Source organism: Mus caroli, chromosome 10, assembly GCF_900094665.2.
Source record: "Mus caroli chromosome 10, CAROLI_EIJ_v1.1, whole genome shotgun sequence".
Taxonomy (NCBI): Eukaryota; Metazoa; Chordata; class Mammalia; order Rodentia; family Muridae; genus Mus; species Mus caroli.
The window spans coordinates 15,916,129-15,982,070 of NC_034579.1; the positions used below are offsets into that span (position 1 = coordinate 15,916,129).

General features: G+C 41.1%; 1 protein-coding gene across 1 annotated transcript; it reads right to left on the minus strand.

Moving 5' to 3' along the window:
* Positions 1–2,298: 2,298 nt before the first annotated feature.
* Positions 2,299–52,836, minus strand: Pex7 (peroxisomal biogenesis factor 7). The gene is made up of 10 exons (XM_021174998.2): positions 52,609–52,836; positions 51,000–51,057; positions 49,541–49,691; positions 36,531–36,608; positions 36,058–36,166; positions 30,547–30,653; positions 29,157–29,270; positions 26,903–26,958; positions 11,551–11,650; positions 2,299–3,198 (listed from the first exon to the last, which is right to left on the minus strand). Exons 1-10 carry the CDS (start codon positions 52,721–52,723, stop codon positions 3,130–3,132), a joined length of 957 nt encoding a protein of 318 aa, XP_021030657.1. The 5' UTR covers positions 52,724–52,836; the 3' UTR covers positions 2,299–3,129.
* Between the last annotated feature and the right edge of the window lie 13,106 nt (positions 52,837–65,942).

Consider the following 65,942-nt stretch of genomic DNA (forward strand, 5'->3'; position numbering starts at 1 on the left):
AATGCTACACACTACCCTGATGGCAAGAAGGGTCACTGCCTCAGTCACACTGTCCTGTCCCAGCAGGTTGACAGGCAGCCTGGAAGGAAGATAAGATGGATGCTAACAGGTGGTCAGGAGATTTGTGCTGATGTCCCCCAGGAAGGACTTTTCATCTAGAAGCTACCAAGAGTTCAAAACACATGACCTGTTGCTTTTCGAGCAGTCTCCTTTTCAACTCCCAATAGTAGCTCCAAAGCCAACATCCCTTCATATCAGGAGGTCAGAGTCTAAACATTTCTCACATCCAGGAGCACAGGAGAAATGGACTAAAGGAGGTGGTAGGGACATTTTGCTGTTCTTGGGTTTTGATTGTTGAAACAGGCTCTCACTTTGTAGTCCAGTGTACCTCAGACTCACTGCAGTTCAGGCTGTGGCCCTCTTGCTGCAGCCTCTAAAGTGCTAAAATTATAGGCATGCACCACCACACTTGGCAAAAATCATTAAAAAAGCTTTTGATTTTGTTATAGGATAACTTCACGTAATATACATTCTGATTACACACTCCTCCAATTTTCCTCCCATCTTTTACCCTTCCTCCCTGCTACACCCCTTCCTACATTCACGCCTCGTTCTTGAGATTCACTGACTTTAACCAGTATTACCATGAATCTGGAACCATCCGCTGTAGCCTGTTGGGTCTTCAGTGAAAACACAACTAAAGACAATGACTGTTCCTCTCCCAGAATGTAACAGGAATCAGTAGTTCAGCCAAGAGAGGAAACTGGTAGTTTTGAATCCTGAGGTCTATTACTTTGTTACAATAATCTCTCATATTCAAAGAGGAAAAGAACTGCATTCATTGTAAATGTTAGTCTTTTACAGGCTCTGCTGATACAGAGCATCCACCATGGACCATTTTTTTATTGAGACACACTTTGTTGAGATGCTCTTAGTTCATGTGGAGGATAAGACAAGGAAAAGCTGAACGAAACTCCAGTCACAACTGTAAGGAAGAACTGAGTTTCCCTGTTCACCACTGCCCACTTGTTAAGCAATGTCCACTTCAAAAGGAGCTAGTGTTGCTGACCAGGATCCAAGAAAACAAGTGTTCCTCTCTGAATCATGCACATAACAAACATGCTTCATGTGTTCTACATGCCAGGCCTGGCGATGACAGTCTGAGTCCTCAGACCATGGACACTGAGCTGCATAGCTGACCATGTTTTCCATCTATGAATCTGCAAAGCTTAGAAGCAAACCTTTGGTCCAGTCAGCGGCAAGTTACAGAACTCTGTGATATGCATTCTGGCTCCTCTTGGTCTCAAACTCTGCTTCTAAACTTATGTAGTTTTGTTTTGTGTCTTCATCTGTCTTCATCTTGTGTTTTCTGGGATAAGACATAAACATGTAGGACATATGTACTTGAATTCATTTTTGTTCTGTTACAAGTATTTTTTTTTTCAAAAATTCTCAAAAGTTTGGCTATCCAGTCTTCCTGGCACCATTTGTTAAAGATGCTGTCTTTCCTCCAGTGTGTATTTTTGGAGTATCTGTTAAATACAGATGGCTGTGGTTATGTGTGTTCATGTTTGGGTCTAAGGATCTACATGTGGTTTTGCACCAGTTGGCTGTTTTCATTACTATGGCTCTGTGATATTACTTAGAACCTGGTATGGTAATCTCTTTAGGGCTGTTCTTTTTGCTTAGGACTACCTTGGATGGTCAGGGATCTTTTGTGCCCCACTATGAACTTTAGGATTTGTTTCTATTTCTGTAAAGAATGTCATGGGATGTTGAGTAGAACTGCATTCAGTCTGTAAACTGCATTTGGTAGGATGGTCATCTTGACAATATTAATTCTACCAATCCAGGAACATCGGATGTCTTTCCATCTTCTAACTTAAGGGCTTCTGAGCTGGCTCGGAGAGTAAAGGTGCTTGCCACCCAGCTGGAACTCTGGCTTCCATCAGTGAAAGGGCAAAGATTAAGAACCAACTCCTGAAAGCGGTCCTCTGACGACCACATTCGTGTGGTGCCCCCCTCCACACACACACATACATTCACACTAAAAATAAGTATTAACAAAATTAACATTCCCAAAAGCTTAAGAACTATAATTTCTGCCATTTACATAAAGCATATTTGACAAACAAGTGCTATACAAAATGTTTTGTTTTACTAATTTTTCAACTTTAACCTTTCCCAGTCAATATTTATAATGTTTCATTAAATATTTAAAAAGTATAATTTAAAGCCACCATAAAGGGCTATAACTAGAAGCCTTTGTAGGATCAAATGCTTTTGGCTCAATAGGCATTTTTTAAATTAATGAGTTTATTTATTCATTTACACTAGGAGATGGACAGGGTCTCATTTGGTAGCTCAGACTGACCCAAGACTTGCAATCCTCCTGCCTCTGCTTCCCAAAGCCTGGGATTATAGATATGTGAAACCATGCTTAGCTAACAGAGAGAAGTCCTGGGTCCAGTACCTAAGAAGATGTGGATATAAGGCATTCAAAACAAACTCAGCTCCCAGCACTGTCCAGCTAACAGCTCAGCAATCCTGAGAGAATGCCACTGAGTATATATGCAGGCAAATGTGGCACTCAATAGGTGCCTTCCAAGTAACTTACATCTGTGCTAGCGTTCATTTATGACCATCAGCTGCAGCTACATTAAATATAAAATTATGTCCATACAAACAGTACATTCTAAAAAGGCAACCTCATTGACATGCCATAAATGATATATGATCAAGAAATGTGGTTTATTTTGATTTTTATCAACAGGAGTGGTTATATTGTACATCCAAAATGACAAATTAATAATAAAATATATTACTGTCCATGTAATCTACTAACCTCCCATATTTTATGTCATTTTACAATATAGAGATAACATTTTAATAGACATTACAAGATATATTATAACAACAATTATTCTTTAGGATTCCAGAAAACATGGTTTATGTACCAGGACTACAATATGACACAATGTCTTTATCAGATGCCTCAAAATGTAAGTTTGAGAATTGTGAAATCTCAGTACATATAAAGGCCCAATTTTACCCTTTCAGTAGTTAGTGCTCTGATGCTAAGTAAGTAGTCCACCAGTCACTATCTGTTTCTGACTAGAGCAGCGTGTCTTAACCAGGAACCGCGAGACAAACAGGGTCATAGATCTTTATGGTTTCATCCCAGGAACAGTCTGCTACCTACAAAACACAAACAGAGTCAGAAAAACATGCAGAACACAAAATTCAAAGCTAGCAGCAGATGCAAGCTTTGATCACCTGGCATGTAAGTTGTCCACAAGCAAGCACAATTTTAAATACAATACACAGGGCTGTGTTTCTGATTGAAAGCTATTTTTTCTTTTTAGGATACATTCTGGGGACTGCTTCCACCTGACTGAAAGTGCCTGCACGTTTCCTCCCTCGCTGGAGAGGTACAAAGGCTCTTGCCTCCTGAGACAGTGCTGAAAAGCAGTGTGAGCCTGAGAAAGAGGCTACTTGCTCAACAGACAGCTTAACATGTTCCTGACAGTAAAGACATAGGGAGGGAACAAAGAAGAGCACGTGGCCATAATACTTGGAGAGATCTGGATACAGGCAGAAGGTATAAGCTGGGTGTCAGTGGATGCACAAGGTATAGCTCTTCAAACCACAAAATGGCTCACCTGAGGTCAGTCTGGAACACACCCTAGCATATCCCGTGGGCTAGCACCAAGACTTCACAGAGCTATAGCTTTTTTTTTTTTTTTTTTTTTTTTTAATCAAAACTAGGTAAATATAGCCATGGCATATCCATATCACCACAGATAGAGTGCTTGAGATCAATGACATTGGTGAATATTTTAGCACTCCTGTGTGCCAACTACTAGGCAACATTCTACACAGACCCAAAGATAGGAATGAAACAAACGTGTCCAATAGAGTTCAAAACTAAAACATCAGAGAACAGGGGCTGGAGCAACCACTTATCAGTTAGCAACACTGGCTACTCTTCTGGTGGACCCAGGCTCACTTCCCAGCACCTACAACAGTGCACCACCATCTGAAACTTAAGTAGTCAGACCTCCTCTTCTGACCTCTGTGGGGGACTTTTGGGATAGCATTGGAAATGTAAATGAGGAAAATACCTTACCAGGAGATAGTGAACAAGAAGTGGCAGGCCAATGAAACTAGACTGTTCAAAAGAGCAGGAACACCCAACATCATAGCACTCGTAACAGCACAGCTGAAGGGATACCAGCAAAAAGCAGGGCAGGACTCGGGCCCAGCTCCCTGGCTGGGGATGGGGACTAAGATTAGCTGGTGTATTGTCCTGCATTCTATGACTGTGATAAACCACTGACCAAAAGCAACTTCACGGAGCAAAGGGTGTATTTTAGCTTATAGTTTGTAGTCCAGCATGAAGGGAAGTCAGGGCAGGAACTAAAAGGCAGGAACCTGAGGGAAGGAACTGAAGCAGGGACCATAGAGAAATGCTGCTGACTGGCTGGCTCCCTGTGGCTTAGCTTTCTTATGCCACCCAGGACCACCTGAGAAGGGGTAACACTACCCACAGTGGGCTGAGCCCTGTCACATCTATCATTAATCAAAAAGATATCCTACAGACTAGCAACCAGGCAATCTGACTGAGGCACCCTCTTAACAGAGGTTCCTCCGAGGTAGCTCTATCTTGTGTTAAGCAGGATATTTAATCAAACTCTGGAGCCACCTATCCGCACAGTTTACCACGGAAGAGACAAGAGAACTTGCCAGCTCCCACTGACTACTTGGCATCCACAGCTCCTTAGCTCCAGCCAGGTGTTTAAGGTGACTGGGTTTTAAAGCAGGGAGACTGGTCCAAGAGGACAGATGTGTGCTATCTGCTTCCCACTCTCCCACCTCACTCAGGACACAGACACTGGTTAGAACGTAAGCTGCCTCAAGGTGTACAAAGTGGGGCGTTTACTGGAAGACAGTACAGCTGACCAGATCACAGACTGCAAAGCCTAGCGTGGCCAGCAGCAGATCCTGGTGGGCAAAGCAGGAAAGCTACTAAGTGACAACTTAAGGTGACATCTGGTCCTTGTCTAGTACATTCATATGAGAGACACGGGTCTCCAAGTTCAACGTGCAACCCTTTTGTAAAGAATCACTCCATCGTTTTCACAGGGTGAAGTATGGTTTTCATTCTTTGACTTTAAGACAGGGTCTCAGGATGTAATCCTGACTGGACTCATATGGGCAGCAAACCTCCTGCTTCTCTGCTCTGGCGTGCTGACATTACAGGTGTGTGTCACAAACACCTGGATGAGGTTTTTAACTCAGATGCTTGTTGGCTGAATTCTACATCTTATGCTTGTGAGGTAAATGTGCCATTTTTTAAATTAGAAAGCTTATACTCAAATTCAAAGTTTAAATCTTTTTCTAATGACTAATACTCCATTATTTATATAGTAGTGCTTTCTAGAGAGACCACGTATCTTTCGAATGTAACTACTGGAATTTCATCATGAGAAAACAGTTAATGTTTATTAGATATGTAGAGATGATAAACTGAAATGAAGTAATAATGCCCATGTTCCCAAAGAAAGAACTGTGGAGGCAATGTGTAGAGAAACATACACAGATCTGCACCTGGCTTACACTCTGGGAACTAAGAGTCAGTGAGCATGCAAAAGATCAGGACTAACGCTACAGAGAACAAGGAGTTCTAAAGATAAATTAATATATAAAGAGAATTCAGTTATATAAGCGGTCATATTACAGGCCAAGTACCACAGACCTCACAACAGAAAAGGGCTCTCCCATTTAGACATAATAAGGATAAAGGAAGAAAGAAAACGCAAGGACTGTATGAATCATGATCAGAGAGAAAAATATCAAAGAAAAAAATGTCTTAAGTGCAGGTCAGTAAGCTAGTTAACAAGGGAAGACGGAGAGTTCCTCTCAGCAATTATCCTTAAAGAGGGACTGCAGACATTTTATTTGTCAGGTTCTAAACCTTTAAAGAGATCTTAACACTGTCAAGAAGAAAGGTGGTGTAAGACCGCCTTTGGACCTATTTTCTCAGATCTTTAAGAATAGAGACATTAAGAAGAATGAAGATTATAAATACTCAATTCACAGATAACATCAGCAAGGTCCTGTTAAGATCACAAGGTTAAAAAAAAAAAAAAAAAGTATGACTTTTCGAGAAACCTGTTGTTTTCATGCTAATTGACCAAGTGCAATTGAGAAAATCTTGCCATGGTTGCTGTGAATTCAGGGCCAAACTAGTTCTATGCCTCGAATTAAAGAAACAAAAAAACATTAAAAAAAAAAAAAAAAAAGACGTTTTTGAGTGGGTATGAAAGATACTGCAAGAGAGAGGTATTTTCTAAGAGAATAAAATATGAACAAAGGGTAAAACTTCACTGGCTTGCAACCAGTGGCCACACGTCATAAGAAGGATAATTAAAGGACATCAAAACTAACTTTAGCCATCAAAGCCATCAATAATGGAGAGCATGGCAAACTTTACTTAACTACAAACTCTTTCCAGCTCCTTAAAGCTCAAGCCCCAGAACAGAGTGGTATGTGACTTCCGAGGTTAGTCCCATGATGCTTTGCATCTTTTGCACTTGCTCTCTTAGAAGCATACAATGGCTAGATGAAGCTGAGCTTCTCCAAAGGACTCATGGTCTAGATGGCAACCAGACAAATGTGAATAAGATCACGACAGACAGACAGGTCACCACGCTCTATTTAAGCTGCCAACTGTCAGGAACCATGTGAGGGCCCCAAGTGAGACAACACAAAGAAATGATAGGCTCAGGTTGCTGACTCACAACCCTATGAGCAGAGAGCAAACTGGTTGAGGCCACTAAACTGTGGAGTAGTTTAAGTACTAAAAGAGAACCCTTAAGAGGGGAAGAGGAGAGGGAGAGAGAGGGGGAGGGAGTGCTTGTTCAGTGTGGGAAAACTGATGGGGTAGCCTCTGGCCTCAGAGCAATAAGCGAGACTCCCTTCATCGGAAGGGCTTTTCCTTCCGACTTTGTCTGGAGAATCCTAAGCCCACCTATAGCCTCAATTAGATGACAGGATCAATTTCCCTTCTCCTGACAAAACCTGTTCAGCCAGTACCTGGGATTCCTGAAGTGCTTCCCCATGCTAATGAGGCATTCCAGGTACCCTAAGCCTCCCAGCCAATGACCTGTGCCCATCCTGGATGTTCCTACCCTTAGTCCCCCAAAACTTTATAAGCCTTGAATCACCCTGAGTAAAGCTGATCTGCCTCCTGAGAGTTTTTCACAGAACACACTCACAGGACTATAGAACCCAGAGCAGGGAGACCCACAGTTCCACATTTGTTAGGCCCTAGTTTGTTTTTTTGTTTGTTTGTTTGTTTTTGTTTTTGTTTTCTGAGACAGGGTTTTTCTGTATAGCCCTGGCTGTCCTGGAACTCACTTTGTAGACCAGGGTGGCCTCGAACTCAGAAATCCACCTGCCTCTGCCTCCCAAGTGCTGGGATTAAAGACGTGCGCCACCACCGCCCAGCTAGGCCCTAGTTTGAACCACAGCAGAACTTGGAGGAAGAAAACCAAATGTGTTCTAACTCTACTAAAGTTACATATGTGACGAAAGGATAAATATTGGTTGAGATCATCATCCTAGCTTGAAAGAAAAGAAAGGTTACTGTCTAAAACAAAATATAAATAAAATGGAAAGGAAAAAGCATAAATTTACAGTGAAGAGTATGGCAAGAACATGAAAGAAAAGACAGAATGTAAGTGGGTCTTAGGACTCAGTGTTGGAACATCTTTTCTTCAATAATAGTCTAATAGTTCAAAAGTCTTAATCAAAACCAACTCTCCAGCATTCACTTGCTTTTATGGGCCCTTAACTGGCATGGGCCATTTACAGCACAGTTGTTGATAGGATTGATTGGGCTTGCGGGTTTTTACATACAAGAGCAAATGATCTGGGAAGAGAGAGGATTTTCTTTTCCTTTTCAGTTTAGATACTGTACTTATTTTACATGTTTGAGTGTTCTGTCTGAGTGTATGCCGTGTGTCACATGTAGACTGGGTGTTTGAAGGTTAAAAGAGGATCGGTTCCCTGGAACTGGAGCTATGGGTGGCTCTGAGCCATCAGTGGGACCCACTGCAGAGCCTCTGCAAAGGCATCCCACACTCGTCATAACTGCTGAGCTGTCTTTCCATCCCCAGGGCTTTTCATTTCCCTTTCCTGATTAATTCCTCTGGCTAAGACTTCCAAAAATATTCTAAACAGAAACTGTAAGGGTGGGCATCCTCTGTCGTGTCTTTACTACAGAGGGGGTGCTTTCGTCTTATATTGGCTATTACAGTGAGATAACTATTTCATCCTCCCTTAAAATTTTTGGCCAACTACCCCTTTTTCTAAATGTCTTAAAGGTTTTATACATTTATATTTATTATCTGCTCTTGCATGTAAAAACCTGTAAGAGCAATCCTATCAACAACTGTGTAAATGGTCTAGCCCATTCCAGTTAAAGGCACATTAAAAGCAAGTAAATGCTGGAGAGTTGGTTTTGTTACAATTACCTTCAGATGATAACTTTAACTATAGTCAGAAGAATGATGTTTTTTACAATGGTGTCTATTTGCTTATAAACTATCCCCCATGAACAAGCCTTATCTGTCTACCAGATACCCCATTTAAATACCGAAAATGAGATGTCTCAAACAAACCTGTGTATATGTGTGCACATGAACATGGCATATGTGTGGATATACGATTGTAGGTACACACAGAGGTTGGAGGACAGTTTCGGGTATTAATCTTCCCCTTCTACTGTGGGTGAGCAGAGTCTCACTGTTGAGATACACACTGTTGCAGAGGCCAGGCTAGCTGTCCTGAGAGCTTCTGTAGACTCCACTGCCTCTGCCTCCCACCTTGCTGTCAGGGTGTTGGGATTACAGATACACACTACTACTTGGGGCTGCCCTTGGGGTCTAGGAATCTGAACTCAGGCCCTTATTCTTTGATGGAAAACGCTTGGTTCAGTGGGTCATCCCCCAGCCTCTGAAGCAAATGTCTTAACTGTTCTATTTCATACTGCCTGCTCTTCTCCAAGCTCCCAAGATCAGACCACTGTCCTCCTGCCCTCCAAGGGCCGGACACCTTGACCCTCTGCCCATTGTCATTAGTGACCACCATTGTTCTATCTTTAAAGGTTTAGGTAGAACCATAGGAAAGTCCCAGTGTGTAGAACACAGTTCAGTCTAGTACATTATCAGTCTTTCCATCTCAAGGATTCTAACTCACCAATATTCTTTTCCTCTAGGTAATTTCAAGAGATTACAAGCTGGCATCCTAGCTTTCACTTTACCTAGAGTCTATTAGCCTACAGCTACCAGAATTGTCTTTCAAAGACAAATCAAATTTTACCCATTTCTGTTCTTTTAACAAATCCAGTGTGGTCTGTATGCCCTCATACAATTCCCAACTCTTCTTGCGTCCCATCATTTTCCATCTTGTTCTCTAGGCTCCAGCCACAATGTCCTTCCCAAGGTGGCCATCAAGTCAGCAAGAGAGCCTTCACCAGAAACTGACCTTGATCCTTTAGCTAGGACTTCTGGTCTAGCAAAAATAAAGCTACCTAGCCTGTGGTATTTTGTTTTAACAATCTGAACACATATATAGGAAAAATATAAAATTCTTTAATTCTCTCACATTCAGCATTTTAAAAATATGGTAAGTAAGCCCCTACAAATTTTTAAATTCTAGCATTTAAAAACTAATACTGTAAGGCAGGAAGAGATGCATTTTTTTTATCTCTTGTGTTAGCTGCTCCCTGACAATGTTATCGTTGTCAGTTGACTCTTCATGTCCTCAATATCTGCTCACTCAGCAAGATCTGAGGTAAGCCTCAGTTCCTCTGCGTCTCTTAAGGCAAATATCCATCCTAATTATACCCCTCCCAGACGGATCACAGCCGCCCAGTGGTCTGACTTAACAGACTAACTTCTTTATAATGGCAGGAGGCATGTTTATTTGTAGTCCTCCTCAAATGTCTCCAATCAGTACCTCCACAAGGTTCTGCATATGAAAATGTATGTTGAAGGGACATATGAGAGGAAGTAATCCTATTGCTACGGTCTCCTGTCTGGCACATCTGAATTATGGATTACAAGGTAAAGATCCCTGCTTCTTCACTCCTAGATGCTCTCAACAACAACTACACTTCCTTAGTATAAATGAAATTTGGTTAACCAAATGTTATTGACACACATCAATTGCCAAGCTACAGACAAATAGATGCCTTGCAATAAAATCTCTAATTGTTTAAGGATGTATGTTCTAGTTGATTTATAAACCTCTGATTGGTCAGGTTTAATAACTCCGGACTGTAGGAGATCTAGGAAACAGTGGATATTTTTCAGGCTGGCATGAAGAACTACCAGAAGCAAGGACAGAGAGGAGCTACGGGTGTTATCACAGTTCTGGAAGGCATCTACAGAGAACAGGTAATAAAACTATGTATCAGTGGATTCTCAATGTACATTTGTGTCTGACCCTTTTGTACTGCCATGTCTCAATGGTATAATAGCAAGTAAATACAACAACCTTCTCTTCAACTATCAATAACCAATGTTTTTCAGAAAAGGAACTAGATTATTTAAGACACATTATATTTACACTAAAGACAATTCTCTTTCATTTTCTTTTTTAATAGGTTATTAAGCCAATTTAAAACAATTATTTTGCTGATAATGTGAATATTCAAAAGCTTATTGGAACTATTTTAAAAAGAACTGTGTTGTTAAGTATGTAAAGTAAAATAAGGCTGTGTGGTTGTGGATATAATAGTGAAAAATGGGATTTTTTTTCTTTTTAACCTCTAAAATTTAGCACAGAAGTGAAAGTCTTTAATCAGCCTAGAATGTCCACGTGTGGTCAAGCACCTTACCACTTAACATATGAGCTTGTGAGGCTATTTCTGACCTGACTTTACAACTTGTAGCACTAAAACAGCCTCTTAATGAACTCTAAAAAAATATCTCAAGTTCTCAAAAGGACAGAAGAAGAAATATTAGTTTACTGACTGAAAGAGAAATTTTCTCCTGCTTTGTTCTGTGTGAGGCCTCCCATTGGGCCGGGGTGTGGGGATGAGGAGACAGTACAGACAGAGACAGCCTGTCAGCTGTCGATGCCCTGTTCTGAGAGGAGGACTGCAGGGTCCGAGCTGCCAAGCTCCAGGGACAGAACATCCATCCCCCTTTCCTCTTCCCTTTCCCCCAGCCTCAGGGAGAAACCAAAGTCTCCAGCACTTTAGACAGGACATTTGGAGGAAAGGTTCCGTTTCCTGTTAGAGAACTCAAACCTTCCCTCCCTCCCCACATTTATTACCCAGATCATCAAGGACACACAGGATAGACCTTCTGAGGAAAGCTGAGACACTCTCTTCCTCCTCTGTTCCCTGCCCTCTCACACTCACTCACAGGCAGAGACGTCAGGTTTGCTGAGTGCACACCCTACGGGCCCCAGGGTCCATGTCAGAGCTGCTTATTAACTGTGCACGTAGAAAGTCCATGAAACTGCATCCATTACCTGAGTGGGGCTCTGGAGACTCAGGTCTAAGCCACAAGTAAACTCTGTGTGATGCTCCACTGTTTCCAGAAGCGGATCAGGCTTTGAAAAATTCCAGAATCTGTGACAATAAAGAGGGAGAGGGAGAAAAAGAAAATACAATTGCTAAAACCCTTCTATTAGCAAGTAGATATATGGCATAGAAAAGAGTTTATCACAGCAGGCACAACTAACTCATCAATGCCCGTCCCACCATTGATTTACATAAAACATCTATTAAGGAAAGTATATACCCCATTCTAATAGCTCAAAGAACAAAACAGAATTACTAATCTGCCAAGTTTTTTTTAAAAATTACTGTGTTCTCATTTTGATAGCTTATAAAATGGAAGTTTAGAACATTTTTGTTTAGAAAAAAAAAATGTTAAACTCTGAAGGTCATTTGGGATGAGAAACAGTGCTTCCCGTTCCTAGGTGTTTCTCAAAGCAATCATGTCTGGAAAACAAGAATATTGGATTAGATGAACTCTTAACATTTTGTGATTTTTAAACTCTATTTCATTTCTTAACAAGTAATATGAAAAGCACTTAGGTTTAATTTACATTTCAACAGCAATTCAAGTTCTTTAAAGTGAATCTGTTCTCTTGTGAATATCACTGTAAATGCTGAAACCTTCTTTTCAGGCCTAGCCTTTCTTAGAGATTCCCAATGAGCGTCATTTCCAGAGTCAAGCCACTATTTTATATTCTACTTCTCCTTTATAAACTGAGAATGACAATATTTACCATAATGCAGCTCTGATTTCTGTTGTTCAGAAAATTTTTCTCTATTTTCAATGTAGAAATTAGTACTTGAGCTTTCTAAAGCTTTGTCTGCTTAACATCTTTTTATTTATTCTAAACACACTATAAACCACACCAGCATCCTAGGCATCATCTCATAATTCAGCTTTTCTAACGATGCACAGTATGCAACATGCTGGAGGCTGGGCTGGGCTCTCTGAAAGAGAGCAAACATACAAAACCAACAGTCACGGTTTGTTTAACCTGGTGGTATTATTTCCCTAATAAACACAGTGCTGGCCTTATTAAGTTTTGAAAAGGACTGTTGCTATGGATAATCTCCTGTGTGGGTAGCAGAGAGATACTAAACAAATAGCTCATTTATCTGATTACTGAGAGCTACAGAATATTTAGGAAGAGGATTTTGCTTTTGAAAATGTGTCTTTTCAAGATAAATTGAGGGTACAAGCCACAGACCTCAGAAATGCTAATGTAGTTTTCTTGTTTTTGCATACTTGTTCCTAGACAGTGAATTGTACAAAGATCAAATTTTCTGAATCTTAATGATGTTTATATAAGCAAATATTATAAGTAAACTTGTAACTGTACAGTTTTGTTTCTAAAAACTAGTTATACACTAATTTGCATTTTTTGAGACAATAATCAGATGATTTTGCATATGTATTCAAAATGTTCCAACCATTCATAATGATTTTTAAAATATGCATTTAGTATGACAAAAATGAATTAAGGGAAAGTTAAAGGTAGGAGAGTAAGTTGGACCGGTCAATGAGATTAATAAATAGCAATACATTCCATGAAGTCGTTTGTATGTGCTTGACAGAAAGAAGCTTGAAGATGCTAAGCTTTCTAGCGGCCACCGGGAAAGAAACACGTCATCAGGCCCTGGGCTTGCATGTGTAAGCACACTGCTCACTCGGGAGGAAACTCTCGGTTTGAGAAATTATAGACTAGATTACCTTTATATAATGAAAATGTTATTGAGACCTCTTGAATACACAGAGATGTGCCACCAGCTGCCACTTGTCAGTCAATGGCATCCCCCAAAGGATCTTTAGTGGTCAGCTGTATAATCAGGGTACTCGGCTCTTTGATTTCACTGTGGAGTTAGGTTTATTTCAATAGTAGGTAAGCTAAGTCATCTTTATATAAAGGGTAAACTTCTTACAAGTCTTCAGAGAGAATAATGAGCTACAGGACCCAGGAATACAATTCTGTTATTGCTGTTGTGAGCCACTTAAGGTAATGCTGCCTGAGAACAAGAGTGGGCGTCGTATACTGCAAAGGCCTAAGACAGGGCTGCAAGCACGAGGAGGCTGAGAGACTTTAGGCGTCCGTCGGTCGGATGTGCTCAGTATGCAACCAAATGGGCCCTGCAGGCCTCGGAGCTCCAAACCCAGTCTGAGCCACCAAACTTCAGGAGTATCAATCAAGTATTTGCGTGAGTTTATTAAAAGAAAAAAAAAAAGACCTCAAACAAAATTCACATTAAAAGTTCCTATAATTTTAAAAACTAAAAGCCTCAAAGTAAAACGCCAAAACAACCTGTCATTACCAAAGTATCTCAGAAGCACACATGAGAAGCCCTGAGGTGAAAATGAAGAGAGGCTGTAATTCAGAACAGCAACAGGACAGTGGCCAACCGTGGCCAACCGTGGAGGGAGAGCTGTGATTCTCCTTTCTTCTCTCTGCCACGTTTTTGTTTCCCTTCAGTTTTTTGGGACAGTCTTATGTAGCCCAGGGTAGCCTTGAGTTAAATGTGCATCTAAGGCTGGTCTTTTTTTTTTTTTTTAATGAATTATTTATTTATTTTATGGATACGAGTACACTATAACTGTCTTCAGACACACCAGAAGAGAGCATCAGACCCCTTTATAGAAGGTTGTGAACCACCATTGGTTGCTGGGAATTGAAGTCAGTGCTCTTAACTGCTGAGCCATCTCTCCAGCCTAAGGCTGGTCTTAATCTCCTAAGTGCTGGGATGACAAGTATGCTATGCTACACCCTACCTCTGAAGCTTCAATTTTCTCAAGGAAAACAAGAGCCAAGAAAGTTAAAAAACATGCACACGCACACACACACACACATGCACATATGCATATATAGATATGTATGTATCTATGTATAGATACACACATATATATACATATATACATACATACACACACATACACTAATACTGCAATTTAAATTTATTTTTGGTACACTAAAATGTATTTTTAAAATATCATTAAATGTGGTATATCTAAAAAAAAAAAACAGACTAGGCAGTATGCCAGCAGACTATGATTATCTTCAAATTGTAAGTAGTTTTCATAAGAGAAAAATTACTTGTAATAGCAGCCATGGTGGGTGCTCCGGCATGTGCACTTCCAGAATGGATACACTCAACTCCAGTCAACCGACACGAGCTATGAGCGGCAGAGTGTGTTTCTCTAGGACTCCTTACTGAAGTGAGCAGCCTGCTCTTTCCTTGCAACCCTCTTCTGGACTCAGCACAGCAGAACAGGGGCTGTTCTCTTCTGGTAGGAGTCGCGCAGAGACACCATTAGCTGGGCAGATAAGGCACACTGTTTCCAGTGCAATGCTTGTTTTGGTGCAGCATATACAGTACTTGGAGCCTTTTTGTCTCTTGGCTGATAAAATCACCGACTATTTAAGCTCTCTGATGGGAAGTAAATACAGGACAAGACTCCAATGATTGCAATATGACAGAGCTGTGGAGCATTTTTCATTTAAATGGGAGATTATATTACAAGTTACTTTTTGCCTTCTGACTCCACTGTCCTTTAACAAAGCAAGTATAAAGCATTATTAAATAGAATATCAAAATGATCTTAAGAATTAAGCAGGAGCTAGTTTGTTTCACTGAGATGTAATCTGAAATATCTATAGTAACACTTGTGAAGTTTAGGCAAGAGGTGAATTTAGCACAACTTTTAAAGCACTCTTTTTCCCTTGACTCACTGCGGCCTATGGGCTGGCTATCAACTCTTTCTGACTCTGCTGCCACCGGAAAAGACAAGGGCCTGCTTTGGGTACTTTCTATGTGGTGCACGTGCATTAGGTATAGCTGTGTTTCACAGTTTTAAATACATGGCACCACCATAATCTACTCCACTTGTGCTGCTAACGGTCAAGTCTCTAGAATACAGAAAAAGAACAAATGTCACTTCATTCAGACTCAGGGGCAAGGAAGGTGCTGTATGAGAAGCCGCCGACAGTCGGACTATCTCTTGTAGCCTAGGTTGACAGTGCTCATTTGGAGAAAGCAGTGATCGAAGAAGCTATGGATTAGAGGTAGATTTAAGTAGAATAAGTGGGATGGTTAATGGAACAGAGAAATTCAGAATGAGCCATGTTTCTGGGTCTGTGGATTAATTTACAGACCTAGCATCCTCTCGTAGCCTCTGAGCTCCTTCAACTGAGGGACAAGGTCTTAGTCTTTGTACCTTTTGCATGTATAAAAGTGTCTGACACTATTTGGTGAGAGCACTAAACTGGCATGTGGGTTCAATCTCTAGCACTGAGAAACAGTGTCTGCTCCACAGTCCACCAAAGGATGCCAGGGGTGAATGAAAAGACAAATGAGCACACTGAGCACATACCAGATAACAGAAGCCAGCCGCACACAGACAGACCCAAATAACAGGCCATGGATGCATCCCCATCTGTGCCTGAAAATTCCAACTCAGTGCCTTCCCTGGAAAAGCTGACCTTAGGAAATGCTGGTGCCCAGTGAACTAAGTTTAGGAGCCGCCATGTAAACGCAGTGCTTCTTAAGTATACTTCAACAGACACAGAATTGGTAAATCTCCCCTTAGACCAAGAGCACTTTCAGGTAGAAAGAAAAAGCCAACAAAGTGATTCTTAACCCTGGCTACACTGAAATCAAGTGAGAAGAAATGTTAAAAAAAAAAAAAAATAGCCAGGTGGTGGTGGAGCACGCCTTTAATCCCAGCACTAGGGAGGCAGAGGCAGGGGCAGGCGGATTTCTGAGTTCGAGGCCAGCTTGGTCTACAGAGTGAGTTCCAGGACAGCCAGGGCTACACAGAGAAACCCTGTCTCGAAACAAACAAAATCAATGACTGAGTCCCCACTGTAGAGGGAGGCATGACCCAGCAACTGAATCACTGATTTTTAGTTTTCAAACTTAAACTCACATCAGAATCACCTGGAGGACTTAGTACAAACAAATTGAAAGGCTCTGGAATTGCCCAAGAAGTTTTGGAAGAAACAAGTCCCAAGTGCTGGTTAGGTGGCTGTCCCAGGACGGTACTGTGGGTATCACTGCCCCAAGACCGCTACAAATGAGAACTTATTCACACTCTTTTGACTCCAGCAAGACTCTGGGGAGGGACAAATATTTTAGAGACAAAGTCCCAGAGGTAAAGTAACTCGCTGTTATTTCATGTGAATTATCTTTGCCTACAAGGCTGTTTTCTTCTACGTTATTAATAGAAAGCAATGAAATACAATGTTAGCTCCTTCTTCCCAGTAATAAAAAAAATAAAGATGATCCAAGTCTGAGTCTCCACTTTATCTTCAGCAAGGTTACTCAGGTAGCACTGTGGATGGTGCTTTTGTGTTATTTATAAACATGCTTTTGAGGGTCTGGGGAGATAGCTAAATCAGTAATGTGTTTGCTGTACAAGCATGAGGACCTGAGTGCCACTCCCAGGACCCATGTAAATAGCCAGACATGATATGGTGGTGACAAAGTCAGGAGGCTCAATGGCAGCCAGTCTAACCTAATCCAGAGAACCAGGTTCCACTGAGACCCTGTCTCAAGACACACACACACACACACACACACACACACACACACACACACATCTGCTTTTATACATCTGTTTTTGATCATCACCCAAATTTCAAAGTACGTACAGATGTATACGTTCATTTCTCAGCTTAGGGACTAAGCTAGGGACAATCTCGCAGTCCTCGACACCTTACCTAATGAGCAGCGATTCCGAAAGCACATGGTCTAACCTAACACCATGCCCGCTACCTCTTTACTCAGTCAGGGGAGCTCAGGAGATCATGCAGAGGCACCATCTAGGATTCTCTGGGTAGCTTTGATGAGTACTCTGAAGCTTAACACAGGCCTGCACCAACTCAGTTCCCCCTACCTTCTCGAACATCGAAAATTCCATATGCTAAAGCCCATGCCAAAACTCCATTAGTCAAACAACTTGCATTTAAAACCAACACCCTAAGGAAATGATGAGCCAGCATAAATGTAAACTTCCATAACAGAGTTCACAAACTTCCTCCTTCGTTTAGTATCTTTGTAAGCACTCAGTTCATGCTCTCTCTCAGCCGCTGCACTGTCTCTTGCTAGCTGGCATGAACTCAAGTGCTCACCTCCTTCTGTCACCAAACACATCTTCTGCAATGACTTTCAAGAAACTAGACATGCTTGTGGTTACAAAAGAAGTCGATTGTTTAATGGCACATAAAATCCAACACTGAGACTCATGATGAAGTCATGGGCCCACTATTCTTTCCACTTTTAGGGGAGCTTAGAGATAAAAGTCATAGCCTAGGAAACAATTTTACAACGAGGTAAAATTCATCCATACTTATCAGCATCTAATGCTCGATGATTGGCACCAACGGAAAGCTATTTGGTTTTTCGTTTGGTTTTGATTCTGGAGCTAATAACTGTAACAAAAATTAAGTTTAAATAAATTAACGATTAATTTTGGAAAACTATTCAACAGTTTTCAAAGATGACTTTTAAACAGCCACAAATATCCAGAAGTAATACCATGCTTACAAATGTTTAAGGTGAAACATTATAAAAATTCTAGACTTTGCTTCTCTGTCAAAATGAATTAATTATAATATTTCAATTAAAACCTTAATCAGATCAATATTTTCAAGAGGCAAGCTCCCATTCATCACAGCAAGCATCAAGCCTAGAGTACATGATGAATTAAAGAAAGCCATTAGGCTGATGGGAGGCTGGCTCTGGGAGTGCTCATGGCTGCGGTCCACAGGCATGCAGGATGATGGATAAAGAATGCCACATCTCAACAGGAGGAGTAAAGAAAACGTTCCCATAAAGCTCATTGTGTATTAGCACAAAGAATCATGAGACCTCTTTCATGACTCTGTGCAACTCAATCTTAAATATTTTAGTAAAAAGAAATAAAATTGGAAAAATTTTATTTTTCAAGTGAATTTCAAGAAACTGGACATCCCTGTGGTAACAAAAGAAGTTGACTGCTTAATGGCCCATAAAGTCCAACACTAAGACTCAAGATGAAGTCATGGGCCCACTTATGAAATAGTATCAATATCAGTATCTTGATCAGTAATGTCATAAGAACAGCCTATGCACATTTGACTGTTAACTACCCTGGGAAAGTGGGACTCAGAGCTAGTGAGAGTTTTGCAGAACAACAGGCAGCAGATGATACTCTCTAGCAAGAGCATCACGTCTAAACAGTAAGAAACATTAGACTTACAGCCACTGCCCAGCTGGGCTGACTGTTCCTTAGCTACACCACATGAAATACTTAATGTTCCCACTGTGAAGCTGAACAGCTATGGATTCATCCACCAGGGCTGCACGGTTGTAGACTGACTGTATAGCTTATAGCCGCTCTCTTTTCTTACCTTAACTCCCTACTCAGCAGGCACTGGGCACAGAGATAGGGAGGAGCCAGGAGCCAGACAGGATAAGAGAGGAGACATGAGGAGCCAGACAGAGATGAAGAGAGAAACACAGAAAAAGCAGATCAACAATGCTGTTTCTTTTCTTGTGGCAGGACATGGAAGTATAAAGAAAAGAAAGGAAAGCCCCTCCCCCCAAGAGGGGCTGGAAGCCGCAGCAGCAGGTACACAGAGTGAAGGACCTCAGCTCCTCCCTCAGACCCGAGAAACACCTCCCCTTTCCACTACCTGCAAAGGGTTTCTGGTTTACACACACATGCACATGCAGGCGCACACAAGCCTAAATAACAGAAAGACAAGAATCTGCTGAATGTAAGGTAAATCATATGGTTTATACTCTATATAGTCCATTCCACTAAACTGAAGCCACACTCTAACTGGAGTTTCAGGACAGACCTCAAGCGTGAACTGTTTGCTGCTGGGCTTTGGGAGCATATTAAACTATGACTAGCTGACTCATAGAACCCAGTTGATCTAAGTAAACAGCCTCACTCTTGTGCAAACAGCGAGCAGGAGGAAAGACCAAGGCTTTCTGCTCAGCTACCTCCGTACTCTTGAAAAGTGCAATGCACAGATGCGGTCCCTGGCCCAGCGTCCAGGGCAGCTCTCCGAAGCCTGGTTCCCGGGCAGTCACCCTCAGGCCTTCTCACTGTTGCTTCTGACTATACCCCGCTGTCCTAGATATTAACTCAGAGTTTACTGAGCCTGGTCTCTTTTTCAGATGAGCTTTACTCTACTACAGAGCAAAGGCAAAGTGGCATAGCCTTAAGAAAACAGAAACCCACACAACAAAACTTATTTCATTGCCTTACTGAGACTATAGAACAGAACTCTTAAAACCGCCATGCAAATTATCTGTCAAAATCCGTAACGCCTGCCCTGGAACTAATGAGCACAATTCAAAGCAGCTTCACACTGCACTAAGCCAAGGCTCACCCCTGCCCCCTCTCCATCTAATCTTACGCTCGTTGTCAGGCTGCGGACTACACGTGCACTTGGGTTGATCCTTAAAGAAAACTGTTTCGCCGGGCGTGATGGCCCAAGCCTTTAATCCCAGCACTTGGGAGGCAGAGGCAGGTGGATTTCTGAGTTTGAGGCCAGCCTGGTCTACAGAGTGAGTTCCAGGACAGCCAAGGCTACACAGAGAAACCCTGTCTTGAAAAACCAACAAAAATAAAATTAAAAAAAAAAAAAAAGAAAACTGTTTCACTAAAGAATTCTGAAAATGTTCTGTATTCAAAAATCAGGGTATTTAAAATCAAAAGGTCTCACAAGTTCTTCTTTAACTAATGAATGTTCTCTCATTTTATAGGAAATTATTTTGATTTTTTTAACGTGGCATTTAACTTACAAAGTTATAGTTCACTTCATGAAAAGATCTCTCCAATACAGCAATAACTGATACAGGATTTACACATGTCATCTGGGAAATAATTAACAATTGATAGCATTTACATGTTATTTTGTAACTGTAGGACAAACTGAAAACACCTCCGTGTGAGCCACGTACTGATGGGGTCCCCAGTACAACTTCCCCAAGGCTTTCAGGCCACTCTACTCCCTACAAAACAGCAATTTCTCCTTAGAAACAGTTTCTCATTCAAACAGGATGCATTCAATTCAGTTCTGATAAGGCCTACTTCAAACATAACTAAAGTGAGATCATGTTTTTGAGCTTTTATCATTAGGATAACCAAAGTTGTCATAATTTGCTGTTTAATTTAAGTTTACTTACATTTGTAAACATTTATTTAGCAGATCCCACTAACTAGAGATAAACAATAAAAAATACAATTCTATCCTGAAATCAAACAATGTGCTCTGTTAACACAAAATGCATTTAAAACTAAGTATCCTTGAAAGAATTAAATAAACAAGGGAACAAATACCCTTTTTTTAAAAAAAGCCAAAGGCAACTACATTGAGATACCTTCCTAATATCAGAGATATCATCCAACTGCAGCAACATACAAAAATATGCTTGGCTGACAGAAATGTTTAATACATTTCAAAGATGTAGCATTTATATGCATCTTTGATCATTGTATTAATTCGGCTGCAGGCCTTGAGAAGGTTAACCATTAACATCATACCGCTAGGCACAGGAAGAAAGCTGTGGAGGAATTAGACACTATCTCACAGGCAGTGGTGAGATGCTACAGGGCTGCAGCTCAGCCCTGCTTCTTGTCTGTTTATCTCCCTGAGCTTTCTATGGGCAAGGGGCTAGGTACAGTGGGAATGAACGGCTGGAGAGACAAAGTACACAGCCAGCTATACTATCTGTTTACTTTGGCTGACCTTTTTTTTGTTTTTAGGGGAAGGGAAAAAAGAAGAAGAATCTGCCTGTGGAAATCTCTGCTAATAAGCACAGGGATCAAAAGCACATCAACCTCAGCAGAGCTGACACTAGACAGGCAGAGCCCACGGGGGAATGGGACAGTAATAAAGGTATTTCATTGGGAATCCATTTTGTCCAGATTCTAAGTTAGCAAAATCCAATTAAAAATCATCCTCCTACTTTGCAATAAAATAACTGATTCTTATCTTACTCCAAATTAAATATCAAGTCACACTATTAAAAGGCATTAGTAAGAAACAATTTTAGTATCATATTTAGCATGAGTAAATATTTTACTATTTCATGAAATTTTTTATTTTGAAATTATAAATCCATGCAAAAATTCAGACTGAAATAATTTAAATACCATCTTCTAGTTCACAACTATTAAATAGTTCACAACTATTAAAAATTTACAATATTTTCTTAGCTTCCTCTCTTTACATACATATATGTGTAATACTTTTGCTAAATCATTTAAAAATAAATTTTAGACATTTTGCATTGTTTGTGATTTTACTAGGCTTTATAAATTTTAATCATAAACATTAGATATAATTTATTGTAAAAAAGTAGAATGTAAGTACAAAATTTTAAAAAGAAAACTAAAATTTACTGAATATCTTATATGTGCCAGACATGATATGAACGGCTTCTATTTAATTACATTTAAATGTCATAAAAACTATGGAGGAAATGAAGGCTGAAGGAGATGTATGGCATAAGAGATTAAATATAACTTGATGAAATAACTGAGTATATCGTTTAAATATACCAAATACATATTAAATATGCAATAAGTATTGGTAAGTACGAGCTGTGAGACACAGACATGGCCACTTAGCTCTGCATCCTAACACGCTGCACACATCCATGGCCACATGGCGACCCTGTTCTGGCTCCTGCTGCACTATCTATATACAGCACTAGGTTCACTTCTACCTCACCTTCACAGGGCAATAAAAGTTCCTACTCACACGGCTCCTCAGTGGCTTTGAGCAATATAATTATCTTATTAATGTAATGATAGGTAAAGCATGAATGATTAATACTTCAAGTCTCCCTGAGGAACTTAGATTTTAAAATAGGAAACTTATTACTATTAGCATCTATTTTAGAACATCTGCTATTTTTTAGACACTAACTCTGTGCCAAGAACATCTGGGGGACTACTTCATTGAACCTCTAAGCATTCCTGCAAAGGTGTCACCCTTTCCATTCATCCATGGCTGGAAAGTGGAAGGGGCAGCCTTGCACTCCTAGTCAACTGACTAAAGGTCCACATATTCATTGCATTCAGAGATGTTCAGCCCAGAAAACGTTCCCAAGCTTCTCTAAAGGGTAAGTGATGTGAAGGAGCAGGACTAGTCCCTGGTTTTACTTCTCTCCCAACGCCAAGGGGAAGAGAGCAACAAAAGGCCAAGTGTAGGCTGACTGTTTTTCTTGCTTTAAAATAAAAGAGACTACTCCATCCTAGAAGATTAGACCTGATGAAATGGCCCTTATGTCCAAAGACAGATTGTTTTCTGCCTGAATTGGTTACTGCTAATTCTGCCTTTAAGGCTGACAATAACAGGACACTTAGCACTTAGTGTGTCAGCATTTGTGTGTGTCAGCTCACTGAGTCATCACAACAATCTCATGTTGTTGCTCCATCATCTCCACTTTACAAATGTAGAATACGAGCCACACAGTTTTCAGGTAACTTGCTCAAGTTTATATGCCTAGCAGTCGTATACACCCTGCTCCACTATGAGGGCATCCGAGTATCTGCTGACCCTAATGATTTTATGAGTATGTCTTCAATTACTCTCTACCTGTATTGATGACTGCATATCTCTCGCTATACCAACAAAACTGAAAGGCTTAAGCCTGCTTCTATTCTCCAGTCTTCCTTTTTATCATTCCCTGCCATGGTCTGAATGTAACTGTCCTCTGTAGGCTCCTATGTTTGAACACTTGGACCCCAGCACAGGGTGGCCCTTGAAGTAGGACCTCACTGGAGCAAGAGAGTTGCTAGGCCGGCCTTATGGTTTCTTTGCCCCAGTCCTGTCTCAGCTTCCTGACTGGGGTAGACACAATGTGAACCATTCACAACATCTATATCATTTTGTAACTGAATAGACTTGAAACATTGACACTGCTAGGTCAAGAGAGACTCCATGTAGAACATGAATACACACAGTTTGATATCAATAGCGTTATATTCTTACCATATTTTTCTTGCTAAAATACATATCTTAACAAAATAAGCTTTGGGCTGATTTGTTACTACCAAAGGCCACATATAAAAATATTATGAAGGTTAGAATATCTATGAAAATATCAAGAATCTGAGGTGTTAACTGAGGCTAACGTGATCATTTTAGCTTTATCAACTATGAAAATTCTATTTGAACTACTTGAAATATATTTGCTACCACATAAAAGACAGCATATTGATCTTTCTAATAAAAGTCATTATTGGACGGCTTTTTTTAGGTTGTTACGTACCACATACTTAATTTGCTCATTTTATTAATGAAATGCCTGATATACTTGGTATGAAACAAAAAGCAAGCACTTAAAACTCAAAGCACGCTCTATACATTGTTAGCACCGCACAGACGGCTTGGCAGGATAAAGAACTCGCCCAGCAGAGAGCGTGAAAGGCGAAGGGAATATGCTGAGACCTCTGATGCTAACATTCACAGCACACAGGAATGCACTGTGGAACAGTTTGCATTTGGATTGCATTTGTTTATTTGTTGGGGATGGCTTGTATGAAGAGGTCAGAGAACAACTTACAGGAGTCAGCTCTCATTCTACCATCTGGGGACTAGAGCTAGAACTCAGGCCATCAGGCGTGGTGGAGGCTTTACCTGCTGAGCCATCCCAACAGCCCTATCATCAAACACTTTAGACTTAGTATTATCTTGGGTGAAATCGAGAAAGAATCAATGTAAAGAGATGGCATTAAAATGGGACAATATCCTGGCAAACCCATTACAAGTTGAAAATACTGTAAGTTAAAATGTATTTATCACTGGGAGGTAGTAGCATATGACTTTAATCCCAGCACTCAGAAGGGAGGGGTGGACAGAGCTCTGTGAGTTTGAAGCCAGCCTGGTCTACAGATCAAGTTCCAGGATAGCCAGGGCTACACAGGGAAAGCCTGTCTCAACCACCCACAAATGTGTTTATCACTCTGAATCCACATAGCACCACAGCTGTACAACACACTACTGAATCTCTGCTTCTCCTGGCCGTTACAGGGTCACAGTGCTCTGGATTTCTCCTGCTGACCAACATTGAAAGAGAAGATTGGCAAAGTGGTCAGCCCTAAACTTATATATTCACAAGACATACTAAATAGATTCAGCAGGCTATATGTATATACCGTGTACTGTTACATATATGTGTATATGTGCATATATGTATATTGTTACACACACACATGTATATATAAAACAATAATAATCAAAGAAAAAGAGGCCAACAATTTTGAGAGGGAGTGACAAGGTGACATAGGAAAGGTCTGAAGAGCTGGGCAGTGGTGGTGCACAACTTTAATCCCAGCACTTAGGAGGCAGAGGCAGGCAGATTTCTGAGTTCAAGGCCAGTCTGGTCTACAGAGTGAGTTCCAGGACAGCCAGAGCTACAGAGAGTAATCCTGTCTTGAAAAACCAAAAAAAAAAAAAAAAAAAAAGGAAAGGTTTGAGGGAAGAAAAGGGAAAAGGAAGAAAGAAAATAATGTAATTATGTTTTAAGAAAATTTTAATTAAAACAAAAAATAATTGCTACTAAAATTAAATTTTTTAATTAAGTTTTTAAAGAGAGTATTAGATTATACTGCTAGCCTAGGAAAAGATGCAAATTACAGTTTCTGTTGAAGACACACTGCTTTCACATAATAATAAAAGTCTTAAGCAGAACCAGCGAAAGTCAAGGCCCATCTTTATGAAACATAGTGCTTAGTCACTAAAGGGAGTTCAACCATATTTTTAATAAAACCTGAAGTTTTTACTCAAGCTTTATTAAATAATTAACAACAATACAGGGCTGCTGAGATGGCTCAACAAGAAAAGGCTCGTGCTGCCAAGCCTGATGACTTGACCTGAGTTTGACCTCTTGGTCTTCCTAGGAACTCCAAGCAGCTTATAACCTCTACACACATATCCTCCACACTCGTATAAATGAATAAATGTAATAACAAATTTTAAGGCACCAAAACAACAGATAGTCCACAATATGAGATTATATACTAGGTTTAGAATTTATGTGACTTACTCAACTATGATCTACTATACAAGTATGACTTGCAGCTCCTGTTAGATATGAGGTACGCATAAGTAAATACAACATTTTACATACTACAATATCACACATCATCAGTTTCAGTACAATGGAGAGTAACAAGGTCTCAGCATGCAGCCTCAGTTGGTAAAGGTGACCAGTTTCAGACACTGAGAACTTTGGAAAGCCACAGCTCCTCATCTGGAACTGTCCTGAGTCACAGTGAGAAGAGTGCACAGAGAGGACTCGGTCTCCTCTGCACCTGCTCAGCACCCATCCTTCCCTGGCAGCTTCTGGAACGCGCTGCTCCGGGTTCTTTCCCCTGCTTTTGGTGGCGTGCACCATCTGCCTGCCAACATTAAGTCTATGAACGCAGTGTCCTGCTCAGCTCTCTTCACACAGTTCATCTCCACTTAGTGAACTCACTCTTGCACGCTTGATCACCAATCAACTGATGGACTTGAAGATCCACACACAAAACCCTAAGGCCCAGCAGATAACCTACAGCTCTGCAGTTCCAGCCTGGAGATGGCTGGGTGGAGGGCAGGCAAGCAACAAGTCCCCCCCCCCCCCCCCCCGTCCCAGTCCCTGTCTTCTAAAGCCTCCAGTATCAGTGCAGACTAACAGCGCTGCAATCATTCCTTACTGCATACAGATTTTAAATACAAAATGTGGCTGGGTATAGTGGCACATGACTTCAACCCCAGCCTCAGGAGATAAGAGTTTTAGCATCAGAAGTCCAAAGTCATCCTCAGCTGCACATGGAGTTCCCAGGTACAGTGCACAAGGCAAGACCCACAAAAGGAAACAAAACACCCCACACCACACCACAACCTGACTGTTCTGTGAGTTTACTCCCCAATTTGTCTGCATCCTTACACAGGCTCACTCCAGAAAAGCAAGTTAGAGACGTGTATCTCTTCTTAAGCTATCACTTCAAATCTGTTCTGTCAGAAGAAAACATTGTGAAAAAAGCAGCAGAAATTTTGTCAGAACAAACTCTAAGAAGAAAGGGAGAGGAGCTCTGAGTAGTTAATGCAATCAGGCAATGAGAGCGCAACACTTAGTTTCCTCACACAAGCAAGGACAGACTGTCAAGCACAAAGGAGAAGAGGGTGTGGCTTCCAGACTTACTTGTTAGGAGGAAAGAAGAATAAAAGGCAGGAAAAGTGCGTACTGTTAGTAAAGCAATCCCTCAGGTCTCAGCGAAGTTGCACACATACAAATGCTACTAAGTGTTGCACACAGGATGTATTAGAGAGGTCTCTGTACCTTACAGTGAAGTCATAGGAGCAGGAGGCCAGCACGGAGGCGTGGAATGGTGAAAACTGTAGGAGAGAAAAGTCAGACAGTCATGGACTGCCACTCCACTTCATCCCAGAAACACAACCACTTATCACACTGCACCTTCCTAGGCCTTACACACTTAAGCTGACCTTTCAAATAGACATTTATAGAAAGATCTTTTATTTTTACATTCTCCAAAGAAATCCCGCAAGCTTCACGGAGATGATTTCTACCATGCTTTCTACATTTGATGGAGGAGGGTCTCATGAAGCCTAGGCCAGCCTCAACCTTGCTGAGGGTCATCTGAACGCTCATCCTCCTGCTTCCAAGTGCTGGGATTACAGACATGGACCACCCAGTTATGTGCTAATGGGGGTCACACCCAGGCCTCTATGCTAAGCAAGCAATCTACAGCTGAGTCACATTCCCATTCCTGTAACTGTACCTGAATAGCACTTCACACAGCGTGCCAAGTATTTTTTTACTATATTACCTTAATTTGTCCCCACAAAAAATCTGAAATACAGAAAAACTCTGTCTACTACTGAAACCTGTCCATATAAGACCATTATTAAAAACATAGGCCGGGCGGTGGTGGCGCACGCCTTTAATCCCAGCACTTGGGAGGCAGAGGCAGGCGGATTTCTGAGTTCGAGGCCAGCCTGGTCTACAAAGTGAGTTCCAGGACAGCCAGGGCTACACAGAGAAACCCTGTCTTGAATAAACCAAAAGAAAAAAAAAAACCAACAAAACAAAAACCATAGAAAAGCTTATTTTTATTTTTGTAGTAGATGGTAGTTATCACAAAAGCTGACAACTGGAGTGAGAAGAATCCATAACTAAGGATGGCTCAGGCCCTTCTACAAAGCTCAGGGAACACAGGAAGAGATGGAGGACTGTGGGAGCTGGAGGGGGAGGACTGCTGTGAGACACTGTCTGGCCTCAGCACAAGACAGCTGCTGTCCTCATGAACTCTCACAGCTGTGGCTGCCTTCAGAAGACCTGCCCCAGGTCAGGACAGAGCACACAGGAGCACAAATGGATGAGGGCTCCTAAGGCCCATCTATAACCGAAAGCTACTGGCAGTTAATGGCTACACAGGACGGGGAGACGGTTTCCCCTGGTGGAATGCCCAGACTCCAGTGGGTGCTTGTACACCCATGTGCACGAAGCAGCTCTAACTGGGCTCAGTGGATGAGAGAGAGAGACAGAGAGACAGAGACAGAGAGAGACAGAGAGTGATAGAGACAGAGACAGAGAGAGGACCGAAGCTAGGAGGGATGTATGTGCCAGGGACCTGGTGAAGTTGGGGAAGAGTAGGTCTGAGCAAATACTACGTATGCATGTATGGAATTCCCAAAGAAGTCAAAGTTAAATCTACTATGTACTACATATTTAAAATTACATTGAGTAATACAATTTAAATATTAATTTAATGCTATTTGAAATATGTAAAATAGGGATATTGCGCAACTATCATATTGGAAATATCAGTAAAGTACTTTGTAGCTGTTAATGTAGAGAACTGATAATCAGGGGATGCCACTGAGTAGGGAGGTTTTCACAGTACCACAGCAGAATCACCTGACAGGAAGCTGGGGAAATAAACTAACTTCCCTCACTATGCAAGCACACCCACTAGAGGCACTGTTAAAAGGTTTGCTCACCTTCTGTTCACAGACCGAATCGTTTCTACATCCTGCATAGTTTTAACTTTTATATACACTGTCATGCTAGAGAAAAAAATTACTACCTCTCCATTCACACACTCTCATCAAATGGGCAATTATGAAATATATTTCCTAAATATAAACTAACACACTTAAAAATACTGTTAAAAGAAATAGTCAACTTGATAATACGGTGAGAAAGTTATTTTCAGTTAACATCAAGTAGTGAATTTTTATATCATCCCAGCTTACTCAAATATATAACCTAATTTTAGCTTCCAATATCATCCTTAATTGGATGACAAAAACACACATACAATCAGTAATGTCAGCACTTGGGAGGCTGAGGCAGGAGGAATATAATTTTAAAGTCACCTGACCTACACAATGAGACCTTGTCTCAGGAAACCCAGAGCTGAGGGTGTAGTTCCGTGGCTGGGCATTGGCCTAGGATGAGCATGGCCCAGGCTCCACCCCAGATCTGTAAAACTTCATCCCTAAATACTTTGTACAAACTTCACCGACTACTGGTTATGTTTTCACTCTGTATAGAAAAGAGAAAGACTTACTTTCACCCTCCTGATAGCATATGTGTGACCGAGAAGTTCAAACACAGGCTGTCGCACATTCCTTAAGTCCCAGCCTCTCAAACTACAGTCAACCGCACCTGTTACCACCAAATTCTGAAAACAATTCAGAAAAACAAAACAAAACAAAACTATGAGATGTTTGCAATCTCTCACTAGAAACAATGATACATTTTTGTAATTAAATATACACTCAGGATCTATTTTTTAATTGCATAATAATCATAGAAAGGAACCAAAATAGCCATTTCATAGCAAAATCAAAACTATAACTACAGAGGAAAGGAACTATGTTTAAAGTGTATGATAGAACATTACACACAAGGGACAAAGCACGTCTCAAACAGCATTGTAGATTTTCTAACTTACCTTTTCAAATACTACGCACACGTAAGAGGTTAAAATATATTGGACAAATCAGCTGATCTTTCTTTTTAAACAGTTTAAAACATACTGAGGTAGTACCAGATATTAAAGGCAGGTTGTGGTTGCTGGGCTGAGAATGTAGCTCAGTAAGAGAGTGCTTGCCTAGCGAGTATAAACGCATTTGAGTCCGATATGCAGGAAACACACACACACACACATACATATATGCACTCACATATGCATGCTTACAGGCACTCAGATGTTCATGGGTGGGGGAACCCCTCTCAAGGTGACTCATAGATGAAAAAGCAGAGTGTTAAGTTTTGTTTGGTTTTCTAAGCCTAAATATTTCTATTGAATATACATATTGTCTTTCTTTTTACTTAAAGAGTTCTGACAGTGTGGTATTCTTTTAATTGTCACAAGTGAGTTTAAAGCTGGGAAAGCAAAAACAATGTAGGTATTTTCAGTTTTCAGCTATGAGGCCTGTTGAGACATATAGATAGTATATTAATACAATCAATCTATTCCTGAATTTCTGCTTTTAATTCTTACACTCAGATGTTTTAACTGAAGCATTACAAAAAGTTTCACATGGGCACCACCATCTTATACAAGCATGAAAATTAGTTCAGCTTAAAAAGGAAGATAAAACAAAATTCTTAAAACTAATGGACTGTCAAACTAAAAACTGGGTTATAAATTGTTCAACAGTGAGGTTAAGAGCAATCACACATATACAAATTACAAAAATTGTAAAGCAGTTTCCCAAAACAAACAAGGAAGGCTGCACTGTTCAACTTTTAAGAATATCTGTTCCTTCCTTTGCCTGTTTTAGAAGCACTTAAGTCCAACTAATGCTAACGCAGGTCAGTCCCTTACTCACTACAAGTGACAGGGACTGAGTTTAACCTAAGGGTCCAGAAACACCACCCAAGTGCTCATCAGCAGGCCAGATAAGGGGGTGTTAACACTCAGAAGAGCGCTCTCTATGGAACCCCTGTACCTCATTGTATTTACACCAGTCACAGCTCAGGATTTCCGCCTGATGTGCCGGAATCACAATCCGGACTCCTGTGGTCTTCACATCCCAGATCCTCAGAGTCTGATCACCTGATAGAAAAGACAGACTTGGTCAACCCCACATCCTACTGGGTGCTCCATGCAAGAGCAGGTGGTGGCGAGCCTAGGGGAGACACGTCACCATCAGGATACTCACCTAGACATATTCTCAAACCATCACAATGCCTAAGAACTACTCACGGTGATGAGCAACAGAGAGGAAAACCATAATAGTGGTTTTACATCAAAGAGGAAAACTCAATGATGAGATGCCAAAATGGAGACGTTTTCAGCCTTCAGAGGATTTGTTTGTTTTCTGCACTGGTGCTGAAGAAAGAGCTGGGGCCTTGAGCATGAGAAGCACACATTGTACCACCGAGCCGTGCCTCCAGCTCTTCCTTATGGTTTTTATATTTACAACATTTTAATGGGACAGTTGGAGGAAACTTTTCTCCTTTGAAAAACAAGCTCAAATTTTTAGAGAATAGCTGGATGGTGGTGGCGCATGCCTTTAATCCCAGCACTTGGAGGCAGAGGCAGGCAGATCTCTGAGTTTGAGGCCAGCCTGGTCTACAGAGTGAGTTCCAGGATGGCCAGGACTACACAGAGAAACACTCTCACAATAAAGAAAAAAAAAGTATAAAGATTATATTTTACATTATTCAAATAAGATTGGCATTGTTTAAATGAACACTCACATTGGTAGATGAAAGCAAGTAATATTTGGGGATCTAAGAATGGTAGGGATAAAAGAATGAATTTAAATGTACCAAATGGGAATAATTCTGGTACATGAGAGAGCTATCTTCAATGGCCCTAAAAATAATCACCAGCCAGTAGAATTTGTTTCAGAATCTTCAACAGCCAGGATGAAACAATCCCTTGTGGCCTCTGAGCATTCGGTGCCTACGGTAGTCTAATGTCTGGCCTATACCCACACCCTTCTTCCAAGAACAGCACATCCCTTCCATACCAAACAACTCTTAACTGACTTACAACTCTAGAAACACTCCGGCCTTAGCTGTCAGTCAACGGTGAGCGCTCAGTTGTTTTGCTTAAAACAAAACCAACCCAAACAGACAAAAACTCTATAGTATAAAGAAAAAACAGCCAGCCCTCCTGCCCTCTTTGGTCTGACCACAAACATGCAATATTATTTTACAAGTTTTTAAGGATCCTCGCTCTTAAAACAGAGTTTACCAAGCATACCATCTGGAAGCTCCTGGTAACCAAGCCTCTCACCACATACAGAAAATTGGGCTACAGAGTGAAATTACAAAGCAGGGATAAGATCAACACAAAACCTGGTCTGAGCATCACTTCCCATTCTGAGGTATGCTCTCTGCAACTTTCACAAAGACTTAGAATAGCGATAGTTCTGTCACTTGCAGGAAAAGAAACACAGCACTTTGGAGAGAAGAAATGGCATTCTCCCTTTCTGCCTCTAAAAAGAGTCCAGTCCCAGAGGGAACATTTGGTTCAGCACGAGGTTTTTACTGAGTCATAGGAAATGCCAAGTGATGCTTGCTAGCTTCTCCAAACTTTCTAACACCTAAGCTGGAAACCATACAGTCACTATGCCATGAATAAGACTGTCTCAAGTCCTATGGGCTTATATTCCCTGGATAATTACCTCATCTGCATGTGTAAACAGATTTCAAGCATCAACAATGAGAGCAGAGTAGATGAAGTGACTTATTTTAGCACAGGGAAAGAAGGCATTAGTGTACACTAAGCAGTATCTGTCATTAAAAGGCAAATATGGTCACCCTGGTGGCAGGAGGAGAGACAGGAGCAGTGCCTTACAAAAAGCAAGGGTCCTCTGGTGCAATTCTATTTCTTGATGCCAGTGCTGCTTACAAAGATGTGCTAGGAAAAGTATCAAGTTGCAGGCTAAGGTTACACAATTTTCAAAGATGTATAAAAGACTGAAAACGACACAGGCTGTAAAAATGGCTCCTCTGTATAAATTTCCCTATCACAGGATCTGACTCTGCACCATCACATTCAGGTGCACTTCCTTTTAAAAGCCTCTCTGCAGTTAAAAGACTTCCCTGTAGATGGGAGGGCTCTACTTCCTTGACCGACACCACTGTTGTACAGAGTTAGCACTGTCTTCGTCACTGTGCTTCTGGGTAAGAAAGGGGCCTTCTAGCCAAATGGTGCAGGACAGATACTGGGTTTTTGTTTGTTTAGTTGACTTTTAAAAATGGTATCTCCAGACAGTGTCATCCAGGCATTATGAGGATGTTAAGGTAGTGCCACAGGCAACCTGAATTCCCAGCACCTTTCAAGTTGCAGGCCAACACTGACAGCAGACCCAGAAGAAGGGGCAGTACTGTAACACAGCAGGAAGTGTGGGGAGGTTGGGAGAAGCCACAAACAGTCTAAAAGTGTGGTATGATGTGAACGGAGCAAAAAAAAAAAAGAGTACTTTGGACCCCAAATAAATTAATTTATTGAAACACCAGATGCCTGTCAGATGTAATATGACTTTTCCTTAAAGTAGAATGAAGCTTATCTAACAACCAGCTGGAACCCACACATTCAGGCCTGGCCATAATTTATGCAATTATATGGAGTCTGCAATAACAATAATTTAGTTTTCATGGTTCAAAAGAAAGCTTACTTCGTATGAATCCTCTTTATATAAATAGTGCAAATATTCTTCCTCTCTGTCTGTGCCACATTGTTTATAAACATGAATTCTTTGTTAATATAACTATCACAAACCACACAAAAATAACACTCTTAGAGAGCGCTCTCTCTCTCTCTCTCTCTCTCTCTCTCACACACACACACACACACACAACTAGAACTTCAAGTAATTATAATAATAAACAAATTAACATATAATGGCAAGGTAAAAGGAATTTTTAAAAACTCACAAGTTTTACTTCTTGACATTTTTCATGTATTAAAAACTATGATTGTTACATTTAATTCCTATTTTAAATGTTACAAGTTAAATTCCCAGCTTCAGTGGAAGGGAGGCATGTTTCAGCTCATTTTGAGTCTGTGTCACTAATGCATTCAGGTTTGAAACCACAGAATGTAAGGCCAAGGGAGGTCCCTCTTCAGGGGAAAACTATGCCAGTTTCAGTCCGACTCCCACCCTGACAAGAGTTTTACCTCCCTCTATGCTAATGGTAATGAACTGCAGGCAGCTCAGATTGTTTTACAGAAAGCATGAAACCTGTAACATTTGCATTACCTTGAAAGTATTAAGGCTGATGAAATCAAGCTATATGCAGGGCTTTACATTTTAATTCCACATTAAGTGCATGATTATTGCTGCTGTTTACTTGGTACATACACCAAGCCTTATGAGCAGCTGTGTCACAGGAAGATGAAAACCACACTCAGGTATACAGAAGGAAACTGGAGATCTGAGTGTGTCCCTCCATAGGCCAGCATTGTCCAGCATGCAGGGAACCCTGGGCTTGATCCTCAGCACCACATAAGACCTGGCATTGCAAGGAGGATCAGGAGTTGGAGGGCCAGCTGGGGTTACATGAGACCCCATCTTTTAACAAAAGAAAAAGAAGAGAAGCTGGGGACCCAGCTTAGTGGCAGGTTACTTGCCTAGTAAGTGCGCTGCCATGATCAACCCTAGAACTGAAAAAAAGAGAAGAAAATGGAGCCAGAAAATAATGTATTACTAACTCATTACAAAAGAAATGATGGTTTGGAAAAGATTTCATTCCAATCACAGACTTTCAAGAAAGCTAGAATTAAAGCCAAGGAATTTTAGAGATAATTTTACAGATACTGTGATAAGCTGACAGAGCATAGTGGTCTTCATTTCAGAAAAGAATACTGATAATTTTTATCAAGGAAAAAAGCATTTCTTGAATTAATGATATCTCCACACATAGATATTACCATTACTATTAGAATCTCAAAAATTACATAATCTAAATGGACTTTGTGTACAATTACCTAAAGGTTTTGAGTTGTCTTCAATCAAACAACAATTCAAGAATTTAGGGGGGCCGGGGGTGGTAGCACACACCTTTAATCCCAGCACTCAGGAGGCAGAGGCAGGCGGATTTCTGAGTTCGAGGCCAGCCTGGTCTACAGAGTGAGTTCCAGGACAGCCAGGGATACACAGAGAAACCCTGTCTCAGAAAGAAAAAAAAAAAAGAATTTAGGGGAAATGAATAAATAGCTCTTAAGTTTTAGAGTTTAAAATATAAGAAACTAGCAAAGGATCTCTGAATTTTACTCCTGTGACCCATTTCATAAGATTCAGCTGTTCAGGACACTGATACAATGTACTGAGAAAGTTACCGCCGCTGGATTGTTAAATAAGGGGACAATGACTAGAAACTCACTGCCTCCTCCTCCGAACACCTAACTCTTTGTCTCACTCCAGAATTCTCAGGATCAACAAACATTTCCCATGAAAGGCCAGAAGTAAGTATTTTGGCCTGGAGAGCTATTAGGTTTTTGTAACAACTACTTAATTTTGTTAGGACTGACTACAAGCAGCCACAGATGATGCGTAAATGAGTTGATTGGGCTGTGTGCCAACTAAACATTACTCACAAAACCTGTCTGTGAGTCGTGTGGCTCTGAGGGCTGGAGCATTTCCACCTGTGCTCTCTGCTGCCTTCCCGGTACTCTGGTTAATGGAAATGTTCTTAGTTAACCAACCCTGAGCCAAGGACACAACTGTATTCACCAAGTCATGGGTCTCAGCTCCAAACTCAGCCTACTCATTGAAAAGCCCACTTGTGCCTCATAGGTTCAGTAGTGTTATGGAACAAAACAAAAATAAAACAAACCACCGGGCAGTAGTGGCACACGCCTTTAATCCCAGCACTTGGGAGGCAGAGGCAGAGGCAGATGGAGTTCTGAGTTCGAGGCCAGTCTGGACTACAGAATGAGTTCCAGGACAGCCAGGGCTGCACAGAGAAACCCTGTCTCGAAAAAAAACAAAAAACAAAAAACAAAAAACAAAGCAAAACAAAAACCCTCCAAACCTCCTTTTTAAAATGTATTTTTAATTATGTTATGACGTTATAAATAAAAAATCTGTCCATACCAAAAAAGAAGAAGAAGAAGAAGAAGAAGAAGAAGAAGAAGAAGAAGAAGAAGAAGAAGAAGAGGAGACCAACCCTAACATTCATTGTTTAAAAGGGTTCTATCTACTGAAACACAATCTGGGACTCAGTCATCTGAAAATGTTTGCCATCAGGCTGACAGGCAGGGAAAAAAAGAAAGGCCCTAAGGGCTGTGACTCTAGTTCAGTGGCAGAGCACAGACTCTGGGCTCAACCTCCAGCACTGGGGGAAAAAAAGGAAAGAAAAAATTAAACCCCCTAAGAGCACAAAATGGGTATGCACTCCCATTTTCTCTGAATCGAGAGTTCACGGCGCCACCTACTGGTAAAGAAGTAGGCCACCCTTCACTAGTAAGTCAGGCTTCTGAGAACTCAAAACTTACTTACCTGAGGCTGAAGCGAAACAACCGGGGATGTGAGGAGACCAGATTGTGCTGTAAATGACACTCTCATGGCCCCTAAAGGTACACAGAGAATTTCCAGCAGTTGGATCCCACTGAAAACAAATGAGATCAATTAGTCAACAAAGGCAAACAGAAACACTTTTGTATATACCATGTAGCACTATATGTAATACATATATACCTCATGAATACCATATACATTTATATATACATATGGGACATATATGTAAAGATTCTTAAGGTTTATTTTTACATAAAATAAGGTAGTATTTAAGGCACAAAATAAGATAATTCTTAGGTTGTAGCCAAGACTAGTTTTTTTAATTCTGATAAACATTTTAATATATACTTTTGAAAAGAAAACTAATTGATCCCATGTAAAGCTACAGGACATTGTAGGAAACATTCCAGCGGCAGTGTGTAAGGAAGCTGTGTGAGCGCAGTAAAACGACATACCACTTTGACAGTTTGATCCCACGAGCCAGACACGACAAGCTGTTCACCTCTGGTTTGGCTCCAATCAACACTATACACCTAAAAAAAGTAAAGTCTTCATGTTTAGGGAGCAAACAGCACCAAGACAAATATTACATCTTAGTTCTTTATAAGAGTGTCAACGGTAGTAACTAACTCACTCTATGAAAACATGGAGCAGTATCCATTTCTACATGATGTCTGAAAAGCAGAAAGGTGAGTCTGTCCATTCTCCCATGCTAACTCCCTAGAGACTGACTCCATTCTGCCTTAATACAAGTCTACAGTTTCCAAATGTCCTTCACCATGCCAAATTATACATACTTTTAAATCTACCAACTGATTACTACTTATAGCACCACAAAGAAAAGTCAAAGCAGACAAGACAGTCATCTTTAAAAGCTTGCTCCTTCGGTGTTCATCAGAAAGTAATAAAATTCAATTACTATCCCTGCCTGGCCTTCCTTAGAAGAACAGTTTATAGGATGCAGCTACTCCATCCGACCTCTTGGCAGGCAGCTTTGGCTACACAGCAGTGCTATTCCGGGGCACACTCCTCCATCTCAGCACACCAGTGCAAGAAGCCATCTGAGAGCTTACACACTGTTATTCTGCCACTGAATAGAGTAAGTTATGTACACATCCCACCATAACGTGTGTCCAGTGACATTTGTGTGTAATGATCCTCTATGAGAGCAGCCCAGACATACACCTGGGCTTATTACTGAGTATCATTAGCCAGCAGGCTACTTTGAGTCTTAAAACTTTAGCTCCTACATATGTGTAGGAAATTTAAGTGTTTGGGTTTGTTTTGAAGAAGTTGCAGGGGAAACATCATTAATACTCATCTGCACTTTATTAAACTTTTGATGTTTTGTCACATAAGGCATTATGGTGGTTTGAATAAGAATGGCCGCCACAGGCTCATATATTTGAATGCTTATCTACCAGGGAATGGAACTGTTTGATTAGAAACTGCCCTTGTTGGAAGAAGTATGTCCCTGAGGGTGGGCTAGGCGCAGTATCTTAGCCCACAGACCCTAGACGTAGCTCATAGCTATTAATCCAGTGTCTCCTTGCGTGCTGCCATGCTTCCCACCATGATGGCGATGGACTAAACCTCTGAAACTGTAAACCAGCCCCAATGAAAAACCTTTCTTTTATAAGAGTTGCCTAAGTGATGGTGTCTTTTCACAGTAAGAGAACAGTGAGTGACCAAGACAGACATGAAATCCAAAAAAGTCAAACTTAGAACAGTGGTCAGCACAGGCTGAGAGGGTGAAGGCAGAAGTGACTCTGGCCAAATGGTACAAACTCTTAGTTATAAAATCAATACATTCTAGAGATATGAGGTTAATAATCACATATGCTTGAAAGATGCTAAGGAAGTTGATCTTAAGTGTGCCCTCCACACACACACAAGATGGTACCTATATCAACTGATGATAGAGTTAATCAACTTTATGTGGGGTCATAACTAAGTGTGTACTCAGTGGACTATGGTAAAACCTACAACCACTGTTTAGATGTTAAATTAATTGTTCATTTGTTACCTATACTTTTATGAAATTGGTGGGTATAAATTATTAAAAACAAGTAAATAAGTGAAATATTTTATGTTTTGTACCTCAAGAATGTTTTTACATTTCTATTTCTTAAGATGTTGATTATGCTCAGTGTGATGTCACACGTCTATACCCAGCACTGGGGAGGCAGAGGCAGGAAGCCAACTTGGTGAACAGAGTGATTTCAAGGTCAGTCAAGGCTACATATGAGACTCAAATTCCCAACAAACAGACTATTAAAAGAATATCCCCAGTGCTTCATACTCCATCCCAGTCCTGCCCTCCCACTGCCCATGTCCAAGCAAGAAGAGACAAAACAAGCCAACAAGAAAAGTGAGGTTAACAGCCCTTGACTGACATCAGAGATTGTCCTCTGGCTCTAAGTCCATGTACACTCTCAGTCTGACACACACACATGCTCACACCCACATAAGCAAAAAATTAAACTAAGTTGAAGTTTAGAACAGACTTAAGTACAAAAAGATGGCTGTGATGGAAGACCACGTTCCCGCAGGGCTTGAGGCTGGCCAAAGCGTTTGTGGGCTTAAGAAGCAGAGGTAAGTCAGTGACCCAGAAACCACCAGAAACACAAACGAGGCTGGCTGTGGTAGCGCATGCCTGTGAGCCCTGTACTCAAGAGTTACAGGCAGATGTATCAGCTTGGGGTGCATAGTAAGATACTCACAGGGAGAAAAAAAATATAAAAGGAAGATTCAGTACCCAGGGATTAGGGCTAGGGAACACTGAAAGACTTGGGGGAACTGTGAGTGAGGGCAGTATTTTAAAGGTAGAAGACTGGAAGAAGGAAGATACTATGACACATTACACATTCGGAGTATCTAGGACAAATGTGCAATTACCTCAAGTTCTAAGAACAGTTCACAGCCTGAGAGATGCTTGGGAACACAGATGAAAAGAGAAACTTAGGCTCCATGGAACCAGCCTCAAGTCAATTCACTCCACTGTCAACAGACACTAGTGTTACTTAGTAACTTAGTATTAGTAGCAAGGGCAGGAAGGTGAGATGTTTGCAATGGTAGACAAGACCAGCCCTCATGGACCTTATCCTTTAGTAGAAGGCAACTATAAATACATAAACATAAAAACATTGAAGAAGTAAAGCAGAAATACAAGGCTTAACAAGGGCAGCCAATTACTTCTCAATACAATTCAGGGGGAAACATGCCATCAGAGACCTGAGCATTATACACTATTAGTCTTTGGGGAGAGAGAGCAAGGAAAGACTTGAAGCAAGGGACAAACTTACCCTCCACCCAGGAACTCCAAGAGCCAAGACTTAAGAGAAGAAACATCTTAAAGGGCCATGCCTAAAGTTTGCTGTGATCCCTCTCAGACTCCTGCCATCAACCATTAGCTACGACTTAAGAGCACAACAACTCTCGGACCACCCTCCCCATCCACCCCTGCTTGTTTTTATGCAATATGGCCTCTATCCAGCTTGAATAAAAGCATATTTGTAAATACAGATTAATGCCACTGCCTTGTTCAAAGCCTTTCAACATTATGTGGCTTCTGCAGCTTTTCAGCTTCACTTGGCATTATATGAGTCTCATCTGTGATGATTTGTATTGCCCAAAGGTCAAAATCATGCAAAACTATGCATGCCTTAGGAGCGGAGCACATACATATGTAAGCAAAGAAAGTGTAAACAGAAAGCTGAAGAAAGTGGTTGCTTCTAGCAAGAAGGAAGGATGAAAGGGAGATGGACGGATTATAAGGAGGTAATCAGGGGACTCCATAGCATAAGTAATGCCTTATTTCTTAAGCCACATGGTAAATATTCAAGTGTCCAATGTACCATTTTTACATTTTACATATATATGTATAAAAATTTCCAACCATACAAGTTAGCAATGCCTTCACACAGATTTCAATGGGCAAATGCTAACTGTTCAAGCCCATGCTTCCTCTGTCCTTGCCTTCCTGGCACTTTGCTTCACCTCTCACACTGCTGCTATCTTTTCTGCCTAGTTCTGCATTCATACTCTCCCTCAGAATCAAGCATGCTCATCCTGCCCCGTCCCAGTCAAGGGTCTCCTCACCAGCAGCACTGTGTCCACTCAGCCCTTGCCGTGGCCTCTCTCCATAGAGCAATCAAGAACCCAGGATACACTGCAGACCTGCTCATTTTCCCAGCTGGGCCAAGCACAGAACCTCACTCTCAGCAGAGCTAAGGAAGGCTTTTGGAATGCATAACAAGCTGGGTGAAAGACACATCTTGATCTTTGTGTGCTGACCGTTTCCAGTGTTTCTTCTCCGTTTCTAGTTTCCCCCTCCATGACCACTGGAAGAATGAACACTGAAAGCTGTCTAATTAAATACAAAGAAACACCATGCAATACCTGGCTAGTTTCAAAAGCAGGGTCCTATAGATGAAATTACTCTTGGCATTAAATAAAAGTAATTGGAAAAATAAGAGAGAGAAAAACAAATTAAACAAAAACATTGACAATATTTTGTGCCACTTTGGCAAAGCTGTACTTCATCAAAACCAGTTTGAGCAGATATATTTTATAACAGAAACCAACTCCCAAAGAGCCTGTGTTATCTGCCTTAAAGTAGTGCCCTTCTGTAAGGTGATCTACTTAAGTAGAAATAGTCAAATAGACACTTGCTCTGAATTTTCACTTAGCCCGCATGAACACAAAGAGACAGTGATCCTCAATCCCAGTGATTAAAAAGGACTATTTCTCTTACTGCAGAAAACCTGTAAATCCTTTTCACTATGGAGACTTGAAAGCGTCCATGAAGACAAAGTATCCCACATGGCTGCCATTTTGTCCATCACGTTGTGCTCTTGTTTCACTGTCTCCTGTCACTAGCTGTTACTATCAGACTGTTTTCCTTACTATCAGAACATTCACTAAACACCTACCAGACAAGGACTTTCTTTTATCATTAGCACAGATCATATTCATCCCTTGAATATTGAGAGTGGCTTCCCTAAAGGCATCTAGTAATATATATTTGTCTGATTGCTACAAAAATGTCATTTACAGCTAGAGCTATATCTGTTGAGTCCCTTGTAGGCTGACCTGCCCCTTCCCGCTCTGCTTCTTCTCCACACCTTCCAATGACATCTGTCTGCTGAAGGAATGACATGCTGGATGTGACCACTGCCTCACGGCAGTCCTTCTCACATCCCATCTCCTTGAAACTGGACGGTTGATCCAGTTTGAGGTGTAACCAGATTCAGCTCAATTGTTTTCGCTTCCTATCCAATCAGGAGGTGTATAACTTCGGATTGGCCCACTTTTCGTGATCCTAGATTGCCGAGAATGTTTCAATCATGAATTAGCAACTTTAGTATCTGTACATGACCCTCTCCCAGAGTCGTTATTGCATTACAGGCCACTAAATGCCAATTTGCTGTTATTCCTTTTGTGTAGATTTTACAGGATTCTACTATAAGGAATTTTCTAATCAACTTTTTTATTTGCTCCACAATGAATTCATACAGAGAAGGCAATGCATGCCACAAGTCCTCATTGTCAGAATAAAAAAAGGAGTTGGCAATACTACTGATCTTCCACAATGGTGACTTTCTTCTGATTATCACAAGTCCATGTACACAAACTGAACAGTTGATTCTGTTTATGTATGTGTGTGCACGTACTCCATGCTTTGAGTCACTCTTTCTGATGTTCAGACATGCTATGTTTGGCCACCGAGAGTCCCTTCATGTTGCCTCTTCTCAGCTTTGGACATGCCTCCAAAATCATCTTGCTTTCAGACACAAGAAAATGTCTTAGATTCATCTTGTCTATGTCTTCTCCAGTCCTAGAGCCAATGGCTTCTCCATACCCACTGAGTGTGTTACAAGACTATTTAGAGCTATCAGCACTATAGGCACTAAGGATGTCATTGCAGGAGATGAGACTTTACAGTGCAAAGACCTGGGAAATATGCATTTTTCACAGAGGAAAAATAAACCTTAAGATTATATGAATAGTTCATACCCAATTTTAATATAAATGTTCTAAATATCTTCTTTACTCCAAAACTCTTTTCTATGACTGCTGTTAAGCGTCATCTTTCTATACATAGATGAGACTTTCAGAATAACAAAACTGATTTTTCTAAATATGGTAAAAATCTCTATTACCTTTCCATTCATGAGACAGACCACATCAGAGATGGTAATCACAACACTATACTGTTAAAGTTTTTTATTTGTGAAGTAAATGACTTTCGACACCTGCTAATAGAGTTATCTACCAGGCTCTAGATCATTTCTTTAGTATGTCCTTTCTGTCCTGCTTTAAACTGTGATTTCTAATTTTGTAAACTATTTCACTGATCCAAGGTCAAAACTATAACATGACTTATATCTAAAGAAATCTTACTTCCGTTTTTGGGTCAGTGCTCTTTCTCTCCCACTTGCATTACATGCAATTAATATTTTAGTTTTGAACTGCATTCCTGCTGTTTATTTTTTAAATTAATATACAGCATATATTTATAACAAATGTAAATAACTCAAATTATATGGTTGCATATGTTGTACTATAGGCCTCATATAAAGGTTAAGTGTTATATATTTTAAAACAGTTCTCCCATGAGATAGTCTTATATGAGCTTGTACCAAAACTGAAAATGATTTCCAGCTTCATATATAAAATCATAAAGTAAGACTGAATAAAGTCAGCCTTGGTCACATACTCCTATAATCACAGCACTTGAAAGGCTGAGGTAGGAGGATGGTGAGTTTGACCCCACTCTTGGCTACAAAGTAACTGCAAGACCAGCTTAGGCTATACAGCCATCACATTGATACCCACACTGAGTGCATGAGAAAGATGACAGATATCATGCATGGAAATCCTTCTCTACTAAACATTCTAGTTTTCAACAAAGTTCAGAGCCTGGGTAATGGAGTGTGAGTAACAACTGCACAAGGTGAAGCTGCTGTTCTGGCTTCATCTCTGTTGCTTTGACAAAAAGCAACACGGGAAGGGAAGAGTCTGCCGTCCTACAGTGCGGGGTGCGGTCAGGGCATGAGTGCAGGCAGCTTCTCACAACAGTCGGCAGTCACGGGCAGGAGCAGAGAGAGAGCCGCATGCTGCTGCGGGCTGCCTCCTCCTCCCTGACAACGGTCAGGACCTTGCCTGTGGACCAGCACTGCCCACAGGAGCTGGATTCTCTATAAGCCCTGAGAGCCTCCCTGATCTACATAACTCCTCATGACCACTCTGCCAGGGGGATTCTGGGCTGTGTCAAGTTGATAGTTAAAACTAATAGCACAGCCATTAAAGATTCTTTACATTTACATAGTGACTATTATAATCTCCAAAACATTAGACAGCAAAAATATTAAGATACCTGGAACTAAATGCTCATGAAGTTAAAGCAATGGTTTTCCAAACAATTTTACACACTGGAGTCCTCTAGTACTCTAAAGTAACCTTGAAAACTTGCCCCAGACCCGAGACATTGTAACCTAAGCATGAAAAAAGGTGACTGCATCTTAGATAATGCTAATGCTCCAAAAGTTTGAGAACATTGCGATAAAACAAATATTATGCATACTTTTCTCATTTTAAATTTGGAGATTTCAAATTTCTGTGTTGTAGTCTAGCCCTAACAGCTACCACCTGAAGCAGGTTAGCTGAGAATGTAATCTGCTTCTGCAGCTGGTAGCCGTTAGACAGGAGTATACTATACATGGAGCCTACTGGGAAATGACCCACACTGTCTCCCAACTTCCTCTCCCACCAATGTACCACACATAATGTATGCTCCAGTCATACCAACTGATTCTGTTTGTTTGCATGACCCCAAACTACTGGAGATTAACATGCAAGTCTCACACATGCCTGGTGCACAGTATGTGCTACCACATAGGCATGTCTACTGCTCTTAATTCAAGTACAGGTTTTAAAATACTACATGGTGCCCCTTTAACAATGATGGCAGATAATATAACCTACTGGCAGTCAAATTCAAAGAAAAGTAATTAGCTCATTTCTAACTAGAAGGTAGTTTTCTACATAGTCAAAGAGCTTTAAATTGCCATTTTAAAGTATACTAAAATATACCTGTAGTAATCTACTCTAAAATAAAATAAATGGCTGAGTGCAACTTAACATGCAAAAGGAAATACATTTGCTGATTTTTTTTCCCTATAATTATTACAACCCTTAAAAAGAAAAGAAGAGAGGCTGGAGTGTGGCTTGGCAGCAGAGTGTTTCCCTGGCACGCACAGAGCACTGGAGCTATCACCAGGATCACCAAAAGTGGGAAAAAAAGAAAAAAAGAAAAAAATACCTTTGGTAGAGAAATCTTTCATGGTATTTTAAGTGTAAATGTATCTCTAAATAGAGGAAGAGGGAGAGGAAGTTGGGAGACAGTGTGGGTCATTTCCCAGTAGGCTCCATGTATAGTATACTCCTGTCTAACGGCTATCAGCTGCAGAAGCAGATTACATTCTCAGGTAACCTGCCCATACTAATGTCAAATATATGATTATGATTCTATATTAATATTTTATTGGTATTCATCAAAGGGTATATTATTAATTCATATTTAAAAGACAAGACATAAATCATTCAGCACATTATTACTATAAGATAAATAAATACACTTTCTCTGTGACAGAATAGGAACATGGCACTTGAAAACTACACATCTGCAAGAAGAAAAAACAATTCCAAGCTGGGGCTGTAGATCAATTGGTAGAGCGCCTCTGCCTAGTACAGACGAGGCTCTGGGCCATGATTGTCCTTCCCAGCACCACATACACTGGGCATGCCCAGACAGACCTGCAATCCTAGCATTCAGGAGTTACAGGCATAAGGATGAGAAGTTCAGGGCCATCCCTGGCTACATCAGGAACTGGAAGCTAGCCAGGACCAAAGTGTCAGACAGAAAGGAGAGCAGGAGAAAGAAGTGGGAAAGAGTAACCCTGCAAATGGAGAAACCTTGCTACTCAGTAAGGAGAACAAATGTAGAGTGTTTATGAGTAGCCTAGCTAAGTGAAAATGAGACACTGGAGTAAACAGCGCTGACTCTGTACTGCCTCACAGCCTCTCTGCTTTGTCCCAGTCACACAGTGCCGCTCCAAGTCCTGAAGCAGAAACATCGAGTTCTCAGTCCACCTCCCCGGGGGCCTTGTTGTTTGTTTTCTGTTGTGTAGTTGTTGTTGTTGTCCTTGCTGACTTTGCAGTCTGTCTTATTCTTCCTGACTGGGGCTTAAAAGATGCAGTGGCCTCTGCAGACACCAGTGAGACAACACAGAGAAGAGTCTGACTCCTGCTTGGATGTTAAGTTTGGCCGCAAGCACCTGTACCCATCAAGTCACCTCACCCACCACCCCTTGATGTTAATTAAGTTGGTTTCTTTTTTCTTTGATTCCACCAAGACCTTCAATCCCAGAGCCTAAAACTTATCTAAATCCTGGATTTCTCCTTTATGTTCTGAGGAAATTCAAAAAATCATCAGATACCACTACAAAAGCCTATACTCAACAAAACTGGAAAATCTGGATGAAATGGAGAATTTTCTAGACAGACACCAAATACCAAAGTTAAATCAGGATGAGATAAACCCTCTAAACAGTCCCATAACCCCTAAAGAAATAGAAGCAGTCATTAAAAGTCTCCCAAGCAAACAAAGCCCAGGACCAGATAGGTTTAGTGCAGAATTCTATCAGACCTTCAAAGAAGACCTAATACCAATACTCTACAAACTATTCCACAAAATAGAAAGAGAAGGAACACTACCCAATTCTTTCTATGGAGTCACAATTGCACTGATAACTAAACCACACAAATACCAAACAGAGTTAGAATGTCAGACCAATTTCCCTTATGAATATCAATGTAAAAATACTCAATATAATTACCAAAAACTGAAAAAACAAAACGAAACAAAACAAAAATTAAATGTGATTTTTTTCAATGTCTTCTCAGTTCCTTTAAGGGAAGCAAACATTTTATATTAAAGTAGTATTTTAAATGATTTATTTTAATATTCAGAAATGTGTCTAAGTACATATTTTTCACTTATAACTGTAAAGCTGGAATGCAGTTATGATGAAGAGCCTTGAGAAGGAATGAACAGGTTGACAAACCCACCATCTTTGGTGCTGCATCCGAAGCATGCCTTGTTCACCTCGGGACATTGCTTCAGGGCTTGGACCAAACTTCTTGCTCTGAAAGGTAATGAGTGCTGAAGCTGAGACTCCTGCACTAGGACTACCTGGACGCTGAGCGGTTTGTTTAGTAAACACCCTGTCTGGTGGGAGTAGGAGCTACTGGTTAGAGTTGAGGATGCTGAGGAAGGATGCATTGCCTTCAGGTGGATGTAGAGCTTGGGATTAATTGGTCTTCAGGGCTCAATTGAGAATGTCAGAGGCAGAAGTCTACATTTTTCCCCACTACATATGTACCCAAAGAAGTCCCCAATAGCTACAACAGGAGGGAGCCAGGAGCCCATGTTTGTTAGACGCCATCTCAACGACAAAGCCCCACTTTCTCTGAAATGAACAGAGTGACAATTCCTATTTCCTAATCTTGAGAGACAGCTGTGTACTCCTGATCCTGTGGCACTCTGACCTTGGACTCAGCTTCTAGAGTTATCTACAAGCTACTCAGCCTATAACGCTTTGTCGGCAGCCAATGAGCTTCCTTGGATTACCACATGCTCTGGGACTAATCACAGAAACTCTGCTTCTGAAAAGCAGCCCACAATAAGACGGAAGTCGGCATCAACACATGAGGGTGCACTGAGACAAACATCTGAAAGGCAGTGGGTTCACATAAACAAGCTTATCAGTAAAATAACAACAACCACAATAGCAGTCAAACAAAAAAATCTGTCAAAGTCACTTTTAACTAACAGCCAAAGCATCCTGATACAAATGTTTATCAAAAGTTGCCTTTGAGGAATCTAGAGAGATGGCTCAGTGAGTACGACTGCTTTCTGCACCAGCATGAAAATAAGAGTTCCATCCAATCCCCAGGAGCCTCATGAAAAGGCCAAGTGTTACTGTGCATCTATAGCACGGCACTGTCCAGAACAGAGACGAGGGGATCCGAGGAGCTTCCTGGCTGCTAGGTTAGCTCTGAGTTTGGTGAGACAACTCGTCTCAAAGAAATAAGGAGGAGCCTGATAGAAAAGGAAACCTGCATCCCCTTTAGCCTCTGAACACACAAACACACAACATACATGCTGCCCCATACACACGTGCAAGCACATAGGTGCACACATACAACACACACAGATGCCCCCACACACAAATACAATCCAAATAAACCAGTATTAAAATTTTATGTTTAAGAAGAAAACAATCTAGAATAGTACACATATGACAAAGTTTGTCTTCAACACAGCACATATTCAAAGCTTCAGAGAATGATTGCTAAAGAAAGCTTCAAGAATTTGTTGCTAAAGAAAGCAGATTTGAGCACAAGAGAAGCCATTTTTCTGACCATGATTAGTACAATCTAAAAGTCAAATAAACTAATTCCAGAAATAGAAAAATTCATAAAGGTCAGCCATCAGGGACATTGCAAACAGAATTTCCTAGAGAATATAAAGAGACCATTAGGTATATGAAAATGATCTATGCATTAATTACATATCTACTTAACATATGTTAAAAACAAATACATATCTAGGAATCTTGACTATTACAAACAAATAAATGTATACAGATGTGAATCTGGTAGCTCGTGACTACTTTAAACAAACAAATGCGTGCAGCTGTGAATCCCATGCCTTGTACTTATTACAAATAAGTGTATATAGCTGTGAGTCTAATGGCTCAGACTGTTACTTTTAGAGGTGATATAGCAACTGAAGGTCACTTAAAGGAAACCATTAAAGCAACACCCCATTTCCTGTCAGTGGATCTTACCTTAGAATCTGCTCCTCACCATCATTTACACAAATAATCAATACAAGGTAACACAATTTTAAAAAAAAAATGAGAGGAAAGGATAGTTCTAGAGAAAGAAGGTAAAAATACAATTAAGTTATTTGTAACACCAATTGTGTAAGAAAGGAAAACTAAGCTTTGGTGTAATGGGATATAAACAAGGCATGGTGGTTCACACTGTGATCCTAGCACTTGGGACACTGACGCAGGAGAACCACCAGCTCAAGTTCACTTTCAATTACACAGCGAGCCCCAGGCCAGCCTGGGCTACGAGAGCCCCTCCGTCACAGGAATAACAACGGTCAGCGGGAACAATGGCATGCCACACCATGGGAATTGTGGACTTGCTGCTCTAAAGGGATTCCTTCATTAAACATCCCGAGTTCCCCTTTACCAAAGTTGCCGTTGCCCAGTGGTGTTTCCAAAACCATGGTAATTTACAACCATATTATTCAAGGAGCCATCCCAACACAATAAAGTAATTTTATTTTTAGAACTAATTATAGAACTATTGAGTTTTAAAAAATAGTTATAACTATACAATGTTATCTAGGATACTCACACCACTCAGTTTTTTTTAAACAAAACAATAATGACCTTCCACGTAATGAACACTTATTAAAGGCCTGAGATGAGGCAGGCATAAAGGTAGGTAAAAGCTAGAAAGCAATCTGTAAGTCGTCATTGAAGGCTCTGTTGCTAAGGTATAAAACCAAGAAAGAATGTCTTCATCACATTCCTTAAAATGTATGCATGCATTTTGGTATTTCCAAAATATAAATGAGTTCCTGTGCCTCATATTACACACACACACACACACACACACACACACACACACACACGGAGTCCAGACGACACAAAAGTCATATTTAGATTCACGTTTAAATTTGCTTTAGGGGCTGGCACAATGGCTCAGCAGTTAGGCATGCATAGTGCTCTTGCAGAGCACCTGAGCAGTTCCCAGCACCCACACCAGGCAGCTGCAAACACCTGGAACTCTGGTTCTCTGGGGAAACCCAGTAATTCCAGCTTGCATGGGTGTCTGCACTCACTCCTGTGCACATGCATGCACACATAGTCACACATACAAATTTACAAACACTAAATCTTTATTTTCTTTTAGTGAACTCAGCCTCCTAGTTGGTACTTGATGCTGCTGTTGGAATACATTGAGTCTTACTGAAGCCTGCGGACAATCGTGAGAGAGCCTGCGAACAGCCCGCCCACCCTCTCCTGAGGCACTACGTGTAGGCGTGTTCATAGGGCATAAGGAAGGCTGAGGCCCTCTGGAGGGAAGGATGCCACCGTGCCTGCTAGAGGCACTGCTGTTGCCTAATGAGAAGCCTGACCTTTTCTTGTCTTGTCTTAGGCTAAGAAATACTTTATGTTTGAATAACAGAATAATAAGTGACATCTACTATGAACAAGAAACATTAAAGCCTAACCTTGTCCCCTGAAAGCATTTCCCTGTGTTCATCCCAAAGAGATTTCAAACAAACAATAAGAAAGGAAAGCCATCATCATACCTCCTGCGTGTGCTCTTTATAGACTTGGAGAGGGCCTGTGGCTTTCGCAGTGTCCCAGAGCTGCAGTGAGCCATCACCACTACAGGTGACAAGGACATGCTCATTGTTTTCACTCCAGGTAACGTCAAACAAGCCGTCATTCCAGTCAAAGCTACGCCAGAAAAGAAAATACATGCACTGCAGATCACAAAATGATTAACATCTTAATTTTATAGTTACTGTTTTTTTTTTCTTGTTTTTCACCTATTGTAACACACATTACCTCAGATGATCTTGAAAACTACAAGAGATAAATAGAGCAGGTTCTCCACAGTGGCCTGGAAGCACAGCCCAGGAGTGGGCAGGTAGACAGCTCCAAAGTTAAACAGAAAGGAGGTTTCCAAACACTAATATGAGGTATCCACCAAAGACAGGCTGACATCACCTGCTTTTTTTTTTTTTTTTTGGTTTTTTTTTCGAGACAGGGTTTCTCTGTATAGCCCTGGCTGTCCTGGAACTCACTTTGTAGACCAGGCTGGCCTCGAACTCAGAAATCCACCTGCCTCTGCCTCCCAAGTGCTGGGATTAAAGGGGTGCACCACCACGCCCGGCTAACATCACCTGCTTTTATTGTAGTGCACCTGTGACTCACAGTATGCACTTGTGAGCCTTTCAAAATACGGAGACCAATCATTTCAAATACTCCCATAAATCTTTCTTCAGAGCTACAAGCAGGTAGTGGCTTTCTAACAGAATCTCTTTCCTCTGCCTTTGACTAATCCTGATAGAAGTAGTGTGTGTCCATCACTCAACCTGGAAGACAGGTCCATAGAGAAACACTGGGCAAGCCACAAGATGAGCGTTAGCTCTTGCTTAAGGAAACTAAATTACTAAGACAGTCACTGTTTTAAGTTTTAAATATATAATTTATAAGCAGACACTAGTAAGCTTGAGAACATGGCATAATCATAGTTAGCAAAAATAATTTCTATATGATGTCAATGTAAAAGCTTATTTTACATCGTAAATTAAAAACCTATTAGTTCTAAATATTCAAAATGCAACTGCATTAAGACTTTGACAGAGGTTGAGAGTATATGTACACTTAATAATTAGAGCCATTATAATGGTTTGAGGAGAATGGCCACCACAGGCTCTTAGGTTTGAATACTCAGTCCCTAGGTGATACAAGTATTTGGGAAGGATTTAGGAGATGTGGTATTGCTGGAAGAAGTGTGCCACTGGGGCCAGGCTCTGGGACTTCAAAAGACTTGCCCCATTCCCAGAGTGGATCTCTCTGCCTCCCATCTGTGGCTCAAGATGTGAGCTCTCAGCTGTTCCTGTAGCCATGACTTTGCTCCGCCATTCTAGACTCTGACCCTGACCCACTACGATTATAAGCCTAAAGTAACTACTTCCTTGTGTAAGTTGCCTTAATCTTGATGCCTTATCACAGCAACAGAAATGCCAGTCACTTTACCTTCTAAAAATCTGAAGTCCGGATTCATTTTGATCCAATACTAATAGAGTTCCACAGCCTAGAAGAAAACAAACAAAACAAAACCAAGCCATAAGTCTTGTTCTTTAACCTTCTGGGAGACATCTATGATGAAATCTTAAGCGTTGTGGACCAGCTTTAACTACCACAAATTCCCCATAAAATAACTGCAACCGTATATACAGAACAATTAAGAGTTACATAGTATGCTTCAGTCATTAAATATCCAACTTACCATCTGGCCAGACTGGAATCCGAATACCAGTCTGGGGAAACGCATCAGAGTGCCAACTCACACCAGGCCTGGTGCTAGGCACGCAAACCTTTCAAGTTGGAGCTAATAACAGAAGATAAGGGAGGCTTGTGCTTATAGACTCCCGAGACTGTGGTTCTCCCTTGCTGATGCACGCAGAACACACCAATCACAGCATTTCAAGACAGTATATGTGGAAATACCATATAATCGTTGGTCAGGTGTTGAAAACAACATTAATTTCAGTTATCTGCCAACAATCAGTTATTTTTGCTGAAAGACTAATGTCTCTTTCTCTCCCCCATCTCACACTCCATTAACATCTGTTCAAAGTGAATCTGCACTTGAACTTTACAAGGTAAGATGACTAATTACTACGCTCACACGCACATTCAACTGTTTAAACTAGAGTCTTCACAGAATTTCGCTTTTGAGTTTGTGATCAGTGAGGTGGGTAAAGTGTTAAAGACCTTCCTCTTAAACGTAACTGATGAAGAAAAAAAAAGTCAACTCTCAGGTCAGAGACCTGACCCCTTCCAAGTGCAGAGGGGTACCCAGTACCTACTGGGCAGCTGACAACCATCAGTAACGGATCCAACACCCTCTTTGAACCTTCTCTTCTGACCTTAGCTGGCACCAGGCATATCATGGTTCACAGACATACATACAAGCAAAAACCTCAGACACACACACAAAAAATCTAGAAAACAATTCCTAATTATACCAATTTCTTGTAAGAAACCTTTATAAAAGTCTAAAGTTTGATGGCCAAGAACTGTGAACCCAACCGTGCAAGCACTAAGCACTAATGGACAAACTATAAGGAAACAAGTTTATTTACCACTATTTTTCAGAAATCGTATTTTTTTTCCTGCAGTAAACAAGTATTACAGATCACTGACATTATGCAATGGTTTGCCACACACTGCTCCTGTGCATAAACAACAGATGGGGTATAAGTTAAAATAAATGGCTTGAGCACTTAGACATCTCTGCACATTTATCCACTTCCCATAGAACAACTAAAAGCAAGCACAGAATTTTCTAGTATTTTTTTTTTCTTTTTCAAGAAAGGGCCAGCGTCTCCCTACGTTTCCGTTGAGGATGGCTTTGAACTCGTGGCTCTGTTGACTCCACCTTGCAAGTACTGACAAGTGCATCCTTCTTACAGAAGGGAAAGGACTAACTGTAGACATCCCCTGGGCTCCAATGCCAACTCCTCAGAAAGGGGGACCTAGGAGGGAGGGCCGAGCTCTGTCGCCCCCTGGCGGTGGCGGGTGGCACCGCGCGTTCAGAGGCGCGTCCTACGCCCGCCCCGGAGGCGCGGCCCGCGCTCACCCGCGATGCCGTAGTGCTGCGCCGCGGCACAGGCCAGGCGGCCCGGCAGGTACGGAGAGAACTCGGCCGCATAGCCGTGGCGGCCGGGCACCCGCAGCGTCCGCGCCGCGCTCATTCCGCCCGCCCTCCGTCACTCGGCCTCTCGGCCCGGGCGCGGAAACAGTCTCGAGATAGAAGTGCCCCACTGCCGCTCACTGAGAGAAAGTCCGGGAAGGCCGGGCGGAAGTGACGGCGCCGACGCCCGGAATCCTAGATTTTGATTGGGCTACATAGAAAAGGGAGCTGACGCCGCGACGACCATTTTTCTTTTGGGCAAAAATCCACTGATTTGCTCCAACTAAAATCAACTGGTCTTCCAGAGATTATTCTAGACCTAAAAGAGAAGATACTCGTTAGGGGTCACTTCTGACAGTTATTCACGTTTAATTGCAACCTCCATGTTTTTTTTACATAAAACCTTGTGTTTTTATTAATTGCTTGAACTTTCAAAACTTTGCTATTGTGACATTTTCCTGATGGTTACGAAATAAAAGCCACAACAAACTCGGAAAGCAGTTAGTGAGTCCAAGGGCAACGAATGGAATACTAGGTTGCCCAAGGTAATTTGAATCCAGACAATAATGAAGTTAAAGGATAGGACTGTTATCATGTGCAATTAGCGGTCTATAGGTTTTATGTAGTTAGTTGCACTGTGAAGATATATTCCAGTAATTAAGGAAGACTTGGGCTCATTAATTCGTTCATTCAAATGTTTGCCAAGCATATGCAATGTGGTAGATGAATGTGCAGTTTGCCAAACCAAACACTGGAGAGTGAAAGAGACTTGTTAATCATTAAACCAGTCAACCTGCACAGACCAAGTCATGTGCCAAGCGTGATGCTAGACTTTTGTATTCAAAAGACCCACTGGGGTACGTGGTTGAGCTCAAGAGATTACAAGACATGAAAGCTGTCAAGTGTAATCAAAATGCTATTGATGCTGTGATGAATATACACAGGTGTTTTTAGGGTGGGCTGTCAGGAAACATTTTAGAAAGGAGATAATCTAGGGTGAATTCATACAAATGAATTTCTCCAAATAAAAAGTTGGAAGTCATTGTGGGATCAGGAGAAGGGTGAAGAACCCAGGAAACCTAAAACCATAAGGGATGGTACCTGCCAGGACTGTCTAGCCTGATAGAGAAAGAGCACTTTGAGTAGATTCCACCTAGTGAAAGAAAATCAAATGCTCCAACATGAACTCTTATATTGTACACCATGCCCAAGGAACTGTGCTGCAGTTTAAATAATAGAGATCTGTGCAAGTTTTCAGATATGGATCATTTAGTGAGTTATCATTCCCAAGCAACAGTAACTAGAGACTAGAGGTTGGCAATGGAGTACAGTTAGAGACTTTAGCAACAACTCAAGCAAAGGATGCTATAGTTGGGTAGTAGTGTTTTGTTGAGAATTATGGAAAGGTGTGGAGAGGGTGAGCTTAAGAGTCAAATGAAGAAAAAAAGCTTAAATGGTTTCCAACTATTAGTATAGTATTTATCTAGACACAGGAATTGTTTATTGAAATAAGGACAATGGAGGGGGCAAATTTGGAACAATAACAAACTCCAGTTCTGCATATTGAGTGTGTACTGTGTGCAGTACTTGAATACAGCACAATGGAGTCCAGCCAAGCCTTCTTACTTGCATGTAGATATTATTTAAGCCACGGAAATGATTTTTATTTAGGAAGAGAATGGAATAAGAGAAGACAGATAAAGGCAGACTTGGGGGAAACAGCCACATGGAAAGCTGGCAGTGGAGAAGTTATGGAAGGTGAGAGAGATCCACAAGATGGGGACTGTAGACTCATTTATTACTTGGTTTTAAGAATGCTGCTCAGGGAGCTGGAGAGATGGCTCAGTGGGTAAGAGCAATGACTGTTCTTCCAGAGACCCTGAGTTCAATTCCCAGCAACCACATGGTGGTTCAAAACCATCTGTAATGAGGACTGATGCACTCTTCTGGTGTGTCTGTGAAGAGTGGAAAAATACTGACTGCCCTGAGAACATAGGCCCCGGCCCCCTGCCAGATGGCCTAATTATCCGGATCTTTTGAGAAAAACTAATGCAGAATGTTTCAATGTCCCAGGTGCCTTGAAACAAATATCCGCCCCTAGACTTCCCCTATTTCCTCCCCCTAGTTTGTGGTTTTTACCTTTATAAGCCTGCTGAAAAATAGGGTCGGGGTCAAACTCCTCTACCCCTGCGTGGTGTATGAGTCTCTGCCCCAGCATGCTGGTTTGAGCTCTTGTCCCGTCTTCTCGCTGTTAATAAACTTCCTCGTGTGATTACAGCAAGTTCGGTCTCAGTGTCTTGCTGGGTGCACGCTATTCCTGAGACTTGAGTGAGGGTCTCCCTTCGGGGGTCCTTCATCTGAACACAGAGACAGTGTACTCACATATATTCACATCACATAAAATAAAGGTCTCTTAAAAAAATACTGCTCAAGCCAGGCATGGTGAATGAATGCCTTTAAACCCAGAATTTTGGAGACAGGGGCAGGTAGATCTCTGAGTTTGAAGCCAGCCTAGTCTACAGAGTGGCTGTCCTGGGGACGACCAGGGCTACAGAGAGAAACCCTGTCTCCAAAAACAAAACAACAAACAAACAAGAAGTATTTCTCAAGCTTGGAAGATTTGCACACTATTTTCAGATGTAGATTTAAATGCTTAGAAATTAGATTTGCATCAGGCAATGACACAGCAAAGTTCTTACGGCTATGTAAGTATCTGTTTAGGGGCCTGGTATCTCTGTCCATAGCAGTACTAAGTGAAGACTGGACAAAATATGGAAATTATTTCTATAACAGCAGATAACCTATGCAAATGTTCTACCATTCAACTACTGTGAAACTTTACAAGGGTGGAAGACAGGAGGATCAGTGGTACTTAACTGGTCACCAATCTAGCTCTGGGTAGATCCTGTCTCAGGGGAATAAGGTGGAGAGTGATATAGAAGGACATCTGATAGTCTTCTCTGGCCTCAGTGTGTACACCAAGATGGCTACCTGCACACAAATGCACATAAAGCACACACACACACACACACACACACACACACACACACACATGCTACTCTGAGTGATTCTCATATGCTGACTATAGTACAAAGAATAAAAGCACATTTAGAGTAAAGTGTTCAGCTTTGTCAGGAACTTAGAAAATGGAAGCAGACACTGGGCCTGTTAAAGGGATGTTATGCCCCAAAGCAATCCAGGATTCGTGTTGGGAAGGCAGAGGGAGCATGCCCTCACACACATTCGGCAAACACACTACCAAGAGCTACAACCCAAGTCTCAGACTGAGATTGCTAAGATAGTACATGCAGGGTATCACTTGGGCAATGGAAGGCCTGGGAATGATATGATATCTTCCTTCTGGAACCAGAAGATACCACCAGACCTGAATTCCTCACATGGCTCGTTTTCAGTTATTGCCAGCTTTACTGCTTTAAGTTGAAATTTGAATTCCGGTGATATTTCATTTGCATTAGACAATGAGTATGCTACATGTAATTCTTGAGTTACCTTGGAAGTTTACATGCATGGGAGGTATCTGCATGCCTGTTTGTTCCAGGAGCTTTACACTCAGGGAAACCTGAGGTCCAGTGCATGTGGTATCATTTCAATTACACTACCTGTGTGCTGTTATCAAGGGTGACACAAGATGGCTTACAAAATCCTGAATCAGTGTCAACATGAAGACCTCTGTCGCTCATGTTTGCAGACAGTCGAAAGTTCAATTCCAAATTAAACTACTGTTCTGATTAGATAAAGAGCAATTTGAGCTCATGAGTAAAAGAGCAACTTGCCCCTACTTTTCAAAAACAGAACAATTTTGTTTTGTTTTATTCTCTCTGCATATCCCTGGCTGTCCTGGAATGCTCTCTGTAGATCAGGTTGGCCTCAAACTCACAGAGAATCACCTGCCTCTGCCTCCAGAGTGCTGGGATTAAAAGCATGCATGGACATTGCTCAGCGGAGAACAATTTTTTTTTTTTTTTTTTAGAAAGTACGATGCATTAAAAAGTAACTCTGATGGCAATGTTAAGTTAACTGAAAAGTTAGAGTCATGCTGACATATACTGTATGCCAACTTCTCCCGAGACTGGTATTCCTTCCTCTCTGTTAGCTTTCAGAGAAAAAAAACTCAAGAACCTTAAAAATGAAATTAATTTCCTTTCTCCATCTCCCTAAGACAATTTGCCCCCAGATTTCGTCTGACCTCTACAGCACGGCTTTACTGTTGCTGGTTTGCTTTGAAGCTGCCCACAATCCAGGAATGGTCTTACCTTCCTATCTCACAAGGAAACTCTGTCCTCTTAAGCTTCTCCATGAATCTGAACGCTTCCAGAAATTCCAACCAACTATAAAATTGAATTTTTGATTTTTTAAAAAAGCACTCATCATAAGTCTATGAGAATTAAAATTGCTTTTCTTATTTTTCCTTTTTTTTCAAGCCATAGATCATCTCCTCTTTGTAGCAAATTTGATGAATAAAAATGTTTGTAAGATGGCCAATATTAAGACAGCTTTATAGTGGAGAAAGCATGGCTGAGTAGCAGAAGACTCTGTGTTTTGAAAAAAGACACTTGGACATTTAGGGTTGTGTTCTATTAAATGAGCATAGTGGGTCTAATCTTTTTTTTTTAATCTTTTTATTATAACTTTAAGGCTTCTTATAAGGAAAATTCACCATACTTGGAAGATATTTCTATTCAAACTAAGTCCACCAGAGGGTAGCCAAGCTTTATCCTATGTTCCCATCATGACAGGGTAACATTTCCTGTCAGTGGAGGACTGTCAGGGAAGCTTAGTTAATAAAGCAAAGATGGTTGAAAAGTATGCTCCCTGAGAGCTATAAAGCAATGCCCCCCCCAAATTAAAATTACATTGACCTAAATTCATTTTCTTTTTAAAAAATAGTATTTTTGAGATATTCATTCAAATATCAAGGATATATATATTATATAAATTTTTAAGAAAAAAATGCACATACATTGTAAATAAATATTTGGATATTTATTTGAGGAAATTGATAAATATTTGAGGAACCAATTATGTTATCAACCATGTAGTGACATTTTTCTTCTTGCCTCTTTCTCCAGACAATACAATGTGTGGCAGGAAGTTCTCTGAAGACTCACATCTATTTTTGCAGAGCCAGCAGGCTGACGCTGGCTGTCTAAAACATTAGGATTTGCAGAGCAATGGACTATCCCACACCAAGAGCCAACGTCATCTTTGGCTAGCTTTTGTTCAATAACCCTTTACTATCAATATCTGTATCTGACCTAACATCAGCTTGAGTACTAGATAAAACTCTTGGAAACTCTGGCTAAGCAGACAGATCACTCCTCCTGACTGTAGCCCACCTAGGTGACTGTCTTCTCCACTACATAGGGGGTTGGAGGCCAGACTGGGCTACCTGAGACTTTGTTTCAAACTTTTAAAAAGTTGCTTTCTAAGGGGAAAAAAAGTGAGTGAATGAGTGAGTGAGTGAGTATGTGTGTGTGGCCTACTGGTAAATGAAATCATAAAATGATTCTGTGAAGAAAAGAGGGAAATATGCCGCAGTTTCTCTAGGAAGAATGGAAACATTGGAAGTCAAAATTGAACAAGACTTACTTACTAGTCCCTGTATTCTTTTATTACTTTTTAATTGTATACCACAAACAACTATAATAATCTTGGGTATTATTCCATATCAACCCATATTTTTATCATATACATTCTTAGCAACCCAGAAGGCTCCAAATTTACTTGACGTGATATGGGCATATTTTTACCCAAAATAATATTGCTATGAATGGGCTTTGTAGTTAAGCAGATTCAGGTTTAAAAGCAGGATCCACTAGTCATCAGGACAATGTGGTCAGCGTTCCCCTTCAGCGTCCTTATCCTGCATGGATTTAATGATTAGTTCCTAAAACAAAGATGTAAAGAACCCAGGATTATGCTGGGCACAGAACATTCTGCCACATTGTCTTAACTTGTGATGAACTAGATTCTGCCCCTGTCCCCTATATCAAACCCATGTATTAAAGCTCTAACTTCTCCATGTGGCTGTATTTAGAGATGAGCCTACATGGCACTAGTTAAAGCTAGGCAATACCATGAAAGTATAGTCCACATACAGTAGCACTGGTGTCCCTATTAGAAGAGAAAGAGTTGTCAGTTCTTCTCCTTCTACGGAAAGGCTTGTATACACTGCAAAGGCAGCCACAGAAAAGCCAGAGGAATCCTTTCACCAGAAACCAAGTTTGCAGGCACTGTGATAGAAATCTACCAGAAATGTGGGGCGGGGGTGTGGGAAGCCACATGTGCCGTTGCAGAGTGGCACAGGCTTCTGCTGGCCACCACACATACATAGGCAGGAAAGTTTTTTGCCAAGATGAGAGAGAAGTTAACCAATCAGATGAGAGAGAAGTTAACCAATCAGATGAGAGAAAAGTTAACCAATCAGAAGAGAGAGAAGTTAACCAATCAGATGAGAGAGAAAGTAACCAATCAGATGTAGGCATGCAAATGAGGTGGTAAGCATCAACCAAGCACAACCAATCCGGGTGTGAGACACGCCTCTCCTAGGCCTATATAAAGCAGCACCAGTGCTAGGCTCGGGGTCTATTCACCTCTACAATCAAGCTCTCCCAATAAACGTGTGCAGAAGGATCCTGTTGCAGCGTTGTTCTTGCTGGTCGAGCTGGGGATGCCTGGGGATTTTTTTAAATTAAATTTTATTTTTGTTAATTTTGAATACATTTTGAACATATTCTTTCCCCTCCCCCAACTCCTCCTAGATCTTCCCTGCCTCTCCACCCCACCCAATTTCATGGCCATTCTCATTCAAAAGGATAATCAAAATAAACTGAAAGAACAACGAGACAAAAACCACAGACAAACAAAAAAGTGCTTTAAAAACTCGGATTCTGGCAGAGCAGTGATGGCGCACGCCTTTAATCCCAGCACTTGGAAGGCAGAGGCAGGAGGATTTCTGAGTTCAAGATCAACCTGGTCTACATAGTGAGTTCCAGGACATCCAAAGCTACATCCAAAGAGAAACCCTGTCTCAAAAAACAAAGCAAACAAACAAAAAACATGAATTCTGTTTTGTGTAGGCTAACTACTCCTGGTCCTGGAGCCTGCCCTGGAGAGTGTTTGATACACCCAGTAACACTCCATTGGAGGAAACTAACTTTCTCTTTCCAGCAGGTGTCAGTTGCAAATAGTTTCCTGGGGTGGGACTTTGGGTCCACTTCCCCTTCTCTGTGCTGAGAGTTTGTCTGGTTTGAACCTGTGCAAGTCACGCAGGTGTGTGCAGTGACAGAGTCTCTGAGCTCATAAGTGCACCAGTCCAGTTGTGTCTAGATGACAAAGTTTCCCCTGACTCATCCACCACCTCTTCTTCAGCACAACCCCCTGAGCCCAGAGGGTAAGGGTTTGATAAAGCCATGCTACTTAGGACTGAGTGCTCCAGGTCTCTCCTGAGTGTCTCCACGTTGTCCAGTTGTGGGTCTCTATGTTAAATACCATCTATTGCAAGAAGCGTCTCTCATGGGGATTGAGCCGCAGCGCTCTGAACTGAATCCCACCATAGCACAAAATGTCTGTTTCTTAAGCCACCCAGTCTGGGATGTTTTGTTACCTTAGCTGAACTGACTAATTCACTGCTAAAGGAATTTCCCTTTTGTTAGCAGCACATGTGATTTGGAACTCGTTCTTAATGCAATTATTTCTAGGACAAAAATAGATGTCAGATGACTAAAAATTCAGAAAACGTAAAGAAGTTTATTAACTGGTTAACTGCTGAGAGTGCTTGAACATACTGCATCCTTTGTTACATACATTAGAAATCTGAGACTTGGCTTTAGTTTAGACGCTCTGTGCTCTCAGCCTTATCCCCATTGCTTTTGCTCACAGTTCTGCCAAAAAGTAGATGATAGAAGTTAATGGCACTCTGATGTCACCAAACTCAGGGGTACTGTCATGCTGGAGCCAAAAACAAGTCCTTCCCAAGAAATCCTTCTTCTCTCATTTAAGAGTGAGATTTCCAAGGAGAAGGAAAGGCTGAGACAGGAGAGTTCACTGAATGAGCAGATTTGCAGTCTCTAAACAGCTTTCTAGAAGGGCTCAATTGAAAATGAGTAAGCCAGTGTGGTGGCATGATGCGTTTAATCCCAGCACTCAGGAGGCAGAGGCAGGGGCATCTCTGTGAGTTCGAGGCCAGCTTGGTCTACAGAGTGAGTTCCATGACAACCAGAGCTACACAGTGAGACTCTGTCTTGAAAACAATGGAACAAAAATATTAGTAGGGGTCTAATATTTAAACTTAGGGTTTATGCATGTGGTTTTTCAAAAGACACAGCACAACCAAAAAGCACTTTATATATGCAATAACTGATGTATATGTTGCCTTAAGTCTGTCCTTCCAAAGTATGTTGTCCTAGTATCTTCTGTCTTCAGACTGCCTGTTTAGAGGTAAAGACATACACATGCTTACAAATAATGTTGAAATTAAGATTACAGTGAAAAGATTGCTGTCTGTGCAGTGTCCACTCTCCTATTCCTTTCTAATGAGAACACCCAAAACTGGTTTAAAACTACAGTTCCCAGACTACCTTGCAAACATCCCTTTTGTAAGTAGTAGTGGTTGGATAGGGCATGCCTACTGTAAAGGAGCTGATTCCAGCATGCGGGATCCCTCTTGCTGATACTTCTCCCTGTCAGCCAGCAGAATTCAGAGACAGCCCCACACTGCCACCTTCAGCAGCCTGAGGAAACTGACCAGCACTTTGGGAGGCTTCTACCCAGGCCATCCAAGTTTTGTAGTTTCAATGCTAAAAGGGATTTCAGGACTAGCCAGCTTATGAAGCAGAATCAGTGGTTCTGTTTTGGAAGGTTGTAGAAGCTTAAGGTGGTTTGCTGGACTTAGTGGATCACTGGGATCAACTGCTCCCCTGTTCCCCCCTGCAACGTCTTCCTGCCAGAAGTAAACACCTCTTCCCTTACACAGCTTCTAAGCAGATCACATCAATGAGAAAAATAATGAAGTCGCCAGATTGTGGTCAAAATCATTAGATATAGCCATCATCTACAACCATGAGGTGACTCTGGGTGTAATCTATGATATGGGGCCGAGAAAGAGGAATAATGAAGGCATCAAGAGCCAAGTTGAGCTGAGATCAACAGAGGCCAGGACTAACCAAATCCTGACCTGTTTCTCACCAGAAAAAGATGTAGGTATCATTGTGCTTTGTTGTATCTGGATTTCTGTTACATGTAGTCACTGCATGGGACACACATTCCTTGGAGGTAGATAGCTTTACCATGCACTGATATTTAAAGGACTTAACCTCACACCTTCAGATAATACTGCTGTGGAATGACTATAGCCTGTTATAACACTTAAAGGCTTTGCTATAGTTAGACAGGATAAACTGGAAAATTTGTAAACCTTTTTGAATTTGCTCTATAGGGGTTAATAAAATATTGAAGTTCAAACAGCTGGAACTTTGGCAAAGAGAGGAATGGGAAGATTTATCCAATCTAAGTTAAAAATAGTGTGGTCTGCCTGGGAAGGACAGAGGTTGGGCCAGCTGGAGTAAACTATTTATGGTAATCCTGGCTATAAAAGTAGTCAGGTTGGGTGCGGTGGGGTTGGTGCTCCGTGCTGTGGGATACATAATTATAGTATTGTGAAATAATCCATCTCATCCAGGAGATTTTCTAGAATATGTACAATTAGACAGATAGCTATTAAAACCCTACTCCCACGCCGGATTCCAGGCACCTTGAAGCAAAGTTGTGTGCTTCTAATTATTTTGTGTCTCTGACACCTTAAAGAATATTCATTATGTAGTAGGCACACTATAAATGTTGGGCAACTGGAGTTGAACTGAAAAATTAAGAAGTACATTAATTTTCTTCAGCCTCCTGCTTCACACCCTTTTCTCCAATGGCGTTCTGAGGGGAGTCCTGGGAAGGGTTTCTGGGGAAGTAAAAGACTGCCCAGAGCCCATCACTACAAATGCGTGCTCTTATTATGCACGCTTATAATCTGATCACTTAGGGTCTCAGACAGGAGATTGGGAGTCAGAGCTGGGAGCCAGCCTAGACCACATGGTGCATTAAAGGATGACCTGACATAGATAATACCCCACTTAAATGCATAAATAAATTATTATTAAAAATAAATAAATAAATACTTATCTGGGCCTGGAGGTGCATGCCTTGAATCCAAGCACTAGGGAGGCAGAGGCTAGCAGATCTCTGAGTTCAAGGCCAGCTGGACTATAAAGCAAATTTTAGGACTGCCAGGGTCACACAGAGAAACCAAGTCAAAAAAAGAAAGAAAGAAAGAAAGAAAGAAAGGAAGGAAGGAAGGAAGGAAGGAAGGAAGGAAGGAAGGAAGAAAGAAAGAAAGAAAGAAAGAAAGAAAGAGAGAAAGAAAAGAAAAGAAAAGAAAAAGAAAAAAGAAAAAACAAAATAAATAAAGAAGAAAAAACCAATCCCCTTTACTCTACTTATAATAATAATCCTGAATATCAGATATGTAAAAATTATTTCCTGCCAGGTGATGGTGGCACATACCTTTAATACCAACATTCACATTCAGGAGGCAGAGGCAGGCAGATCACTGACTTTGAGGCCAGCCTGGTCTACAGAGTGAGTTCCAGGACAGCCAAGTCTATACAGAGAAACCCTGTCTCAAAGAAAAAAACATTTCCCAGTGTTATTTTAACTCTCTCCCAGTACAGTACATTGATCTGTCTGTCTGATTGACTGTCTGTCTGTCTGCCTATCTGCCTGTCATCTATTTATCATCTATCCATCTGTCTGTCTATTATCTGTCTATCTATCATCTGTCTATCTATCATCCATCTACCTGCCTGTCTATTTGTCTGTCTATCATCTATCAATCATCTATCATCTATCTATCTATCTATCTATCTACCATTTATTTATCTACCCATCTATCATCCGTGGAGGCTTAGGGATGCTTACACATCCTGTTGAAGGTTACAGTTACTTTGATCAAGACTGTTACCAATGCTGTAACCTTTGCAAAGGACAAAGACTACTGAGCTTAGTCTCAGTGTACTCCACACTTCTCAGTTCTGCCTTGACTTCCCAATCCCAACTTTGGTTTCTTCCTTTGAAAATGGTAAGTATAATTATATCCATCATCTTAAAGTTTAAAAAAAGAGTTAAGCAAACTATTCTAAGTATGTAGAATAGAAATCACACATTCCCAACACTGCAGTGTGGGAATGTGTCTATTTTATGTTGTTTCTGGGAACAATCAACATAGGTTTGGTATGGTGGGAGTGGCTCCTGGCTGCAGTGGCTCACTCTGACTCATGGCTTCAACAAGTACCAAGGAAGGCAAGATGGACTGTTTCTGGGAGGCTGGGAATATGTGGGGTCTTTTTGTGGCAGCCCAATCCAAGAGAAGAGTACTAGCCAGGCAGTGGCGGCACATGCCTTTAATCCCAGCACTCGGGAGGCAGAAGCAGGCAGATTTCTGAGTTCAAGGCCAGCCTGGTCTACAGAGTGACTTCCAGGACAGTCAGGAACATACAGAGAAACCCTATCTCAAAAAAACAAAGAAGAAGAAGAAAGAGAAGGAAGAGGAGGAGGAGGGGGAGGGAGAGGGGGAGGGGGAGGGGGAGGAGAAGGAGAAGAAGAAGAAGAAGAAGAAGAAGAAGAAGAAGAAGAAGAAGAAGAAGAAGAAGAAGAAGAAGAAGAAGAAGAATGCTCAAGCCAGAACCAGAATTCAGTATAATTTTGAAACTCCATCCCCCAGTAACCACTTTGTTAGTTAGACCCCACAGGCCAAAAGTTCTACAGTCTTCCTAAATAGCAGTAGCAGCTGAGGACCAAGGATTCAAACACATGAGCCCACAAGCGATTTCAGACTCAGACTCTAACAATTTAGAAAGGCTTCTTGGTATTAGGTCAGTTTCCATGGTTCTGCAGAGCCAAGAAAATGAAGATGTTTGTCTTGCACACATTACTGGGATTCTCACCAGAAGTCACACCAAGAGGGAAGGCACCAGGGTACTTAAGCTCTTTACTCTATCCGCTATAACCTGGGCTCCAACCAAACCCCTCAGCTGCACTTAGACAAAATCCCCTTCGTGGTTAGAAAGTGCCATATGCTATCCATCGTCATCATTGTTTAGGGTTCTCAGCATTTCTGACATGAAATAGCAGCCATTTTGGGTAAACATTCATTGCCTCTTAGAGAATATCTTCCAAAATTTGCTAACACCATAGAAAACAACTAGCAATTAAAAAACAATGTAGGTGGGCATGGCTACCTGTCAGGTTTCTGTAAAAGATACGCAATCATATTAAAGTTGTTTTGTTTTTATATGGTGACCTTATAAACCTTCTAATTACAAACGTTTACCAAAACACGTAGTTTTTACAAAGCTAGTTTATTCCTCTTGTAGAGATTGACTAGAATGCACTGTGTTTCCAGCCAGGTGACTCATGATCATGAGTAAATTAACCACGTTTAAGGCTGTCTGTGGTCATTATGGGTTAAAAACTTGAAATAGACTGGTTAATTTCCTTCTTCCTCTGAGCCCTGGCCCGCATTGTCCTGGGTCTGCAGTAAACCTTCAATGGAGGTTTGATAGAGGGGATCCCAATCATCATCTTAAACCATCAAGTATTATCTGCAAATATATAATGAACATCTCAACTGATGAAGGGCTGGAGAAGAGGCCTTTCAAGCTCCAAGAGTCCATAATTCGGAGATAATTATCCACATTGCTCATTTTTATACTGTTCCTCACTTGTTTTTCAATTGTCCTTCTTCATTAGAAGATTTTGAACATGTGGAATGGAAGATGGTACAGCCAGTGAGAAAAATGGTGTGGTAGTTCCTCAAAAGGATTAAACAGATCTGTACATGACACTACACTTCTGTCATCTAAGCACCCAGAGGCATAGGCAGGAGGATTACAAGTCGGTGACCAGCCTGGGATATATAGTGAAACAATGTCTTTAAAAGAAAAAAAATTAACATAGAATTACTGCATAATCCAAGAAGTCCACTTTGGGATATATTTTTAAAATTGAAAGCAGAAACTCAGATACTTTTAAGTCTAGCACTGTGTTGCTCACAAGAGCAGAAAGGTAGAAGCAACCCAAGTGGCCACTGACAGGTGATGTGGTCTGGATGATTTTGCTACAACCCAAATTCATGTACTGAATGTAGCCAACAACATGATGGAGGAGCCTAGGAGGTAGGACTATTGTAAGATTAGTGGCTTTGAAACCAAAGA

What these genes read in the sequence shown, in the direction of transcription:
- Pex7 (XM_021174998.2), bottom strand. Translation starts at nt 52,723, where the DNA reads ATGAGCGCGGCGCGGACGCTGCGGGTGCCCGGCCGCCACGGCTATGCG. An exon ending in ATAAAGAGCACACGCAGGAG is followed by an intron (nt 36,609 to 49,540) that starts GTATGATGATGG and finishes TACTTTTTTTAG; the next exon opens with GTGTATAGTGTTGATTGGAG. An exon ending in GGGATCAAACTGTCAAAGTG is followed by an intron (nt 36,167 to 36,530) that starts GTATGTCGTTTT and finishes ATTTGTTTTCAG; the next exon opens with TGGGATCCAACTGCTGGAAA.